The 58706-nt window shown below is 43.5% G+C and overlaps 5 protein-coding genes and 2 long non-coding RNA genes across 9 annotated transcripts; 4 read left to right on the top strand and 3 right to left on the bottom strand.

Annotated features, from left to right (window-relative positions):
- Positions 1–3251: 3251 nt before the first annotated feature.
- On the bottom strand, positions 3252–11129 carry parp2 (poly (ADP-ribose) polymerase 2). Its single transcript, XM_023977150.2, has 17 exons — positions 10876–11129; positions 10360–10569; positions 10115–10282; positions 8013–8083; positions 7294–7344; positions 7114–7210; positions 6955–7030; positions 6703–6805; positions 6216–6369; positions 5990–6128; positions 5835–5898; positions 5548–5682; positions 5268–5395; positions 5029–5128; positions 4819–4917; positions 4376–4500; positions 3252–4172 (listed from the first exon to the last, which is right to left on the bottom strand). The coding sequence occupies exons 1-17, from the start codon at positions 10955–10957 to the stop codon at positions 4013–4015; spliced, it is 1962 nt and encodes a 653-aa protein (XP_023832918.1). The 5' UTR covers positions 10958–11129; the 3' UTR covers positions 3252–4012.
- A 25-nt stretch (positions 11130–11154) lies between these two features.
- mettl17 (methyltransferase like 17) lies at positions 11155–14587 on the top strand. 2 transcript variants are annotated; one of them, XM_023977193.2, is made up of 14 exons: positions 11155–11337; positions 11539–11680; positions 11845–11994; positions 12182–12263; positions 12373–12454; positions 12567–12640; positions 12727–12821; positions 12911–12981; positions 13069–13176; positions 13280–13348; positions 13448–13498; positions 13592–13684; positions 13809–13999; positions 14087–14587. In XM_023977193.2, the coding sequence occupies exons 1-14, from the start codon at positions 11269–11271 to the stop codon at positions 14172–14174; spliced, it is 1365 nt and encodes a 454-aa protein (XP_023832961.1). In that variant the 5' UTR covers positions 11155–11268; the 3' UTR covers positions 14175–14587. The 2 variants fall into 2 exon arrangements, with proteins under 2 accessions (XP_023832961.1, XP_023832960.1); XM_023977192.2 differs by having other exon boundaries at positions 11174–11337; positions 12176–12263.
- Positions 14588–14727: 140 nt separating this feature from the next.
- On the bottom strand, positions 14728–18350 carry sdr39u1 (short chain dehydrogenase/reductase family 39U, member 1). The gene is made up of 6 exons (XM_023977214.3): positions 17980–18350; positions 17130–17236; positions 16733–16815; positions 15693–15814; positions 15418–15570; positions 14728–15269 (listed from the first exon to the last, which is right to left on the bottom strand). The coding sequence occupies exons 1-6, from the start codon at positions 17993–17995 to the stop codon at positions 14842–14844; spliced, it is 909 nt and encodes a 302-aa protein (XP_023832982.1). The 5' UTR covers positions 17996–18350; the 3' UTR covers positions 14728–14841.
- Positions 18351–19194: 844 nt separating this feature from the next.
- Positions 19195–20394, top strand: LOC111956696 (uncharacterized). The gene is made up of 3 exons (XR_002876301.2): positions 19195–19304; positions 19949–19988; positions 20173–20394. It is a non-coding gene; the product is annotated as an uncharacterized lncRNA (long non-coding RNA).
- A 6744-nt stretch (positions 20395–27138) lies between these two features.
- Positions 27139–32474, top strand: LOC139023482 (uncharacterized). Its single transcript, XR_011474605.1, has 4 exons — positions 27139–27324; positions 27554–27691; positions 27989–28048; positions 28341–32474. It is a non-coding gene; the product is annotated as an uncharacterized lncRNA (long non-coding RNA).
- A 251-nt stretch (positions 32475–32725) lies between these two features.
- Positions 32726–42381, bottom strand: ltb4r2b (leukotriene B4 receptor 2b). 2 transcript variants are annotated; one of them, XM_023977203.2, is made up of 5 exons: positions 42153–42381; positions 34087–34709; positions 33579–33779; positions 33415–33458; positions 32726–33286 (listed from the first exon to the last, which is right to left on the bottom strand). In XM_023977203.2, the coding sequence occupies exons 2-5, from the start codon at positions 34690–34692 to the stop codon at positions 33031–33033; spliced, it is 1107 nt and encodes a 368-aa protein (XP_023832971.1). In that variant the 5' UTR covers positions 34693–34709; positions 42153–42381; the 3' UTR covers positions 32726–33030. The 2 variants fall into 2 exon arrangements, with proteins under 2 accessions (XP_023832971.1, XP_023832972.1); XM_023977204.2 differs by having other exon boundaries at positions 34120–34709.
- A 4145-nt stretch (positions 42382–46526) lies between these two features.
- Positions 46527–54961, top strand: nfatc4 (nuclear factor of activated T cells 4). The gene is made up of 13 exons (XM_023977130.2): positions 46527–47205; positions 48711–48874; positions 49893–50402; positions 50494–50669; positions 50789–50951; positions 51063–51163; positions 51271–51372; positions 51555–51742; positions 52079–52219; positions 52405–52460; positions 52548–52674; positions 52848–53537; positions 53696–54961. Exons 1-13 carry the CDS (start codon positions 47025–47027, stop codon positions 53764–53766), a joined length of 2670 nt encoding a protein of 889 aa, XP_023832898.1. The 5' UTR covers positions 46527–47024; the 3' UTR covers positions 53767–54961.
- Positions 54962–58706: the final 3745 nt, after the last annotated feature.

Raw genomic sequence — 58706 nt, 5'->3', positions numbered from 1 at the left:
CTAATTAAAGCGATTCATCGGTTTACAATCTAATGTGGCGTACTCGGTGCATCTCGTCTCTGAGCCAGGTAGCAATAGCTCGCATTACGCATAAAATATTCTAGGCCTTGCTTTGTCCCACCCAGGCCAATTGCATATCCCTGGAAGCCCATCTCGTTGGCTACAAGACCGTCAAGGTGCGCAAACGTCATATTTTTGATGCGCAATTATCGTCACTCGGTGGACATTCGATGTTGCCATTTAGTCATACATCATCAGATAACATTGGCAATATGCTAGATTTGTTCCTACCAACCTAAGGATTCATTTGATACCACCCATGTATCTTTAGCGCAAACACAAAACAAAACAAACCTTGTAAGATGACAAGCATTTCGCTACACTCGCATTAACATCTGCTACCCATGTGTATGTGACCAATAAAATTTGATTTGATGTTTACTGTTTGGTGAAAAATTGTGTAAAATAAACATTTTGACTCTTGGGGCTGGTGGTCAATAACGGTAGGTCACAGGCAGACAAATAAGACATCCTCATGATCTGTGGAGTCCCGGCTTTCGGTGTGTATCAACATATTCCGTGTTTATTTCCTTTATGCTTCACAACGCTAACCGGAATCTATGTAGCAGTCATCTTGAATTGTCATCACCTCGGCCTGCCGTTATATATTCGTATGCCCATATATGGTAGTAAGTCACGCCAAAGATTTTAAGGCACAGATCAATAGCCAAGACACCCAGCTTTTGCAGATAGGGGCTACTGTTCTCATACCAGACTGAATTGAATTTTTAAAAAGCTAATAGAGTCCCCAAATATGGGGACTTTACATTTATGTGGTTAAACACTATTATTGCACACAGAGTGAGTCCGTGCAACTTATTATGTGACTTAAGCAAATTTTTACTCCTGAATGTATTTAGGCTTCCCATAACAAAGGGGCTAAATACTTATTGACTCAAGACATTTCAGCTTTCATTTATTTTTTTTATTTTTTAAAATTTTGAAAAACATTATTCCACTTCAACATTATGGTATTGTGTGTAGGCCAGTGACAAAAAAAGAAGTCAATTTAATACATTTTAAATTCAGGCTGTAACACAACAAAATGTGGAAAAAGTAAAGGGGTGTGAATAATTTCTGAAGGCACTATATGTGAGCTGTTGGCCAGATCGCACATGACAATACCAGAGTGGGCACATTCTCTATACATTTTTTGTGACAAAACCATCAGTAGAGTTGAAAATGCGATGGAAACCCATTTAACCAGTATTTTTCTATTCGGTACATGGGAATTTAAAAGCAAAATATATTTTTACGTGCACTACGTCATCACACACATCCTTTAATCCGCAACAAGTAAATTAGAATGTAACATCTCTGGTGGGACAATGTGCATATTGTTTTATGCGTATTTTAGTACACTGCTCAAAAAAATAAAGGGAACACTAAAATAACACATCCTAGATCTGAATGAATGAAATATTCTTATTAAATACTTTTTTCTTTACAGAGTTGAATGTGCTGACAACAAAATCACACAAAAATMATCAATGGAAATCAAATMTATCAACCCATGGAGGTCTGGATTTGGAGTCACACTCAAAATTAAAGTGGAAAACCACACTACAGGCTGATCCAACTTTGATGTAATGTCCTTAAAAACAATCAAAATTAGCTCATAGTGGTGTTGCCTCCACTGCCTGTATGACCTCCCTACAACGCCTGGGCATGCTCCTGATGAGGTGGCAATGGTCTCCTTGAGGATCTCCTCCCAGACCTGGACAAGCATCCGCCAACCCTGGACAGTCTGTGGGCAACGTGCGTTGGTGGATGAGAGAACATGATTCCCAATGTTGTCAATTGGATTCAGGTCGTCGAACGGGCAGCCAATCCATAGCATCAAATGCCTTCCTCTTGCAGGAACTGCTGACACACTCCAGCCACATGAGGTCTAGCATTGTCTTGCATTAGGAGGAACCCAGGGCCAACCGCACCAGAAATGCCACCCCACACCATGACTGACCCACTTGCCAAACGGTCATGCTGGAGATGTGCAAAACGTCCTCCACGCGTCTCCAGCACTCTGTCACGTCGTTCACATGTGCGTATGAACCTGCTTTCATCTGTGAAGAGCACAGGCGCCAGTGCGAATTTGCCAATCTTGTGTTCTCTTGCAAATGCCAAACGTCCTGCACGGTTTGGCTGTAAGCACAACCCCACACCTGTGGACGCCGGCCCTCATACCACCCTCATGGAGTCTGTTTCTGACTGTTTGAGCACACATGCACATTTGTGGCCTGCTGGAGGTCATTTTGCAGGCTCTAGCAGTGCTCCTCCTTGCCAAAAGGCGAGGTAGCGGTCCTGCTGCTGGGTTGTTGCCTCCTACGCCTCCTCCACGTCTCCTGATTGACTGGCCTGTCTCCTGGTAGCGCCTCCATGCTCTGGACACTACGCTGACAGACACAGCAAACCTTCTTGCCACAGCTCGCATTGATGTGCCATCCTGATAAGCTGCACTACCTGAGCCACTTGTGTGGGTTGTAGACTCCGTCTCATGTTACCACTAGAGTGAAAGTACCGCCAGCATTCAAAAGTGACCAAAACATCAGCCAGGAAGCATAGGAACTGAGAAGTGGTCTGTGGTCACCACCTGCAGAACCACTCCTTTATTGGGGGTGTCTTGCTAATTGCCTATAATTTCCACCTGTTGTCTATTCCATTTGCACAACAGCATGTGATATTTATTGTCAATCAGTGTTGCTTCCTAAGTGGACAGTTTGATTTCACAGAAGTGTGATTGACTTGGAGTTACATTGTGTTGTTTAAGTGTTCCCTTTATTTTTTTGAGCAGTGTATATTCACATGAAAATCTGTCACCAATTGGAAACCTAGCTATTGACTGACATAAGAGAAACACTGCCCCTCTGTATATAGCCTTGTTATTGTTATTTTATTGTGTTACTTTAGTTTATTTAGTAAGTATTTTCTTAACTCTATTTCTTGAACTGCATTGTTGGTTAAGGGCTTGAAAGTAAGCATTTCATATTTTGAAATTGCACCCTGTGTATCGTACTATTTTAACTCTCAACAGTAAGTTGAGACCACGACTGAGTTACCCCCCCATATAAAAACCAAAGCCTAAGGCCTATGACTTGTTAATCTGGCCCTGGATAAGTGATCAGTATGGTTGGTGCCGATCATTTTCAGTTTATCGTACCAGCTCTACTCCAAACACACATACAAAACCCCTGTTCACAATGAAAACAGTCTTTATTTAGTTTTACATGGAAACCCCTGGACATACATATTTGATGAGTGATATTTCTCTCGCTCTTACAGACTTTTCATGTTTTTGTTATCAATAAAATCAGTTTTGTGTTTAACATGTGGTGATACAGTTATAGCAATAGCTTATATATAAAACAACCTTCAATTCATGCATTTTTATTATTTTGTTTTACATTAGAAAGACACACTCAGGGTGACATTTGACAACATAAAACTAAATCTGTGCTTGTCATAACAAGCTGTATCACTTCAAAACACTCACCACATCATCCACTGTATTTCAAAAAATGCTTGGAATGCAACAGATGTATGAATTTAACCCATGTTAATTGTTGCTGCCCTCTTATGGACATCATACAATGCAAGGCTTTGAAATAAAGCTATTGGGAGTAATACAGCCTCAACACCACAGACATTAAAACCCCTTAGGGATCGTTTCATGAGTTGTGAATTTTTTTATCTGAATTTCTCTGGGTCTACTCTTCCTTTTTCATAACCACCGCTTAAGCTTAAGGGCAGCAGATAGCCTCGAGGTTGAAGCGCTGGGTCAGTAATCGAAAGAATAACAAAAAAATCTGTTGCTGTGCCCTTAAGGCATTTCCATTGCACACTTGTGTGTAACAGGACAAATATAAGCACCCCCCCAAATTATTATTATGCGACAGTTTAGTTAATGTGTTAATGTCTCTTTTTGCTACACACGTCTTTACAGTATATCCCTGTATCACCACAGCGAGGAATAGTTAAACTGAACTCTTAGTAAATACCTCATGTGGGTCTGGGCAGGGTTATAGACAATGAACTCGTTGTAGAGGAGGGAGTAGCCGCCACCTGCTCCCACCCCAGTCTTCATTCCAGGCCCCATTGGGACTGTCACTCCATCCCTGAGAGAACCACAGAACAGAGAAAGAGAGAGAGCGAGGAGACAATAGTGAACAATGGAAGAGTCATAAACAACATGTAAGACGGAAATCTTGATTCAGGTTCACGTAAAACTACTAGAAATGTCTGTTTTTTATAACTCATCTGTGTTAGAGTAAACCAACCAACCAACCATTTACAGTGAGTGAAGGGGAGAGAAACTCACAATGTGACAGCGTTCCTGGGGTCTGGGCTTGTCTGTCCAAGGCCCTTGGTGCTGTGTTTCCCTGCAGGTAGTTTGGCAGCCTCATAGTCAGCTGCTAACAGCTCGTTGCTGTCACCCAGGGCAACCTGTTACCAAGACCATGAATAAACAGACGACTTGTTACCAAGGGAGTACACACATCATATTGCATCACACAGGGATACATATATATATTTTTTTTTATTACATGTATGTAAATTCTAATGTTTTTTTCGTTATGTGTTGGATCCCAGTAAGAGTAGCTGTCGCCATCGGCTAATGGGATCCTAATAAATCAAATGAAAAATAGCAGGTGTATGGAAACAAACACTTCATATGGATTAGATCATTTCCAGAAGGGTTATTCTCAAATTGGAAACAATGCATTTGTGTAGAGGAAAAAAATAGAACTACAAATCTCACACCTCGCTCAGCAGTAGGAGTCCAGTTTTGTTGCGTTGATTGGCAAAGCAGTAGTTGGCACTTTTTGATGACATGTCAGCAAAGTAAATACCTTTCCCAAACTAGGAGAAAGAAACAATTGTCATCGCCCTGTAATGCAGCAGGTGAACATGTGTCATTTCATTTCAGTCATATTCTCTCTCACAGTCTCTCACACACACAATTTCACTCACCATGTATCCAGTGACAGGAGCCTCTGGAGGGGCCACTCTGAGGCCCTGGCTGAGGATTCCAACCCAGTTAGACAGACGAGAGCCATGCCACAGCAGCGTCCTGAGGGAGACACACACAATAACAATGCAGAACACACCCTGAAGGAGAACCATTCACCACGGGTACCATCTTTATTTTAAAAGCCCTTTTAAAGTGGCATCGGACAGCCTGTGTAAGCAGACAATAAAACATGAGGTACCTGTTGTGTAGTTGTGAGAGGAAGCCATTCTTCTCCCCCTCCCTGTCCACAGCGAAGATGTCCAGAACAGTCATGGTAAAGTCAGAGTGAGTGGGAGCATGGGTTGTCTGAAGATATCTCTCAATCACCTTCAGAGAGAGAACAACAATTGAGCAGTGGAAGGAGGAGACAGCCTACCTGATCAATTTATGCAGGCTTTTGTTCCAACCCAGCTGTAACAGACCTCTAAACTACACATGAAAATACTTTGAGTAAACTCAACTAAAGCACAGGTGCTCACCTGATACTCTTGGCTACAAGAGGACAGTGGCTGTAGCTGGCACTGGAGGGCGTTGTACTGTCTGTCCAAAGGATGCTCATCACCGTAGGCACTGGACTGGACCATCTTCACTGCTATCTGGATGTCACTCAGTGCCTGGAGATAGACAACACACTGTCAAACAGACTGCAGACGGCATGATTCCATACCAAACCAACATCCAGCAATTTCAATTTGAAAGAAAATGTTATTGAATGGTAGGATCTGCAGGTAACAGAAAATACAGTACTCAAATAAGTCAAGCTCACTTCTAATAAAGCAATTTTTTCCTTCAGCTCCTCTTCTGAGCGGATTATTGGGGGAGTTCGCAACCTGGGAAAAATATAATAAAATTGTTATTTACCATGAATGGACACATGCCAGTGGACAGAGCAGCTTGAAATACAGAACATTCATTACTGACCCAAAGTCATGGGGGATGCGTGTGTAGAACTGGTTGCATGCCTCCAGTAGCTCGCGGCTGCTTCCCTTTCTCTTCACACACTCCTCAATCTTCTTCAGGGCTGAGTAACCTGCACGGATCTGCTCTGTTGTAAGCTTGCCTACAGAGAAAAACAACCGCAATTAAAAGTTACAAAAACAATGTCACATTTACTTTGTCAGTTATTTTGACTGTTACACATACTCACCGAGAGGAGCTTTTCGGGTGTCAAACTTCATCTCCAGCACACATTCCTCCATGGCCTTGATGTCACAGATCAGTTCGAGAAGGGACTGGACCTTCACATCCAGCTTGGAGGGCTTTTTCTGGGACAGTGATGCAAGTGGGGGCTGGGGCTCTTCCTGGAAAAGGAGGAACACTGTTTAGGCACAGATTCACCTGCCTGTGGACCATTAAGGTCAGAGGGGTGGGAGAGAAGATATAGAATGGAGAATTAATGAATGCAGAACAGGGGGATATGTAGATGATTTCACACTTGTGTGTATAAGGTAGTTGTTGAGAAATTGTTAGATTACTTGTTAGATATTACTGCATGGCCGGAACTAGAAGCACAAGCATTTCGCTACACTCGCATTAACATCTGCTAACCATGTGTATGTGACCAATAAAATTTGATTTGATTGAGAGATAAAACACTGATGATATGAGGAAAGTCTGAGATGATTATTCCTTGCCTTTCCATTGGTACTGTAGTCCATAAACACCATGTCATATTTTCCTGCAACCTTCTCAAAGTTTGCCCGGTGTGCCCACTCGTTCTTGGTCTTATCCAGAAACCTACATCAAAACACAAATGAATACATTATCCTCTTAGCAATATTCACTTAGTTCAAAAGTGTAGCTTTTTCCCCAATCATTCAAACACCCAATATCACTCAACTCCCATCATATACACACACACACACAACCCCCCCCCACCCACTCACTTTTTCTTGAAGAGATCTTTGGCTTGAAGAAGATCTCCACCACAGGAAACTAGATTGTTCTGTCCAACCTTACCAACTAAAGAGAGATGGCACCATGTGTTAGAAATCACTACTTCCCAATATCACAAAACATTTGGGAAAAAAAAGACATGAACCCACCTCGTCCCCATCTAAACCACACGCTGTAGGCCTTGACACTGTCATCCTGAAGTAGCTGGATCAGGAAAAATTTGTTGTTGTTGAACTGAAGATTTGTCTGTGAAACAACAAACAAAACATCTCCCTTACAAATCATTTAGCAAATACACTTATGTAGTTACTATGTTGTTATGTTTTTACCTGGTTTAACATTACATCATATACGTCATTTCCTTCACTGTAGACATGGGCCTGTGAGGAAAAGAGAGGGTTTAGAATTGGTGAGAAGGGAATAGTCTGGAATACCCAACCCTAGGTAACAGTGACTAGGGACTGGTTTCAATTATGGACTGTTTTGGCATAGAGGAACTACGTCACTGCCTACATCACTACTTTATCGCTTGAATAAAATACAAAAGAGTAGCTAGCCCGATGGAGATCAATGGAGATTATTTTTAATAATGAGTGCATTTCGCAAGTGGCTAGTTTGCAACAACTACCTTCACTAAAACACTGCAATGGTTTTGCCTGCAAACTTTGCCTGCAAACAACGCCCTCCAGTTTTGAATCACGCCATTCTGACATGTCTGCCTCGTTATTTGTTGGGATAGTCGTCTGTCTGAGGAGGACACGCCCGGAACATATTTTTTTCCCTTATTGAAAGTTGCAAAAAGTGTCCCATCATTGAAACCAGACCTTAGTCAATTTTTCTAGATTTTGTGCATACTGCATACATGGTAGATTGTGTCAGAGGCATGTGACTAAAACACTTTCAAACAGAAACTCCACATTGAGAACTGTGACCAAAGCTGGTCTTAAAAAAGCTCACAGATGTCTAGGTGACAAAACCACGGCGAGGGTTGAGCATCATAAGAGAACGTTTCAGTTGCCAGTCAAAAAGAAAAAACAGTGTACTGTACCTTGCCGGCTTTGGCTTTGCATTCTGAATCAACTGGAGCCTTTCCTTTCATGACCACAGTCTTCACAATCTCTGCACAACATAAACAGCACCGTTAATTAGAGGTCGACCGATTAATCGGAATGGCCGATTAATTAGGGCTGATTTCAAGTTTTCATAACAATCGGAAATCGGTCAATTTGGACGCCGATTTAGCCATTTTTTTTTTTTTTTTTTTTTTACACCTTCATTTAACTAGGCAAGTCAGTTATTAAGAACAGATTCTTATTTTCAATGACGGCCTAGGAACGGTGGGTTAACTGCCTTGTTCAGGGGCAGAACGACAGATTTTTACCTTGTCAGCTCAGGGGTTCAATCTTGCAACCTTACGGTTAACTAGTCCAACGCTCTAACCACCTGCCTCACGAGGAGCCCGCCTGTTACGCGAATGCAGTAAGAAGCCAAGGTAAGTTGCTAGCTAGCATTAAACTTATCTTATAAAAAACAATCAATCTTAATCACTAGTTATAACTACACATGATTGATGATATTACTAGTTTATCTAGCGTGTCCTGCGTTGCATATAATCGATGCATTCGCYAAAAAGGACTGTCGTTGCTCCAACGTGTACCTAACCATAAACATCAATGCCTTTCTTAAAATCAATACACAGAAGTATATATTTTTAAACCTGCATATTTAGCTAAAAATAAATCCAGGTTAGCAGGCAATATTAACCAGGTGAAATTGTCTCACTTCTCTTGCGTTCATTGCACGCAGAGTRAGAGTATATGCAACAGTTTGGGCCGCCTGGCTCATTGCGAACTAATTTGCCAGAATTTTACGTAATTATGACATAACATTGAAGGTTGTGCAATGTAACAGGAATATTTAGACTTATGGATGCCACCCGTTAGATAAAATACGGAACGGTTCCGTATTTCACTGAAAGAAAAAACATTTTGTTTTCGAGATGATAGTTTCTGGATTCGACCATATTAATGACCTAAGGCTCGTATTTCTGTGTGTTATTATGTTATAATTAAGTCTATGATTTGATAGAGCAGTCTGACTGAGCGATGGTAGGCACTAGCAGGCTCGTAAGCATTCATTCAAACAGCACTTTCGTGCATTTTGCCAGCAGCTCTTCGCAATGCTTCAAGCATTGCGCTGTTTATGACTTCAAGCCTATCAACTCCCGAGATTAGGCTGGTGTAACCGATGTGAAATGGCTAGCTAGTTAGCGGGGTGCGCGCTAATAGCYTTTCAAACGTCACTCGCTCTGAGACTTGGAGTYGTTGTTCCCCTTGCTCWGCATGGGTAACGCTGCTTCGAGGGTGGCTGTTGTCGATGTGTTCCTGGTTCGAGCCCAGGTAGCGGCGAGGAGAGGGATGGAAGCTATACTGTTACACTGGCAATACTAAAGTGCCTATAAGACCATCCAATAGTCAAAGGTATATGAAATACAAGTCGTATAGAGAGAAATAGTCCTATAATTCCTATAATTCCAACCTAAAACTTCTTACCTGGGAATATTGAAGACTCATGTTAAAAGTAACCACCAGCTTTCATATGTTCTCATGTTCTGAGCAAGGAACTTAAACGTTACATGGCACATATTGCACTTTTACTTTCTTCTCCAACACTTTGTTTTTGCATTATTTAAACCAAATTGAACATGTTTCATTATTTATTTGAGGCAAATTGATTTTATTGATGTGTTATATTAAGTTAAAATAAGTGTTTATTCAATATTGTTGTAATTGTCATTATTACAAATAAATGTTTATTTTTTATTAAATAAATCGGCAGATTAATCGGCATCGGCTTTTTTTGGTCCTCCAATAATCGGTATCGGTGTTGAAAAATCATAATCGGTCGACCTCTACCGTTAATACACAACAAATCAAAAAGACGTGACATTAACCACAATTATTAAGAGAACATGAACACATTATAAAGAGCCATCAGTATACAGTAATTGACACAACCCCTTACATTACTGTATCACACATGAACAAAAATAGATTCCATGTCCATGTCCTAAAATCATGGGTATTTATAGCATTGAAAGCACTTTAGACAACACATTTAAATTATAAAAATGGAAGGAAATGCTGGAACCTTTGCTCTCCATTTCTTCCACGGGCATCACTTTACTTTTCTTCTGGCTCCTTCCCTCACCCCGCTTCTTCTTGGCGATTGGCTGCTCCTCCATTTCCTCCACTTTAATCTGGACTGGACTCGCATCTTGTTGGGTTAAATCCACTGCATCTCCTCCATTTAAACTCTCTACAGGGAGAGCATGTGTTGGTTTGTTGTAGCTAACACATATACATAGACATGTTATATCCACATTGCCAACTGACCTGGTTTCAGTGTGTGGGAGCGTATTTTCCTTTTGTACTTGGTTACTGTGTTGACCTGGACCATCTTCTTCAAGTCTACGTCATATGCTGCCCCAGAGCCAAACGTCAGTGAGACCGTGGCGTCTCCAGAGCTGAGGGCTGAGTCTAGCTGGGCACATGCTGATGGTGGGTATGGCTCCCACTGACCCTCATCCCCCTTCCACTGCCACACTGAGGAAAGAACAGTCACAGAGATGAATACAACAGATGCTGTAGACTAGACATACACGTTTTTGCATAGCTATGTTTCAGTCAAACAGAGAGCTATAAAGCTTTATAGCCAATCAATGTCACAACAGACTTTGAGTCAAGCAAACTTTTCAACAAGTTTTTATAAAATCAGAATAGTTATCAGCTCCTGTCAGTACTTTGTTAGTGGCTAATTAACGTTAAGTAAGCAAAATTACACGCAACCGAAGCGTAGCTAGCTAGCCAGCTAACAACAGAGCTAACGTTAGCCTGCTAGCAAGCACTAACCTGTCTTGGACGGAGACACTCCATTTTCTGATGCTAACGTTACACCTTGAGATGTGTTCCTGGAGCTTCTTGTGCGTCTCATGGTTTACAATGTTTATGTCACTTGCCAAATAAGAACGTTTTTTTGTATCGAAGAACACTTAAAGAATTTAGACAGATGCAGACTAGAAAGTGACCAACGCGGGAAATCACCCAACCAGTTAGCGCCTCTGTTGAGATACGCTGTGGATTAGCTCGGCAACAACGGTTCCGCCTTAGCGTTTTCCTAGGCGGAAGTATTTGGTAAACGTACACGTGATCGCTTCGCATGTTGTGTCAGCTAGGTAGCAAATAGCTAGCTATTTAGTATAGTTACTATTCCATGTAGACATTTGGGATTGTTAAAACGAAGATATGGCTTTTCGAGCTTATGGTGCGCGTGTCCTTTATCAAAGGGTGGATGCTGTGAGGATAATGTACAGAGTATGTCTTGTTTTTGCTCTTCTCGCCCTGTCATTGATCCATTCTCTCAAATGTGCCCTTTTCTACTATGTTCCATCCTTAATTTTTTGTTACTTTAAAGTCCAATTGAAGACTGACCATCCTTATTCATAGATGTTGGGAATAATAATATTGAGGATGTTAATGACAGTTATGTCTCGAATAACTTGTCTTTACCCACAGGCACTAAGTGCAGAAGTGCATCCCCAATCCCATGCAGACTTCCTAAAAGGTGCTCCCCACAGGAAACACCCAGGGGTGACAAATCTGAAGACACTGCGCCTGCCAGATGAACTCCAGAAAGCAGCACAAGCTATCATTCATGGTAGAGGAGATTTGACATCCATATCTCAATAATGTTACTTCTTGCCATGGTATTTATTTTGAGTAATACAATATCACGAGACAGTATTACCATTTAGTGACAGTGTTATTCTTCTACCATTTAGTGACAGTGTTATTCTAGTCTTTTATCCTCCCAACTTGCAGGCACAGAAGTGAGTGGGTTGGTTGACAAAGCACGCAGTCTCACCAACTTCCTGTGGAGCAGGAAAAGAGCACCTGAGGATGTAACACTGAGGGAAAGAGCCATGGCCCTGGAGAAGAATCTGTGGGAGAAGACAAAAGAGAAGGGTGGAGGTGACAGACTTAATACAAATGGATGTTAAAAGAAAGAGAGGGGCAGAGATTGGCGATATGGAATGTTGGGAGTGAGAGAAAGGTGAACTGGATGAACGACTTCCAGGAAAGTGTTTTGCTCAAGAGGACACAAGATGGAGAACATGTGGTAGTGTGAAATTAACGTCTGTTTTTATTTAAGATGTAGATCTTCAACTGCTGGAGACCCAAATCACAAAGAAAGTGCTGTCCGATCTCAGGAAGACAACATACCACTGGTCCCCTATGAGGTAACTATGTGTGTTTTCCTCAGCTATGAACATCTCTGCATGGTAAGCTTAAAGTAGCATGTAACTTAATCTTTCTGTCTCACTCTGCTCTTCTGTCTCTCTGTCCTAGGTATGATGAAGAGTTGGGTGTGGTGTACATGGTTGCTAAGCTGGCAGGTGGCTACGCTGCAGTGAAAAGAGTTCTAAATGAGGTAAAGTAATCAGTCGTACCACATATTAACATGCTTTATATACAGTCTGATCCCCTCTTGCCAACAGTGGGACCATTGCATGACCCTCTTTTTTTTTCATCACTCTTTCCAGATAAAGAAAAGAGATCCCTCCTTCTCCCCTCATTCTCTCCTGGACTTTGGTTCAGGATTAGGAACAGCTGTCTGGTGAGGATCAGAACAATTTCATAATTTCAGTTGTCTGTCTGTGTAGTGAGACTTCACATTTAAGATTCTCCTTCCTTTTTTCCCAGGGCATCACACTCATTTTGGGGTGATACGTTGAAGGAGATGGTGTGTGTCGACAATTCTGGGGCCATGAACACTATAGCAGATCGCCTTCTCAGAGGTACACTATGCACCTCCAGTCATTCATGTCAATGTACAGGGAGCGAGACAGATAATTACATAATCATTATACTGTTCTTTGTTGAGCAGGCAGCAGCGAAAAAGATGAGCCTGTCATCAAACAAGTATACTTCCGTCAGTTCCTTCCTGTCTCCCCTAAGGTTAGTCTAGTTACCTTCAATGTGTCTAGTTATGTGCAAGACTAACAATGTGATGGCATTAGTGATGATGCGGTGTTATACTTTCAGGTGCAATTTGATCTGGTGGTGGGGGCCTTTTCTCTGTCAGAATTGGCCAGTCAAAAGGAGAGGGAAGATGCCATACTCACTTTGTGGAGAAAGACCAGCTCTTATCTGGTTGGTGAAAATGTTCCCTCACACCCCGTCCATTAGACAATAATAAGTATTATTACCTTGAATCACCCCAACCTCTTTTCTTTGAACTCTGCTCTTGTTGTAGGTGCTGGTAGAAAATGGGACCAAAGAGGGCCACCAGATACTTATGGATGCCAGAGACATACTTCTTAAGGTCTCACTCTCTCAAACATATACTATAGTCACCTGCTTTTAATATCTAAATCCATGAGTCATTGAAAGTATAATGATGCCTTTATTACTCTAATCCCAGAAACAAGAAAGAGCAGCCCATGACCCTAGAAGACCATCTGTGTTTGCCCCAGTATGTTATTATACATGAACCACCTTATAATACATTATGTCTCATTCGCCAGTTTATTTCACCCATGTGTTTTTTTGTCTGCTTTGTTTTGAGTGTCCTCATGAATCACCTTGTCCCAAGCTGTTCCAACTGCCCTTAGTACCCTGCAACTTCTCTCAAGCCTACAGCCCACTCCCTTTACCTGGGGTAAGAGATCATTTTGAAGGATCTGACTGTATTTTCTGGTTGTTGGCTTACTTGACCATGTGTCAACAATGAATGCAAAATAATCTGGCCTGTCCTATTCTTAGTCCTGTTATTTCTTTCACAGGCTCCAGACCGACTGACCGAGAGGTTCAGCTACCTGGTTCTGTCAAGAACAGACTGGGCAGGTGGAGAGGGGCTGGACTGGGCCAGGCTCACAGCACCAGTGCTGCGCAGGCCGAGACATGTTCACTGTCAGGTCTGCTGCTCTAGTGGAGAGATTAAACGGGTTGTGGTGACAGCCCATCGACATGGCAGGTATGTTGAATCCTCCAACTAGCATCATTACACTTCCACTGTCCAAGTTAAACTGCATACATGACTGATTGTATCTTTTCCACGCAGAGATGTGTATCGCTGTGCCCGGAGTAGTGATTGGGGAGATCAACTGCCAATCATTCAGCCAGAGGATGATTCAAGTAATTTAGACTGACCAGTCAGTGCCATTATGAATGAACGAGATAGAAACACCCTCCAAGGTCATCCTTCCTGGTGCTGTGAAATCAACTGTTCCCTTCATAGACTGATCAAAAACAGGTTGACATCATCAGGCTGAGGATAACTGACATGAAACACCAACATTTGATTCAAGCACAACTCTCCTTCTAAAAGGGTCTGTGGTGGAGATTGTTAATGTGAACATTGTTCAATATATGACTGTCAAGGACACGGCAATAAAAGTGTATGATTTGTTAAATCCTGTGTTTACTAAGTGAATAAGTGCCAAACACATTCATCATACTTTTGTCAGAAACCCACCCTCCGCTCACCACGATCCATAAATTGCATGTTGTTTCCCGTAATGGGGAATAACATATTTACATTGTAAATAAAAATTAAGAAACAGTGAAGTTCAAGTGCTCAAATCATGTTACTCATTACATTCTGAGGTCACAGAAACCTCTAGGCTGAGAATGCACTATTGGCTAACGTGTAGAAGATTTTATATATGTACATATTCCTTTCTTGCAGTGAACACTGGACACTTTTTGAAAGACAGGGTCCATCATATTTATTCAGGAAAAAAGCTCACATCAGTGAAGTTCTCTCATGTTACAAAATCTAATCTCTTCAGTCTCTTGACATCTCCTGTTTCACATCTAGCTCTCAACAATCTCCTTCAGGGCAGAGCTCAGGTCTGGGTACTGGTACTGAAAGCCTGACTCCAGAGTCCTCTTGGGTTCTACTTTCTGACCCTGGGTTAGCACTATGGCTCTCTCTGAACCCATTAGGGCATCAATGACAAATCCAGGCACAGGGAAGACAGTGGGTCTCCTCAGAACCCGGCCCAGCTCTTTGGTGAACTCGTAATTGGTGTTCAGTGCTGGGGCAACACCGTTAAACACTTGAGGGACAGCAGAGGGGGTGTCGGGAGAGGGCTTCAGGGCATGAGCGATGATTCCAGCCAGGTCAGAGACATGGATCCAGGGGAATGGTTGTCTGCCAGACCCCAACGTGCCTCCAAGGCCTAGCCAGAAAGGAGTCATCATCTGCTTCATGGCACCACCATCACGACCCAGTACTACCCCTGTTGGAGGAAGGCAGTAGAGCAGGGGTATCAGTGGTGAAATCACAAAAGACTGCCATCTCATTCAAAGGACCGTATTCATATTAACATTGTCCAGTTGTATCTAACGCACATACACACACTCTGATAGTAAATGTATAGTACTCACCTGGTCTGATTACTACTTGTCTGGTATTCTGTGCAATGTTTTCAGGAAGACGCCCCGCCCACTCCCATTCCTTCACCAGTCTTGACAGGAGGTCAAATGGCGTCCACTCACTGTCTTCTGTGTACTGAGCTGTTAGACTGGGTTTATAACATGCTGTGGGGAAGAGACAAAAATAAACCAACAACTATGGTAAAAATATTGTAATATTGTTTGTGACTATCTAAGGATGCTTTAAGTGTCATTGAAACTTAATGCAAGGAACCTAGGATACTTACCTACACCTGTGACTAGGACCCAAGCATGAGGGGGACTGGGGGACCCAGCAATGGCTTGAGCCAGAATTGTGGTTGTGTCAACCCGACTGGAGAACAGATCCTTCCTATAGCCCTCATTCCACCTGTACCAACATGGAGGAGGGAGAACCAATGAGGGGGGTGGGGTTGAGAGGGACAAACATAAAAAGAAAAGAGAGAGAGAGAGAGAGGCAAAGAGTGGTATGGAAAGAGTCCAGTCCATGATGGATATTAACCTGTATTTAAAGCGTTTTCATCAAACTGTCCCCTTTTCTTTTTATATCAGATAGGGCCTCAGATCCTCAAATTCTACAGCTGCACCAGAGAGCATATTGACTCGCTACATCACCACTTTGTATAGCAAATGCACCGCCCTCGACCGCAAAGCGCTACAGAGGGTGGTGCAGACGGCCCAGTACATCACTGGGGCAGAGCTCCCTGAAATCCAGGACCTCTTTATCAGGTGGTGTCAGAGGAAAGCCCAAAAAATTGCCAAAGACTTCAGGCACCCAAAGACTGTTCACTCTGCTACTGTCCGGCAAATGATTCCGGAGCATCGGCTCTCGGACCAACAGGCTCCGAGACAGCTTCTACCCCCAAGCCACAAGACAGCTAAATAGTTAATTAAATGGTTACAAGGACTCTACGTTGACCCTATCTTGCATCATATGCAGCTGCTACTCTGTTCTTTATTCTTACTCTTATTATTATCTATCCTGATACCTAGTCACTTTACCCTGCCTTTATTTACATATCTACCTCAAATCCCTCTTACCCCTGCACATTGATCTGGTATTCGTACTCTCTGTATACATCTTCATGCTTGTGTATTCTATTCCTCATGTATTTTACTCTGTATAGTTGGGAATGGCTCGTAAGCAAGCATTTCACATCAGTTTACAACCGTTGCATTTGCCACATATGACAAATAAAATCTGATGGTCCAGCACCATCCTCAGACAATTGCTTTCATTTTTGGAAAAGGCTTAAAATGAGGGCTTAATGAGGGCTCCATTGCTCACCATCGCAGTGGGTTCATAAGATTCTCCCCAGACAGATTGACAGCAGCCTCACATGGTGGGAGGCCACCAGACTCCAATTCACCCTGCAAACAGGGCATGAGATAGCTTTTTAATTATTGTTAATTAGGTGACACCATGTGTTATGTTTGGGTGTCAACATTAAAGATTCCAATAGATAATAACTTCAATAATAAATGCCATTTAGCAGATGCTTTTATCCAAAGTGACTTATAGTCATTTGTGCATACAAAGATCCCTTATGGTTGCTAATATGAAGAATGGTTACTCTGTAGGAGTGAGGAATACTTGTATTATAATACTAAAGGAAAATGAATGACAATTATTTCAGTGCGTGCTCTGCTCATGACAGTGCTATAAAATTAGGTCATAATCATACCCATGTGATCTTTCCCAGACCTGGCTGTCGAGATATTATTGTGACTTCATGACCTTTGTTTTTGAGTAAACGAGTCAGCTCTCTTCCCACAAACCCAGATCCTCCTCCTGATGAAAATAAAAGGCAGAGAGAATATTACAAGCCAGGATAAGTACAAGGTCACATGATTGATTATATCAGTGGTTCTCAAACTTCTCCTTGGGGACCCCTAGATGTTTCCCAATTTTGTTGTAGCCCTGAAGTAGCTCACCTAATTCACCTAGTGAAGGGCTTGATAATTAGTTGACAAGTTCAATCAGGTATGCTAACTCTGGAATAGATCAAATACATGGAACAGGTTTGACAACCACAAGATTAGATTAGGGAAACTGCTGTTACTAATTGGTATTTTATTTTTCATAGTCCAAAACATAGACTATGTTAGAAATTTGGATGAGAATATGAATAAAACTCTGAACCTGTATAAACAACCAGCAATTACTCTAGGCATAAGAATCTTAGCTCACCAAACAATACAGATACGTGTTAAAAGAAACGTCATATTGACGCGCATGCGCACATTGCTCAGTTACAAAACAAGGTAGCTGGCTACATTTACAAGGGTTTTTAAATGTGAACGAAATGTCTTTAGTAAAACTGACGTGGTTCCTCTAAAGTTACCGCACACATGACATGAAACTGGAACCACAGAATGCATGTTTGATAACGATTTCTATAACTAGCTAATAGTATACTTCCAATGTAGCAAACACTCAGTTACAAGTAGCCAAGTAACGTTACGCTATTGAGGCAAGTCATTGTAACTGACTTGCCTAGTTAAATAAAATAAAAATYTCTGATTTATACATACCTATTAGCACTCTCATAACACACAATTTCCAGTTCCAAGGTTGGAATTCTGCTTTCCTGTGTTGATTGTGCACAGTACACTAACTCAAATTGGCACGGGGCGGCGGGTAGCCTAGCGTTGGACTAGTAACGTTAACCGAAAGATTGCAAGATCGAATTACCGAGCTGGCAAGGTTAAAATCTGTCGTTCTGCCCCTGAACAAGGCAGTTAACCCCTATGCCGTCATTGAAAGTATGAATTTGTTCTTAACTGACTTGCCTAGTTAAAGAAAGTTAAAATATAAAAAAATAAAAAAAGTATACACAGAAGAATTTGTCCAACGGTGTCCAGTAGATATGTCACATGCCAAACTGGACAGAGCCTTCCTCCATTTTTGTGAGGTAAGGAAAATAACTTGCTGTCCTTTCAATCCAATTATACAATCACTATCTTGTATTACGCTTACAAACGGAGATTTAAAAAAAACGCAATGTGTTTCCAGCAACACTTTATACTAAATGGCAATAGTTATCAATTGTTATCATAACAAACATTTGTTCCATTAATCTGATATTGATTTATAAAGGCCAATTGACTCACATACCAATAACTGGCTGATATCTGATCTGGTATTTTAAAATGTATGTTTAGAAAATATGGATATACCAGATCAGTTATCAGCCAGTTATTGGTTTGTGAGTCAATTGGCCTTTATAAATCAATATCAGATTAATGGAACAAATGTTTGTTATGATAACAACATTTTGTTTTTTATTATAACATAATAGTTTGATCCCAAATTATTGATTTGGACTGAACTAGGTACTCATTTTGGGTGCCGGTATTGTTTACATTAAGGTTCAGGAGCTCCATTATACTTTTGAGCTAATGCTCTTAAAGAGGCACATGAGCTCAAGCATCCGGTGAGTTCCTGCCCAAGTCAAGCACTGCACACGGGTCAATTATTTTCTCTGAGAAAGTGTGACTTGTTGTATTCTCAGATATCCAGATTGAAGGGGGAAATTATAGCGAACCATGACAATTTCTATATTACATCTAGTCAAACTCGGGATTGATCTTTCGCGGCTTAAAGTGTACAGCGTTGATTCGTTCCACGCGGAACTAAAACAAAGACGTGTCTTAGGGGGAGATACCACATCCGGAAGCAACATGCGCGTTTCCCACAACAACACGTGGTTTGGTAAAACAGATAAATACGCCCCCAGTCCCCTCAATCAGTCTTTCTCACCTACTGCGGTTGGAGGGATGTTATTTAAGACAAGGCAAGTGGAAATCAGCACATGTGGAAGATTTCGCCATAAGCTACCAATTGATACATTTTGAGAGTAAGTTAGTTCTTTTTTTATAACTATTTTTATTAGATAATATTTGATTCTAACTCAGTTTTGGGTTATTTTCTAGCAGTTGGCTGTTAAGTCGTCTTGGTGGCTAGCTTGCTAGGCTAGCTTTAGGCCAGCCTAAAATATCTTGATACATTTAGTTTAATTCAAGTTGGTTCAATAAACCGACCATTCAAAGGCCTTGCCTACGGTAAACATCTCATAAGTATTTTCCTAACTTTTTACGTGTGCGGATTGGGCCTAACTAAAAGTTATTTTTAACCACGAATTCGAGGGCCCTAGGCCCTCATAGTAAGGTGTTGGGTATGTACTGTACAGCCGCTAGCCAGATGTGTTTTGTCTGAGGCGCCGTCGTTATTCTTTGAGGGAACTTGGCTCCGAGGACTAGACATTTGGCTTGCTACCTGGGCCGAAGATATTACATCGCTAACCTTACTTACCTGTGACCACTTGCAAATGTTGTAACGTTATCGTCAAACCCAAAATGATGATTTGCATGTGAGTCCGTGTTTCAGCTGAACCTCGTGATTATAATATCACTGCACTGACTGGGTTGACTGAATGTCTACGTTTAACGCTTCTAACAATGTGACTATAGGTAACTGACTCGTGTTTGTTTGTCACTTTAGAGAATCTAGGCTCAAAATCCTTGCTGTGCTGGAAAATCGGGTAATTATCAGATTTTCTGCTCATGAAACTAGCATTTCAGTAACCTTACTATGATGAGTTTGTTGCATGATCCGTGTTTCACCTGAATCCTAGTGATTATACACATGCGCTGAGTAAATTAAGGGGTAGTTGAAGAATCTCTTTATTCTGTGTTGTACTAACTTTCCCATCTGTCCACCTCTAGGTAATGTGAACTGCCATTGTAGGTATGATCAGCGCTTCCATTCAACCCCTGGCTCTTCAGATCTGTAATCTAGTTTGAGGTCAAATGTATGTATATCTATTGACTATGTACTCTACAGGCGCTAATCAGATACGTTTTGTCTGAGGCACTGTCGAACTGGTTCAAAATTGTACAAAATGTGACTTTTGGTTGAAAGTGTTCAATAAATGCAGTGAATGATAACTCTTGTTGTTTATAATTTATGGAATGTCATTGGCAGTTGTAAGTGTTATTACATCCTTTACTTCAGCTGTCATCTGTAAAGGCATAAAGTCTAGGTATATGTTCTCTTTCTGGGGGGAAAGGGATACCTAGTCGGTTATGCAACGATGCGTTCAACTGAAATATGTCTTCTGCCTTTAACCCAATCCCTCTGAATCAGGTGTAATAATGCCTTTTTAAAAAGTCGCTCAYCTTTACGCCTACTTTCGTCTAGCAGACATGGACAAGTGGTGAAGACATTTTAATTTAACTAAGCAAGTCAGTTAAGAACATTAAAATTCGCAATGACGGTTTAACCCGGACGACGCTGGGCCAATTGGGACTCGATCACGGCTTGCGATAAAGTAGTGGTGGTGACCCCAGCGATGCATTGCGTTAGACTGCTGTGTCACTCAGGAGCAAATGTGACTGCATTAGAAGTATGCTTGCTTTAGATTCTCTAAAATCTTGTAATATATGCTATGTAATTGAATGATTTGACTTCAGGTGTGTTGGCCTTACGCTTCGAACACACCAACCGCACCATTGCATTTTGGTGCGCCAGAATATAATTTACAAAGAAACGCTGCGTTTGATTTGCAGTTCGTACGGTGTGGTGCATTCGTTCGATAATCCAATGTATGCGTTGAAGGCTTGACATAAATGGTAGCCGATGGTGAATTTGGAGTTTTCGCGTACTTCCAGTTGCTGCGTGGTACGTACCATTTGCGCGACCTAGCTGTGATCGATGTGTTAATGTTTGAACAATTTAAATTCACTCAAGGGTGAACAAAAAAAAAACGCGCCATGCCGTTAGTGACCAAAAATTACTGGATTGGCTGACTAGCTGTAAATGTCTAGCAACCCCACGAGGGCGTGGCTAGGCGAGTGCTGCTTCTATAGAATGTTCGAACGGCCCCAATCTCCACAAGATCAAGTAACCACGATAGTTCCGTCTTCGTGGGTGCTAGTGTAGAGGACGCCACGCTGCTTGTTTAGGGAGTACCACTTCCAATTCGGCGTGACCTCTGCATTGCTAGCACACGTGACCGACCTGAAGCGTCTATTACCAGTTGGCGCCACGCGAAAAATATTGGGTAGTGCAAGTGGGGACAGATCGGGCAGTACGTTTCTCACATCCCCATGTGCTACACTAGCTAGTAGGCTACTGATACCTAGCCTATCTAATAGGGTCTGGAAGCTATAACGCTTTCTGTTGGTCAATAGGGCTGCGAAGTCACTGGAATATTTGCATAGACTTAAGCGTCCCCAACATTGGTCCCGCCCTCTATTCTCGCGTTGCACAACAGTCTCCACTTCACTTCCCTCCTTTGAAAATGACTGCTCCGTCCGTTTCATCGCCCCCAATGTATTATGTGGAAATGACCTGGAGCTGTGATATATTAGTCATATACCACAAACCCCTGAGGTTACTTATTGCTTTTAAAAACCAGTTAGCAACATTTTTGCGTCGTACCCGTGTTATTTTGTAATTGCGGCACCCCGTCCAATGGTCGATGAATGATTTGATTCAATGCTATTTCAATCTGAGGACTGCACAAAAAAATTATTTATACCTTTTAATAAACCATTAACTTCCCATCTATGGTTCTTTTGCTCACTGCCACCCTATGTTTAAGTTGTTTGCAAATGCAACGGGAGCCATGTGGGCTAAATAAATGTAAGGGTGCTCATTTTGAATCCACTGGTGGCACTAGCCCGATTGGCCGCCAGATGGCACTATTCTTTTTAACGACGTAAAAGTTTAAAAGGAATAATAGTTCATATAGTAATCTACAGATTCAAAATTGTCCGACATGTTTACATTTGCATTATGACTTCTGAATTTCCCATAGTAATTCCAAGCACAAACGGGAGAATTAATATAAATGCGAAACACCGCAGAATATCTAAATGGCTGTTGGCACAATTATTTTGATCCTAAAATTAAGAAAAAAATTGCACAATTGTAGCCGTTGACCCTCAGCTGATGTTTACGGTATTATAGATTTACCTTTAATGTTTGACTCTTGACATTATCCTATGTTATAATGTCAAACMTATAGCCTATCTATATTATAATAAGCTAAATGTTCTGATATTCTACTTCTACCATTCTGTGCTGATTTTCTTCATTTTAGGCTCAAAAGAAGCACGTAAGTCCTCTTACATCTTGTAGGCCACTTTACATGCTATTCCGCTGTGTTTAGTATTGTTTATTTTTGTGTTCGGAATAGCAACGTTACTATAGGTTGCTATGTTGTCACTGAAAAAATGAGTTTTCTAAATTTTAAACTCATCAATAGCCTAATTACGGCATAATTTATCGCTGCTATGGCATCACCAGACCCCCCTATAGCCATATAAAAGGGACCCCGGCCCATCTAAAAGTCATTCATAGTCTTATCTATCAATCACAATGTCCAGAAGACGCAGAGCATCCACCAGCTGCCCTGTCCTCAGACACCGCCGCTGCTCTAGTGCTCTACCTGACCTAACCGCCCCCTCCCTGTTCTCCCCCGACCCCTGGTAGAGCAGAGATGTTAAAGTCTGCTTACCAAGACGACATTGAATGTTCCTGAGTGGCCTAGTTACAGTTTTGACTCAAGTCGGATTTAAAATCTATTGCAAGACTTGAAAATGGCTGTCCAGTGATCAACAACCAATTTGACAGATCTTGAAGAATTAAAAAAATTTGAATGTGCATATTGTGCAAATCTCTTAGACGTACCCAGAAAGACTCAACTAAGCCAACAAGTGCTTCTCCAGACCACTCCTCTCGGCAATGTGTTAATTCTACAGCCACTATGTATACTGTGCCTTCAGAAAGTATTCACACCCTTTTACTTTTTCCACATTTTGCTGTGTTACAAAGTACGATAAAAATGGATTTCATTGTATTTTTTTGTCAACGATCTATACACAAAATACTTTCATCTGAAAGTGGAAGGCATTTTTATAAAAAAWAAAWAWAWAWAWAAATAAACACTATTCAACCCCCCGAGTCAATCAATACATGTTAGAATCATCTTTGGCAGCAATTACAGCTGGTTGTCTTTCTGGTTAAGTCTCTTTCCACAACTGGATTGTGAAACATTTGCCCATTTGAAAAATTGTCAAAATTGTAACTCGACCACTCAGGAACATTCACTGTCTTGGTAAGCAATTCCAGCGTAGATTTGTCCTTGTGTTTTAGGTTATTGTACTGCTGAAAGTTGAATTCATCTCCCGATGTCTGGTGGAAAGTAGACTGAACCAGGTTTTCCTCAAGGATTCTGCCTGTGCCTCTCCGTTCTGCTTCTTTTTTATTCTGAAAAACTCCCCAGTCCTTAATGAATACAGTGCATTCAGGATAGTATTCAGACCCATTGACTTTTTCCACATTTTGTTATCTTATTCTAAAATTGATTAAATAAATGTTCCTCATCAATCTACATGCAATACCCCATAATGACACAGTGAAAACAGGTTTATTAAAAATAAAAACGGGGGGGGTATCGGGGTGGTCTCTGAGGTACCGTAACACATTGAGAAAAAAAGTGTCAAGCACAACGTAGCAGCCAAGTAGCCTACTATCTATGGAGGTGAAACAGACAGCACTCTGCAAGGTGCTAATTAATTCTAAGCATTTTAGACGTCACTGCAGTATGCCCACATACTTGAGTATAGCACGGGGCTTACACAAGTCAGAATTAACTCCCACAATGACTCTACCCATGTCAAGTCCATTTAACTCTTGAGTCAACTTCTTGCTCAAAAAAAATACTAGCTAGTAGAGGTGCCGGTGGTGATGCTGAACTGGCTGGATCATTTGTTTACCCTATTTATTTAACCTTTATTTAACTAGGCAAGTCAGTTGATTAAGAATAATAGGAGAAATATCGAGGAGACAACTTGATTGAATGCTGATTGCTTTTATTAGAATGTCTACAGTGCGAACAGTGAAATTATGAATAAATCATAAAATCCATAGATTAGGGCCTAATTTATTTAAATTGACTGATTTACAATTATGAACTGTAACTCAGTAAAATCTTAGAAATGTTTGTATGTTGAGTTTATATTTTTGTTCAGTGTAAATGCCTATAATGCCGATGAGTGAGATAGGAAGCGATGTGAATTATGAGTTTACTAGATTAATTACAAGTGATGATCCATTCAGACCAGCCTTACTGATTTAACTTTCATAACTACATTTCTTCTGGAAGATATGCAGTCTCTGACAGCTCTTCACAGATATACGACAATGCTGTGAATCTGTTTACAAAGGTTATGGTCCATCAAGTCATGGACAACTTCTCTCAGTTTTCTGATTCAGTAATGCAGACAGAGTACATTGGGCACTAAGGAACATCTGAAGATGGGGCCAGCATCCATGACAGAGAGGTGGACATCTCAACTGTTCTCCCCACTGAGTCTGAGGTTGAGAAACAGAGTAATACCTGTCTTCCTCAGGCTAAGGCTGTCTGGAAAGGCAAAGGGAAGTTCAGCTTCCTGTCAAATATCAACTTCAGGATCATCTCTCAGGTAGACAAAATATCAAAGTTAAAGCTGAAATATCGCTATTACATACAGTTGAAGTCGGAAGTTTACATACACTTAGGCTGGAGTCATTAAAACTCGTTTTTCAACCACTCCACAAATCTCTTGTTAACAAACTATAGTTTTGGCAAGTCGGTTAGGACATCTACTTTGTGCATGACACAAGTCATTTTTCCAACAATTGTTTACAAAAAGATTATTTCACTTATAATTCACTGTATCACAATTCCAGTGGGTCAGACGCTTACATACACTAAGTTGACTGTGCCTTTAAACAGCTTGGAAAATTCCAGAAAATGATGTCATGGCTTTAGAAGCTTCTGATAGGCTAATTGACATCATTTGAGTCAATTGGAGGTGTACCTGTGGATGTATTCCAACACCTACCTTCAAACTCTGTGCCTCTTTGCTTGACATCATGGGAAAATCAAAAGAAATCAGCCAAGACCTCAGAAAAAAATTGTGGGCCTCCACAAGTCTGGTTCATCCTTTAGAGCAATTTCCACACGCCTGACGGTACCACGTTCATCTGTACAAACAATAGTATGCAAGTATAAACACCATGGGACCACGCAGCCGTCATACCGCTCAGGAAAGAGACGCGTTCTGTCTCCTAGAGATGAACGTACTTTGGTGCGAAAAGTGCAAATCAATCCCAGAACAACAGCAAAGGACATTGTGAAGATGCTGGAGGAAACAGGTACAAAAGTATCTATATCCACAGTAAAACAAGTCCTATATTAACATAACCTGAAAGGATGCTCAGCAAGGAAGAACCACTGGCCCAAAACCGCCATAAAAAAGCCAAAGATTGTACTTTTTGGAGAAATGTCCTCTGGTCTGATGAAACAAAAATAGAACTGTTTGTCCATAATGACCATCATTATGTTTGGAGGAAAAAGGGGGAGGCTTGCAAGCCGAAGAACACCATCCCAACCGTGAAGAACGAGGATGGCAGCATCATGTTGTGGGGTTGCTTTGCTAGGGACTGGTGCACTTCACAAAATAGATGGCATCATGAGCAAGGAAAATTATGTGGACATATTGAATCAACATCTCAAGACATCAGTCAGGAAGTTAAAGCTTGGTCGCAAATGGGGTTTCCAAATGAACAATGACCCCAAGCATACTTCCAAAGTTGTGGCAAAATGGCTTAAGGACAACAAAGTCAAGTCCTGACCTCAATCCTATAGAAAATCTTGGGCAGAACTGAAAAAGTGTGTGCGAGCAAGGAGGCCTACAAACCTGACTCAGTTACACCAGCTTTGTCAGGAGGAATGGGCCAAAATTCACCGAACTTATTGTGGGAAGTGTGGCGTACAGCAGGTCAGCCACCAGAGGGAGACTCGTCGAGGCCTGGTGACAGACGGAGTCTACATCACAAGGCGATGGCTCCTTCTTCTGGACGTGCCAGTTCTCGACGGGCTCTCTGGGCCAGGACTAATTGGGGCTAATTGTGGTTTGTGAGTAATCAAGGGCTGATTGATCACCAGCTGGACAATTCCCATAAAGCTGCCGGAAGGGCAGCACATGGGAGAAGGGACTGGGGGAAGAAAGGTTGATCCCGCATAGTTGGTGAATAGTTCCAGAGATAAAAGGAGGGAGCTCAGTTTTGTTCCCCACAGGATACAGCAAGACCCGGAGCACAGAAGACAGTATCCCGGAGAGGGTCTCATGGGGGAGACCTATTATTTTCTTTTGGTTTATTATTCAAATAAACACCCTTGAAACCGAGCAAATCCTACTCTGTCCATGTCTGATCTGTGTAAACGTTTTGACCAAACCCCCTGGTCTGCCACAGAAGCATAAGGAAGGCTACCTGAAACGTTTGACCTAAGTTAAACAATTTAAAGACAATGCCTCCAAATACTAATTGAGTGTATGTAAACTTCTGATGAAAGAAATAAAACCCTAAATAAATAATTCTCTCTACTATTATTCTGACATTTCACATTCTTAAAATAAAGTGTTCATCCTAACTGACCTAAGACAGGAAATTTTTACTAGGATTAAATGTCAGGAATTGTGAAAAACTGAGTTTAAATGTATTTGGCTAAGGTGTATGTAAACTTCTGACTTCAACTGTATATAATTTAACTGTTTATCATGTACCTGTATATGCTGTTCTTCTGGCAGTTACCATACAATATCCTATTCAAATAATGACAATATAATATCTCAGTTTTCAGTGAGAAACCATGTGAAGTGTTATAGAAGTAGTTGAAGAAATGCACTAACAATGTCTGTTAACATGATCTTTTTTTGTGTGGTGCTCCAATTAGCACTCCAGGAAGAGCAACCACAACAGCAAGGCCTCAGAGTTAAAACAAGACCAGGCTAGGATTCCCCATGAGGATGACTATTGCATACGTAAGTCCATACATAACCTTCTGCTATGGGGTTATGTTCAACTATCTAAATAGAATGAAAAATGTTTAGAGTATATTAATCTTCCAATCAACAATGTTGTTGGGATTTAATCGTATTTCCAGTGCCACAACATTAGATAGTCATTACAGTAAATAGAATAGTTGGAGGGGAATATGTTTGATGAACACAAAATCATGTTCATGTCTTTTGTCCCTACCACCCCACAAAGTGCCACAAGCTTCCATGTCATTACCAGAGGAGGATCTTCCACTGGAGAAACAAAGCAAACACTCCATCTTAGTGAGGATGTGTTCAGCCACCAACAAAGGCTGTGTAACACCTTCAAACAGTTCTCCAACAGGACACGGTAAAGGACTAAAGACTCACTTTAGTCTATCATAAAATACAGTTGCATTTATTTCATTGTATTTTGGGTATTTTCTGAATCTATCTGATCTTACATTTTAAACAGTGTGAATGTAACTTGTGCTAGAGTTACCTCACCAGTAGATGGTAAGATTTCTTCAATACCGTAAAATGTCTCCAACAGCAAGATGCACTGTGGTACAGTATTGTTAGAGAAGGAGAAACCTTTTATAAATGATTGGGCACAATTGTTATTTTTGGTGTGTTTACGGGCATATTCAATCTCTCCCTATCCCAGTCTGCTGTCCCCACATGCTTCAAGATGACCACCATTGTTCCAGTACCCAAGAAGGCAAAGGTAACTGAACTTAATGACTATCGCCCCGTAGCACTCACCTCTGTCATCATGAAGTGCTTTGAGAGACTAGTTAAGGATCATATCACCTCTACCTTACCTGCCACCCTAGACACACTTCAATTTGCTTACCGCCCCAATAGATCCACAGACGATGCAATCACCATCACTCTGAACACTGCCCTATCCCATCTGGACAAGAGGAATACCTATGTAAGAATGCTGTTTATTGACTATAGCTCAGCATTCAACACCATAGTACCCTGCAAGCTCATCATTAAGCTCGAAACCCTAGGTCTGAACCCCACCCTGTGCAACTGGATCCTGGACTTCCTGACAGGCCTCATCTGGGTGGTGAAGGTAGGAAACATCACCTCCACTCCGCTGATCCTCAACACTGGGGCACCATAAGGGTGCATGCTCAGCCCACTCCTGTACTCCCTGTTCACCCATGACTGCGTGGCCAAGCATGCCTCCAACTCAATCATCAAGTTTGCAGATGACACAACACTAGTAGGCTTAATTACCAACGATGATGAGACAGCCTACAGGGAGGAAGTGAGGGCTCTGGGAGTGTGGTGTCTAGAAAACAACCTCTCACTCAACATCAATAAAACAATGGAGATGATCGTGGGTGCACCCCCTAGCTGCATCGATGGGACCGCAGTGGAGAAGGTAAAAAGCTTCAAGTTCCTTGGCGTACACATCACTGACAAACTGAAATGGACCACCCACACAGACAGTAAGGTGAAGAAGGCGCAACAGAGCCTCTTCAACCTCAGGAGGCTAAAGAAATTAGTCTTGACACCTAAAACCCTCACAAACTTTTACAGATGCACAATTGAAAGCATCCTGTCAGGCTGTATCACAGCCTGGTACGGCAACTGCACCGCCCGCAACTGCAAGGCTCTCCAGAGGGTGGTGCGGTCTGCCCAACGCATTACCGGGGGCACTCTACCCACCCTCCATGACACGTACTGTACAGCACCCGATGTCACAGGAAGGCCAAAAATATCATCAAGGACATAAACCACCCGAGCCACTGCCTGTTCACCCCGCTATCATCCAGAAGGTGAGGTCAGTACAGGTGCATCAAAGCTGGAACCGAGAGACTGAAAAACAGCTTCTATCTCATGGCCACTAGCACATTAGAGGCTGCTGCCTATAGGCATAGACTATAAATCTCTGGCCACTTTAAAGAATGGAACACTAGTTTAGTTTAGTTTATTAATTCGACCATTTAAAAAAAACAAGCACACATAAAACTTAAAAGCCATACATGCACATGAATAAAATCATCGAGGATAACACACAATAAAGTCTGGGACTTATTTCCATTGTGGTCCTCTTGAGACAAGATGGTTATACAAGATCGAACACAGTACGGCAGTGAAATAATAAAACAAAAACATAAAAGAAGAACATCTATCTCATCATTCCAGTTACATCATATGGGTTATTCATATGGGCACAGAGGACATCAAACATATTTTACTTTATTTTTAAAGCTGTCCAGAGAGGACATTGTTTTTATAGGCAGAGGCAACTCATTCCATTCTGAGGCTCCAGCATTCCCAGCATTACTCCTGAACCTGTATAAGCACACATTAGCAACACCTGATCTGGTGCTGTGATTGTGTGCATCCCTAACACGAGGAAAGTAATCACTTAAATATCTGGGTGCAGGACCATAAATACTCCTGTAAACCAAACCTAGTCTAATCTGGGACACCCTAGCCTCAACAGGCAGCCAGTTTAGTTCCTGAAAGCAGCTCCTGCCTATGTGAGTACGTGGACTCACCTTCAAAACTACCCTGATCAACTTATTCTGGGCTATCTGGAGCTTCCCCTTCATAAGTTTAGATAAGCCCCCAAACCAGGAAGTACTAGCATAGTCAAAATGGCATTGAATGAGGGCAGTAGCTAGCACTTTCATGGAGTCCTTATCAAGCAGCTTGGACTTTCTAGCCAAAAACTTAATCCTGGCATGAACCTTCCCTAGCACCTTATTGGRCATGCTCACACCTCCCAAGCTTCCATCAAGGATACATCCTAAGTAGCTAACAGAGYTTTTAGTAGTCAGCACCTCACCCACTAACTCCACTCTGATTTCAGACAACCTACACAATTTAGGCCTGGATCCAAAAATAATTGCTTCAGTTTTCCCTAAGTGCAGAGAACTTATTATCTCCAAGCCATTTGCTAATGTTAGTAAGCTCTGTGCTAAGTATGCTCTCCAACATAGTTTTACTCTTGTGAGACACCAGAAGTGTAGAGTCATCCGCATAAAGAAAAAGACGGCAAGAATAAGCATCTTTCATATCATTAATATACAATAAAAACAGCAGAGGCCCAAGCACGCTCCCCTGCGGAACGCCACAACTCATTGGTTTTGCCTGAGACAGTGAACCATTAACCTCTACTACTTGCTCCCTTCCTGATAAATAGGACTTTACCCAGCCTATAGGGATACTGCTTAACCCCAGTGCCTCCAGTTTGGATATTAGGAGACYGTGGTTAACTGTATCAAAGGCCTTCTGTAGGTCAAGCAGTACCATTCCACACAGATTTCCCTCATCAATCTCTTTCCTGATGAAGTCAGTCAAGTAAAGTAGACATGAATCAGTGGAGTATGTTTTTCTAAAACCCGACTGAAAATCATACATTAGACCCTGTTTGTTAACATATTCATACATTTGCTCATGTACAATTCTCTCCGGGATCTTTGATGTTACACAGAGGATAGATACAGGCCTATAATTCCCAGGGTCAGACTTTATCCCCTTCTTATACAGAGGTATAAGGTGCCTTGTTCAAGAGAGAGATGAACAATATGCGTAATACCAGGGCCAATTTGCTCAGCAGAATCTATTAGAAACCTTGCAGGAATATTATCCAGGCCTGTGGCTTTTGAGCATTTAAGCTCTGCCAGCATACTGACTATTTTGGCAGTTGCTACCTTTGCAAAAGAAAAAGAGTTTGGCTGAACCCCTAACTCTACATAATACTTCTTGACTCCGTTGCTTCCATACAAACCAGAACTGGTGGGTAGCTTGCTAACCAGCTTGCTGGCAACAGAAGTAAAACAAGATTTGAATTCATTGGCAACCTCTGCCTTTTCATATACCATCTCCCCTGTTCAGTCCAATACTGTTTAGTTTGTTTTTGGTAGTACTACTACAGCCTAGTTCCTTAAATGATTTCCAAAGCTTTTTAGGGTCATTGTTGTTTTCAATTATTTTCTCAGCAAAGTAACCCCTCTTAGCTTCATCCATCCTGCTCTGTGCTTCATTTCTGTGATGTTTATATAGGACAAAATCATGCTGCTCTTGAGAGTTCTTAGATTTCTTTAAGGCCTTATTCCTTGCTTGGATAGATTCTAGAATCTCATGATTAAACCAAGGGCTAGATCTCTGCTTTACCCTGACCCGTCTAATGGGAGCCATCACATTCACCACATAAAGGAATCTACATTTAAAGGCTTCCCAGGCACTGTCTACCCCTACACTATCTAGCACAGGTGACCAGTAAATTTTACCCACTTCCTCCCTAAACTTTTCTACACAGTATTATTTGAGTCCTCTGATTCTAACGGTTCTAGTCACTTTAATAATGTTTGCATATCTGGCATTACTCATCTGATACTGTTTTCTATACTTCTACGGTATCTTGATCACTTAATGAAGTTTACATATTAGTCACGGTATCTTAGTCACTTAATGTTTACATATCTTGCATTACTCATCTCATATGCACCTCTCCCTATACTGTATTCTATACTATTCTACTGTATCTTAGTCCTTTCCGCTCTGACATCGCTCGTCCATACATGTATATAGTTGATAAGGGAATTTATATGTTTAAGGTAATGACTAAAGAATTCCACCCTGAAACGTAATTATTGGATTATGTAACATGTATAAGAATAATTAGACTAACGTAATTATTAGACTATGTAAAGTAAAATGTATTAAGAATAATTAGACTAAAGTCCAATAAGGTTTGGTCGAGACAAGGGAGAGAAATGTGTGTGTGTGTCTAAGAAAACACAGAGGACAATTAAACCTGACCTGGTTAGAACTTTGAAAAACTTACGACAGGAAAGAGACACTGTCAAGGTCCCTCTAATCTCGGGAGGGAGGGAATGGTATGGAACTGCCAGCTTGGTAGTGATATACGAGGAATGTGGACGGTGGGGAGAGATACAGCCCACCTACTGTTTGTGTGTGTGTATGTGTGAAGAAGTAGGTGGAGGTGAGAGTTATAAAATGACATGTCTTTGTATTTTGGACTTCAGAACGTTCTCTGAATAAACCGTACGGACCTTTTGCAGAAGCTGAGTCTTTGCCTAATTATTATTAAACCCAGGGTCTTACAAACCTCGGGGATTGGTCAAAGCTTAAATAATTGTTAGTTATAATCATTGGGATCGAAAATTCTCGTGTCAATAGTCTTAATTCATTCCTACTTAGATTTGTGTGTATTGGGTATATGTTGTGTAATTTGTTAAATATTACTTGTTAGATATTACTGCACTGACGGAGCTAGAAGCACAAGCATTTCGCTACACCCGCAATAAAATCTGCTAATCACGTGTATGTGACCATTAAAATTTGATTTGTTTGGTTAGGTAATTATAACCTGAAGTTGAGTTTACATATTCAAAACTCAAATTATTAATTATTTTCCACAATTCTTTTAATCACAATATTCCCCAGTATTATAAGTGGTATTTACAACATGCGATTCAACAAACATTCAAGCAGTACAAGCAGTGTATTAAAAGTATTTTGTTTTTTGGGCGCACATTTACAAAAATTAGTGGCAGTGAATTTGGGTCTAGTGAGAAACTTGTCTAACATGAGGTCCACTGAATATTGTAGGGATTCTTTCAGATGGGCCCATATGGACAGGTAAAGGTTTCGAAGCAGTCTGTGTGCAGCAGTGCATCGTCATGATGAGTGGATAGCATGTGCAATGCAACTCTACACAAGTATCTGTTTTTCGTTCTTCACAGCATTGCCACCAGTGCTGCTGAAAGACAACGCATCTTTTAGTCCAATTCCCTTCTTTATTCCAGTGTCCAGAGATGTCCCCTCAAAGAGCCGAGCCATGAAGGCAATGCCGTCCTCTCTGATGTAGGATTTTCCAGCGAAGGTGTAGAGAATAGGGTTAGCACAGCTGCTGATGAAGGCCAGAGCGGAGGTCACAGCACGACTGTGCTGCCATACCATATCGAGTCTGCAGAGAGAGGGATAGAGTTCATGTTGCCGTTCCAGTCCTTTTCTTACTGTATGGGTGTTGGTGCTTATGTTACATTTTACTTTAGTTAAATGGAGGGGAAAGATGTTGGGTTGGTTGGCACATACCTCTTTTTCGTTGGTGAGCTGTCTTCAAACTGTTCAGCCACCACCTAGGAGAGAAAAAAAAACGTACAATCATTCCTTCACTGTAAAATAGTATAACTTTCTATGCTACACTCCACACTCTGAGTGAAATTGCAAGATAAACAATATCATATGATCACACACACCTGTATTATGTTAATGAGGTGATATGGCAACCAGAAGATGCCAAACATCACAACGATGGCCAGGATGAGTTTCTCACTGCGGACCTTACGACGGAACTTGGTCTGTCTGAGGCGTCTCAGGATGCAGACGTAGCTGCTCACTATAACCCCGTACGGAACCAGGAATCCCACTACTGTCTCAAAGGTGTACTGGTACACCACCTGAACATGAGAAATTATGTAATGATAAACTGCACACATGTAATGACATGGTGCAATACCAGGCTTATTTAAACATGAATGGGTCTGTCATACCAAGATCTCAAGCTAAAATGTAAGATTAGTTAGGATTTATGATGTCAGGAAGAAAGGGAGGCTCCTGTGATTTTAGTAGTCATATAATGACTGTACCTGTATCAACATGTAAACCTCTTCCTAATCCTGAATAACTATATACTTAAACCAGAAAAAATATATAATGTATCTAACTTCATTATTAACTTAATATTCACTTATCTCTTGAACTTACATATCGAGACCGGGAGTGATTTGAGGCACACACCTGGCGGGTGTTGTTCTGTTCATCATGATCATACCTCACCTGCCTGAACACCAGAGCAGGGATAGAAATTGAGAACACTAGGGCCCAGAGCACAGCTATTGCCCGCACCACCATCTTCTTGCTGGCCAGGGCCGCCACTCGATGGGGCCACACCACTGCAACTAGCCTGTGCAGGCTCATCAGCGTGATGAGGAAGATGGAGGCATACATGTTAGTGTTGCACAGGTAAAACAGCCCCTTGCACATGAGGTCGCCAAAGTCCCAGTTCTGCCTGGCCAGATAAATTATGAAGAAGATGGTGAGGCACATGAGAAAGCCGTCGGCGCACGCGAGGTTGAGGATGAGGAGGGTGGTAACGGAGCGTCGGCGGGCACGTGCCAGGATGCTCCAAATGATGAAAAGGTTTCCGGGGACGCCGAGGAGGAAGACCAGGCCCAATATGAGGGCTCCTATGGCTGTGGTGGCGTCGTTACTCACGATGCTGGAATCCTCAACAGTGTCTTTGGTGAAGAGGATAGAGGTGGAAGTGGACTTGTTGAGATAATGGAGGAGGGAACTGCCATTCTTAGCCATAGTGAGGGTTATCGGCTCTGAGGGAGAGAGGGAGAAAGACAGAGTTATCCATGGACTCTGATGGCTACTGTGTTTTATCAACCTTCAATTTGAAAAGTTGAAAAGTAGCACTGAGCTTGGGTCATTGACCAAGAGTATGACCTACATAAAACACAGATATCAGTAAACATTTTAATTATTGAAGCTAAGCTAAGAACTTATGATTGATGTAAATGTTGAGGGCTCAAGGTGCTGTCTATCATCTTCAATCTCTGTGTGATTAAAGAAGTTAAGGAAGGAGCTGGACGAGTCAGAAAAAAGGAGGAAATCAATGTCATTGGCCATGTGTACGGTTATTAGCTCTGAGGTAAAGGACAAAACAAGAGCACCGTTTATACCTGTTGCTAACATGTGCCCTTTGTCTTGATCTTTTCTACATTCTGATTGTGCCCAGGCTACATTTTTAGACAGGTGTAGACAATTAAAAGACACATTGTGATCTGATTCCGCTTCGCTCCACAGGTAGTATCACATTTCATTTTATTACAGTACAACGGTTTGATTTGTTTGATCGTAGCTAGCTACATAGCCGTCTTTGTATCAAAGATAATCGTGTAGTCTAGAGCGATTTTCTAGGTTAGCTAGCCAGCTATTTTCGCCCTTTTAACGTAACATAACGTAATCAACACTGCTAGCTAGCCAGCTAGCCACCGAATAGCAGAACTGTAGAAACTATTACACTCAACGGAACGACTTGATTAGTGTAGTGTTAGCTAGCTACATAGTTGTCCTTGCTGTCTTTGTATCTAAGAATAACTGTGGAGTCTAGAGTAATTTCGGTTAGTTAGCCAGCTTTCAAACAAAGTCAACAACGCAGCCACTGCTAGCTAGCCTATTTCAGCACCTGTATCATTTTAATCATCTTAGTCAATAAGATTTTTTTGCAACGTAGGCTTAACTTTCTGAACATTCGAGAAGTGTAGTCCACTTGTCATTCCAATATCCTTTGCATTAGCGTAGCCTCTTCTGTACCCTGTCAACAATGTGCTTGTCTATCCCTGTTCTCTCCTCTCTGCAAACAACCAACACGCTTCACACCGCGTGGCCGCGGCCACCCCAACCTGGTGTTCCAGCGCGCACGACCCACGTGGAGTTCCAGGTCGCCGGTAGCCTCTGGAACTGCCGATCTGCGGCCAACAAGGCAGAGTTCATTCTAAGCCTATGCTTCCCTCCAGTCCCTCGACTTCTTGGCACTGACGGAAACATGGATCACCACGATAACACTGCTACTCCTACTGCTCTCTCTTCGTCCGCCCACGTGTTCTCGCACACCCCGAGAGCTTCTGGTCAGCGGGGTGGTGGCACCGGGATCCTCATCTCTCCCAAGTGGTCATATCTCTCTTTCTCCTTACCCATCTGTCTATCGCCTCCTTTGAACTCCATGCTGTCACAGTTACCAGGCCTTTCAAGCTTAACATCCTTATCTATTATCGCCCCCAGGTTCCCTTGGGAGAGTCATCAATGAGCTTGATGCCTTGATAAGCTCCTTTCCTGAGGACGGCTCACCTCTCACAGTTCTGGGCGACTTTAACCTCCCCACGTCTACCTTTGACTCATTCCTCTCTGCCTCCTTCTTTCCACTCCTCTCTTCTTTTGACCTCACCCTCTCACCTTCCCCCTACTCACAAGGCAGGCAATACGCTTGACCATCTTTACTAGATGCTGTCTTCCACTAACTCATTGCAACTCCCCTCCAAGTCTCCGACCACTACCTTGTATCCTTTTCCCTCTCGCTCTCATCCAACACTTCCCACACTGCCCCTACTCGGATGGTATCGCGCCGTCCCAACCTTCGCTCTCTCTCCCCGCTACTCTCTCCTCTTCCATCCTATCATCTCTTCCCTCTGCTCAAACCTTCTCCAACCTATCTCCTGACTCTGCCTCCTCAACCCTCCTCTCCTCCCTTTCTGCATCCTTTGACTCTCTATGTCCACTATCCTCCAGGCCGGCTCGGTCCTCCCCTCCCGCTCCGTGCTCGACGGACTCATTGCGAGCTCACAGAACAGGGCTCCGGGCAGCCGAGCGGAAAATGGAGGAAACTCGCCTCCCTGCGGACCTGGCATCCTTTCACTCCCTCCTCTCTACATTTTCCTCCTCTGTCTCTGCTCTAAAGCCACTTTCTCTACACTCTAAATTCCAAGCATCTGCCTTAACCCTAGGAAGCTCTTTGCCACCTTCTCCTCCTCCTGAATCCCCTCCCCCCCCCCCCCCCCCCCCCCCCCCCCCCCCCCCTCCTCCTCTCTTGCAGATAACTTTCGTCAACATTTTGAAAAGAAGGTCGACGACATCCAGTCCTCGTTTTGCTAAATCAAACGACACCGCTGGTTCTGCTCACACTGCGCCTACCCTGTGCTCTGACTCTTCTCCCCTCTCTCTCCAGATGAAATCTCGCGTCTTGTGACGGCCGGCCGCCCAACAACCCCTGCCGCTCGACCCTGATCCCCTCCTCTCTTCTCCAGACCATTTCCGGAGACCTTCTCCCTTTACCTCACCTCGCTCATCAACTCATCCCTGACCGCTGGCTACGTCCCTTCCGTCTTCAAGAGAGCGAGAGTGGCACCCCTTCTGAAGAAACCTACACTCGATCCCTCTGATGTCAACAACTACAGACCAGTATCCCTTCTTTCTTTCTCCAAAACTCTTGAACGTGCCGTCCTTGGCCAGCTCTCCTGCTATCTCTCTCAGAATGACCTCTTGATCCAAATCAGTCAGGTTTCAAGACTAGTCATTCAACTGAGACTGCTCTTCTCTGTATCACGGAGGCGCTCCGCACTGCTAAAGCTAACTCTCTCTCCTCTGCTCTCATCTTCTAGACCTATCGGCTGCCTTCGATACTGTGAATCATCAGATCCTCCTCTCCACCCTCTCCGAGTTGGGCATCTCCGGCGCGGCCCACCTGTGGATTGCGTCCTACCTGACAGGTCGCTCCTACCAGGTGGCGTGGCGAGAATCTGTCTCCTCACCACGCGTTCTCACCACTGGTGTCCCCAGGCTCTGTTCTGGGCCCTCTCCGTTCGCTATACACCAAGTCACTTGGCTCTGTCATAACCTCACATGGTCTCTCCTATCATTGCTATGCAGACGACACACAATTAATCTTCTCCTTCCCCCTTCTGATGACCAGGTGGCGACTCGTCATCTCTGCATGTCTGGCAGACATATCAGTGTGGATGACGGATCACCACCTCAGCTGAACCTCGGCAAGACGGAGCTGCTCTTCCTCCCGGGAGGACTGCCCGTTCCATGATCTCGCCATCACGGTTGACAACTCCATTGTGTCCCCCCCTCCAGAGCGCTAAGAACCTTGGCGTATCCTGGACAACACCCTGTCGTCTCAACTAACATCAAGGCGGTGGCCCGTTCCTGTAGGTCATGCTCTACAACATCCGCAGAGTACGACCCTGCCTCACACAGGAAGCGGCGCAGGTCCTAATCCAGGCACTTGTCATCTCCCGTCTGGATTACTGCAACTCGCTGTTGGCTGGGCTCCCTGCCTGTGCCATTAAACCCCTACAACTCATCCAGAACGCCGCAGCCCGTCTGGTGTTCAACCTTCCCAAGTTCTCTCACGTCACCCCGCTCCTCCGCTCTCTCCACTGGCTTCCAGTTGAAGCTCGCATCCGCTACAAGACCATGGTGCTTGCCTACGGAGCTGTGAGGGGAACGGCACCTCAGTACCTTCAGGCTCTGATCAGGCCCTACACCCAAACAAGGGCACTGCGTTCATCCACCTCTGGCCTGCTCGCCTCCCTACCGCTGAGGAAGTACAAGTTCCCGCGCAGCCAGTCAAAACTGTTCGCGCTCTGGCCCCCCAATGGTGGAAAACTCCCTCACGACGCCAGGACAGCGGAGTCAATCACCACCTTCCGGAGACACCTGAAACCCCACCTCTTTAAGGAATACCTAGGATAGGATAAGTAATCCTTCTGACCCCCCCCCCGTCCCTTTAAAAGATTTAGATGCACTATTGTAAAGTGGCTGTTCCACTGGATGTCATAAGGTGAATGCACCAATTTTGTAAGTCGCTCTGGATAAGAGCGTCTGCTAAATGACTTAAATGTAAATGTAAATGTGATCAGGCACGCATTGTGTCTGGATATCAATCGAGTGTAAACAGACCTGGATGGTGAAACCATTTAAATCATCATTATAATCACCACTCTGAAATCATTGACACGGGTAGCACCAATGATTTATGGTATCATTGTCTTAAATAAACTCTGATTATTTTAAAAGAATATCTGTCAAATCATTTCCATACAGGGAGGCACCAACTTAGTGCTGACACAGTGGAAGGATAAGAGACACATTTTAATAGAACGTGTAGACGCGACAAACCTTGATCAGATAGGGATCGGATCATATTGATCAGATCTCACAAAACTCACGTTAGCGCAAGGTGTAAATGAGGGTAGAGAGAAAGAGACATATGTTTGGGAAGTACACTATATATACAAAACTATGTGGACACCCCTTCAAATTACTGAATTTCAGACACACCCATTGCTGACAGGTGTATAAAATTGAGCACACAGCCATAAAATCGTCATAGACAAACATTGGCAGTAGAATGGCCTTACTGAAGAGCTCAGTGACTTTCAATGTGACACCGTCATAGGATGCCACCTTTCCAACAAGTCAGTTTGTTAAATTTCTGCCCTGCTAGAGCTGCCCCGGTCAACTGTAAGTGCTGTTATTGTGAATTGCAAACATTTAGGAGCAACAATGGCTCAGCCACGAAGTGGTGGGCCACACAAGCTCACAGAACAGGACCACCGAGTGCTGAAGTGTGTAACGCGTAAAAATCGTCTTTCCTCGGTTGCAACACTTACTACCGAGTTCCAAACTGCCTCTGGAAGCAACGTCAGCACAAGAACTGTTCGTCGGGAGCTTCATGAAATGGATTTCCACGGCCGAGCAGCCGCACACAAGCCTAAGATCACCATGTGCAACAGGAAAGGGCCTCCCGAGTGGCACAGTGGTCTAAGGCACTGCATCGCAGTGCTGAGGTGCCACTACAGCCTTGGGTTCTATCCCAGGCTGTGTCACAGCCGGCCGTGACCGGGAGCCGCAAGGGCACAATTGGTCCACTGTTGTCCAGGTTACGGGAGGGGTTGGCCGGCGGGATTTCCTTGGCTCATTGTGCTCTAATGAGTCCTTGTGGCGGGCCGGGTGCCTGCAAGCTGACTCGGTTGTCAGTTGGACTGTGTTTTCTCTGACACATTGGTGCAGCTGGCAACCATTTAGGGAACAGTTGCCAGCTTTACTGTTTCAACATCAAATTTTATTTGTCACATACACATGGTTAGCAGATGTTAATGCGAGTGTAGCGAAATGCTTGTGCTTCTAGTTCCGACAATGCAGTAATAACCAACGAGTAATCTAACCTAACAATTTCACAACAACTACCTTATACACACAAGTGTAAAGGGATGAATGAGTGATGGTACAGAAAAGCATAGGCAAGATGCAGTAGATGGTATAGAGTACAGTATATACATATGAGATGAGTAATGTAGGGTATGTAAACATTATATTAAGTGGCATTGTTTAAAGTGGCTAGTGATACATTTTTTACAAACATTTTTCCATTATTGAAATGACAATGTCCCCATGCACAAAGCAAGGGGCATACAGAAATGGTTTGTCGAGATCGGTGTGGAATAACTTGACTGGCCAGCACAGATCCCTGACCTTAACCCTATCAAACACCTTTGGGATGAATTGGAACGCAGACTCCGAGCCAAGCCTAATCGCTCAACATCAGTGTCCGACCTCACTAATGCTCTTGTGGCTGAATTGAAGCATGTCCCCGCAGCAATGTTCCAACATCCAGAAGAGTGGAGGCTGTTATAGCAGCAAAGGGGGAACCAACTCCATATGAATGCACATGATTTTGCAATTAGTTGTTCGATGAGCAGGTGTCCACATACTTTTGGTCATGCATGTAGCGTATCACTGAACTGTCACCAACTCAAAATTAGGTGGATTGTTTTGCATATGGTTTACACTAGTTTCGCGAGTCCATCCTTCCAAATCTCACCTCATTGACCTGAGTGAAGCATGGGCATCCAAGGCCATGTTTACACTGATAGAAATAGCTTTGGGATATAATTATATTTGAGGTTGGGGCTACATGTCGCTCAACCCTCACTCACTGTTGTATCTTTGCGGTAGACAATGTGTTTGCAGCACACATAAAACATTTTGCCACTGACGCAGGCAGGCACATATTCACATTAGCCCTCCTGGCCAACAGTATACTGTCACAACACAGAGATGGCATGCTAAAACATGCCAAATATTAACGCTGCGCCTTTAAAAGACTCCACTTCGATAGTCATAGACTTCTCTTGATTTCCTCCCTCCTGCTCTCTCTCTGTATCTCTCTCTGTACTCCACATTGCCACAATAATTTCCTCTTATCATCACAGGCATTATGGTTGTCTTCCTCCGTACTGTAATTTTTATTTCTATCCGTCTGTAAAGCTATGAAGAGGAAGGACACCAAATAATGGTTCACAGAAGTGGAAATTTTGTCAATCAGGCTATGAACAGGGCAACAATTTTCCACTTGTGCAGTTATTTTGACAAATAAAAAAGCTGAACAGCAGTGGAAAGTGCATTGTATTATACACTGAGTGTAGAAAACATCTGGAACACCTAATATTTTGTCTTGCTCATTCACCCTCTAAATGGCAAACATACACAATCCTTGTCTCAATTGTCTCAAGAATTAAAAATCCTTCTTTGGACTGTCTCCTCCCCTTCATCTACACTGATTTAAGTGGATTTAACAAGTGACATCAATAAGGGATCATAGCTTTCATCTGGATTCACCTGGTCTGTCCATGTCATGGAAAGAGCAGGTGTACATAATGTCAATGTAATTGTATTTATACTGGTTGAATTCCTAGAAAGAATACATCCCTTATTTGGCAGTGTGAAAACATAAGATAAACCCTACTTTACAGACTGACATTACAGCAGGTTTTGTTTATTTCAACTGACCTTAGATCAGTTTATAGATGTGTCAACATAAGAATCAAGGCAGAGTTACGTCAACAGCAAGGAACACACAGAACCACCAGAGAAAGGATTCACTCATCAACACATGGAGACGAGAGGGGAACAAGATAGAGGGAAGAAAATGGAATTGGAAAATATATGAGGAAAATAGTTAAGAAATTCAGAGTTTTGGAAAGGAATGGAAAGAACATTGGAAATGAATTAAGAATGATTGAGATTAGGAATGATTATGAGATTAGGAAAGATTATGAGATTGGGAGGGAGAGAGAGAGAAAGGAAGAGAGAAAGAGAGAGCTAAAGAGAAAGAGAGAACGAAAGAGAAAGAGAGAGAGACAGAAAATGAGAATAGAGTATGTCCCAGGGAAAAGTTCAGGATATTTGCATCCACTCACCTTACTACACAATCAAGACTTCAGAGGATGACGAAGAGGGTGACGAAGAGCAATGGATCTGAGTAGGGTGTGTAACCATATGGTGGGAATAGTTTTGTGTTTATCTATACTCTCTGTTTCTCTTTTCTGACAGCTTGTATCCAACTCCCTCTCTCATTCAATTTTTTTCTTTACAACTGCTTGTTTCACCTGTCTTTCCCTGCTACTGTGTCTAATAAATGTGCTGCCCCACAAGCTGTAACATGCTCTGAGGGGCGAGAGAGGTGTGGCCTTCCTTTAGTCTCCAACCTCTCACTCTCTTTCACACACACACCCTCCACAGCGGTGTTTATACCTGGTGCTAACCTTCCCCCTTTTGTTCTGATCTTGCCAATATTCTGATTGTACCCACATTATTAGACAGGTGTAGAAGATTAAAAGACACATTGTGATCTGATTGTGATCTTCCTGACCACCTTTAGAGGTAGTCAGGCACGCATTGTGTCTGCCAACTGGGCACAGACATCAGTTCAATGTCTAGATTTGATTTACATTTGGTTGAGTTGTCAACTAACGTGAATTCAACGTGAAGACAACAAAAAATGTCACCATGTCATTGGGTTTAGGTTAAAAATACGAAATGCCCTTAAGTTGATTACTTTTGCAAATCCAATCAGTTCTCCACGTTGATTCAACATCCTCACTCATGACATACCCCCTTCGAAGGCACTTATATTTTTTGTCTTGCCCATTCACCCTCTAAATGGCACACAATGTCTCAATTGTCTCAAGGATTAAAAATCCTTTAGCCTGTCTCCTCCCTTTCATCTACACTGATTGAAGTGGATTTAAGAGACATCAGTATGGGATCATAGCTTTCACCAGGATTCAACTGGTCAGTCTGTGTAAGGAAAAGAGCATGTGTTCTTAATGTTTTGTATACTCAGTATACAAAATATATATATATATATATATATATATATAGTGGCGTACAGCAGGTCAGCCACCAGGGGGAGACTCGTCGAGGCCTGGTGACAGACGGAGTATACATCACGAGGCGATGGCTTCAGGCTTTTTTCGACAGGCTTTCCGGTCAGGACTTATTGGGGCTGATTGGGAGTTGGTGAGTAATCAAGGGATGACTGCTCACCAGCTGTACAAGTCCCATAAAGCTGCCAGAAGGGCAGCACACAGGGGGGAGAGTGGGGGAAGAAAGGACTCCCGTATAGTTGGGGATGGTTGCAGAGGTAACAGGAGTGAGTTCAGTTTTTGATCCCCACAGGATACAGCAAGACCCGGAGCCAAGAAGACGGTATCCCGGAGAGGGTCTCTTGGGGGAGACCTTTTCTTTTGAACGATTATTTTAATAAACGCCTTTGAAACTGAGCTAATCCTACTCTGTCCGTGTCTGATCTGTGTAAACGTTTTGACCCAACCCCCTGGTCTGCCACTATATATATATATATATATATATATATATATTACACTACGTTCAAACGTTTGGAGTGACTTAGAAATGTCCTTGTTGAAAGAAAAACTATTTTTTCCCCCTTAAAATAACATCAATTGATCAGAATACAGTGTAGATGTTGTAAATGACTATTGTAGTTGGAAACGGCAGATTTTTAATGGAATATTCTACATCGGCGTACAGAGGCCCATTATCAGCAACCATCACTCCTGTGTTCCAATGGCACGTTGTGTTAGCTCATCCAAGTTTATCATTATAAAAGGCTAATTGATCATTGAAACCCATTTTGCAATTATGTTAGCACAACTGAAAATGTTGTCTGATTAAAGAAGCAATAAAACTGGCCTTTAGACTAGTTGTGTATCTGGAGCATCAGCATTTGTTGTGTTTGATTACAGGCTCAAAAATGGCCAGAAACAAAGAACCTTCTTCTGAAACTCAGTCTATTCTTGTTCTGAGAAATTAAGGCTATTCCATGCGAGAAATTGCCAAGAACTGAAGATCTCGTACCACGCTATGTACTACTCCTTCACAGACACGAGCAAACTGGCTCTAACCAGAATAGAAAGAGGAGTGGAAGGCCTCGGTGCACAACTGAGTAAGAGGACAAGTACATTAGAGTGTCTAGTTTGAGAACACGATTCCTAACAAGTCTGCAACTGGCAGTTTCATTTAATAATACCCGCAAAACACCAGTCTCAACGTCAACGAAGAGGCGACTCTGGATGCTGGCATTCTAGGAGAGTGTGCAAAGAAAAGTCATATCTCAGACTGGCAATAAAAGAAAAGATTAAGATGGACAAAGAATACAGACACTGGACAGAGGAACTCTGCCTAGAAGGCCAGCATCCCGGAGTCGCCTCTTCACTGTTGCCATTGAGACTGGTGTTGGAGTGATGAGACTGGAGTGATGGTTGCTGATAATGGGCCTCTGTACCTATGTGGATATTCCATTCAAAATCTGCTGTTTCCAGCTACAATAGTCATTTACAACATTACAATGTCTACACTGTATTTCTGATCAATTTGATGTTATTTTAATTGACAAAAAATGTGCTTCTCATTCAAAAACAAGGAACTTTCTAAGTGACCCAAACTTTTGAACGGTGTATATGTTATATATTATATATATTCCGGCATTGTGTATAAAAAAACATTTTATAAAAAAAAGGGATTATGTGTGTATTGTTTTGCTAGATTTTCTGCAAATCTGTGTACAAGACCGATAAACTTTGATTTGCACACACTCGCTCACTGCACTCACGCGGAATGTTGATTATTTCCTGGGTTTGGGGCACGAGGTAAAACAGGACGCAGAGAGGGCAAGGTGAGAAGTGAGTGAAATTGATACTCCCTTGTCCAGGCGTATAAAAGCATTGTCCTTAGCATCACACACATGGGATATCTTTATTCAGTTCCCGTCTAACACATACACCCAGCACGAAACATCCATCCAGTTCTTATCTTCCTCCTGGTTTTAGTTCAGTCCTTTCATCTCTGTCGTTATCACCTGTATGCCTATTTCCTCTGTAAGTTGAAATATTAAAATATTATCATAAATGCTTCCCACTGGTGTTTGGAGATACTACATATGATGAGAGTTATTTTGTCTGAAATGTTCACTGCGTTCAAAATGTTCCTTCAGATAATGTAGTAATATGTTGGAACTGAGGCATTTACACCATCATCTCCTACACTGTGAAAGACTGTTCCACTTTCTACCACATGGTGGCAAGATATCCACATTGTTATATCTCCTTCTCTGTCAATGAATTTGACATTACCGTTGACATCCACAGCAACTGAAACCAGCTGAGGATTTGACCCACATTAGCATCCGTTTCATTTGTAACACTCATATGCCTCCAAATACCTACTGATATATAAACTCCCAAAACTATTTTTTATCTCTTGCCTTATGAAGGCGAGATAATTCTACAATCCTTTAGAAAAAATCCAATCCCCCACAATATAAACTATATTTTACCCTAATAATGAGACGGTCTTTAGTCAATCTTGATGGCGCATAAAGATTTACAAATATAATCATGAAAGTATGAAACATAGAAAGTGAGAGAAAAAAGCATCCAGCTCCAGTATAACATGATGATTGTGAGAACTGGAGGAGGGGGTGAGAGAGAGGGGGGGGGGGGCTAGGGAAAGAGAGGATTGAGGGAGGAGAGAGCATGTTTTTTAGGTTTTTCGTCTCCCGCTCTCAGACAGAGTACAGACTACAGAGGATAATGAGAAACAGATCTTGCAAGGGAGGGAGAGAGAGGGAGGGAGAGAGGGAGGGGGGGTGAGCCTGGGAGAGCAAGGAGAGGAACATGGAGGAGGGAAAAGAAAAATACTTAATGGGTAATGGGAGTAGGAAAGGAGGATGACAAGACAGAGGGGGGAAATCATGTAAACACCACAGGAAACAGCCTGGCCTCCTTATGCTCTCTGAATGACAGCGAAGCATCATGGTCCTTCTTATGACAGAGAGCACAAGGACATACAGTGAGGCCACAGCAAGGAGGATCAGCCCACCAGCCAAACATCTGGCTCAAGAGGGTCACTTCATTACTTTTATTACACCCGAGTTGATACCTTTAAAAAGTTTGGTGATTGAGGGAGGGAGCGAAAACAGAAAACTTCTAGAAATACAAGGATGTACTGTCAAACTGTCCGAGGAAATGTAGGCAATAATCTATAGGCTATAGCCTACTTAACATATTAGTTATGTTAAGAACTGGGTAAAAGTTGTTTTTAAACTTAAACTTAGCACAGTATGTGAAAAGAAACATCCCGGCTCATGGACATAGGCAGGGGGAAAATGGGAGAGGGGAGGGTGAGAGGGTCTCATTGACTGACAAACGAAATGTCCAATTGAGATCGAGTAACGGTCCAAACTGGGCTGGGCAACCCACCCAAAGGCAATTAAGGGTAAAGGACGACAAAATATTTGATACACTTTTTTTTCTGGTCAGATAGAAGAAAGGATGGCGACAGAGCATTAGAATTAAAGACTGATAGATAGCCTGTGATGGAATAGATAGATACCGGTCCTATGGCTAACYGACTTCAAAGAACTCAACGATATACTTATTTAAATCTGTCTTCTCCAAAACTTCGAATGAAATAGATTTATAGCGGTGGTAGTGGTCTTCTGATCCGTCCAAAGTAACTTATAAACGGAAGACATTGTACAAAGTTACAGAAGGAGCATAGCGACCACAATCCGGATGACAAGAACAATTTGGGCAAATGTGACTCCTACCCTTGCATATAACCTCCTACATACATTTGGGGAAATCGTCGATGTTTTCCCAAAAAGGACCAAGGAAATTATCATTATCAGATAACACAGCAGATCGCTATCTGTTCAACTGGGAGTTCTCTTCATCAGTTCCGCAGACTTTTGTTCGCTTGCTGTGGGGATGGGGGCTGCGCCGGGTTCTGGTTGGGAGGAGGGGGAGTTCGAGTTCAAGTTGGTTTTTGAGGAGGACCCGACGCGCCAACTCCGGGGCCCATCCCCGCTGTGCAACGCGGACCAGGAGCACACAATCGTGGGGGAGACTGCAGAGAGCGCCCTGTCGCTCCTAGAGTCGAGCAATACTGGTTAGAACCCTTTCTTGAATAGTGTGTGTGAATGTTTGTGAATGTGGGAGAGATTGACCGAGAGAGAGATTGACAGATAAGGAAAGGAAGATTGGAGGCCGTTCAATGGTTCCCAACGTAGACAACTCATCCTCAACGTAGAGACATTCCTCTGTGTCGTGTATGTAATGTGAATGATTTAGTTGACTTGTTCTAAGTACGTTTATCATTTATTTGTACAATTATTAGGCCTAATGTTCTCTCTCTCTCTACCGGGTATAGATGTGTCTGATCAGGGCTCTCCAACCCTGTTCTTTGAGAGCTACCCTCCTGTAGGTTTTCACTCCAACCCCAGTTGTAACTAACCTGATTTGGTTGCTCAACCAGCTAATTATTAGAATCAGGCACGCTAGATTGGGGTTGGATTGAAAAACTACAGGACAGTAGTTCTCCATGAACAGGGTTGGAGAGCCCAGGTCTGGATGTACTGTATGTGCACACGTGCTTATCTGTGTCTGGGGGATGTGTGTTCATGTGCATGGAGTTCGTGTGTTCTGTAGCCTATTATGTGTGCTGTGTATGTGCATGCTTGTTGTGTGTTGTGTGTGTGTGTGTGTGTGCTGTGTGTGTGTGTGTTTGATGTGTGTGTGTGTGTGCCGTGTAAGAGCAGAAACTCAATGTGCGTTTTAATCAGCTGTGCGTGTGAGTGGAGTTAACAGCTGCCATCTGGATGGAACCGCAATCTCTGTTTACTGAGCATGCACCACATACACACCTCCCTCCGTTCTCCCTCCATTCTCCCTCTCGTCTCCCTCCGTTCTCCCTCTCCTCTCCCTCCGTTCTCCCTCTCCTCTCCCTCCATTCTCCCTCTACTCTCCCTCCGTTCTCCCTCTCCTTTCCTTTCCCTCTACTCTCCATCTGCTCTCCATCTACTATCCCTCTACTCTCCCTCCATTCTCCCTCTCCTCTCCCTCCGTTCTCCCTCTCCTCTCCTTCCGTTCTCTCTCTCCTCTCCCCCTCTCTCCTTTCCCCTTTCAGCTTTTGATACACACCCCTCTCACCCACTAAAGCATTTATTTCCTGCCCACACTGGCATACAACACTTATACCACACCCCAACCTAGGGATGTTACCACGGTGTATACTGTACCTTATAACTGATGCACTAGGCTGACCAATGATCCATAGTGGACAGTGATGGACACAGTGCTCTACAGTGAATCTAACTGTCCCGTACTGTCTATTGCACCACAGCAGGGAAATGTTTGATGTAAAAACACAAATAAGGAACATTTACTTACCTATTTGATAATCAACCTTAAGTCCCTCTACATTATTTCTGAAGCAATAGAGTTAGGGTATGTTTTTTATAGTTGTAGTGGACATAACTGGTTACTCTGAAACTTTAATGTATTCTAGATCTGTACCATCTCTTTACAGTGAACTCAGTAGGCTAAAACTTACCATGTCAACCTGTAACTGGGAGACTACTAACAACCCTCTCCAACGTTTTTGTTTGGTCACAGACAGCCACCTGGATTCCACTCACGTAGGCCAGCCAATCGGCATCCCTACTCCAGGGTATTCTTCAGCCAGTCAAAGGGCTGGGATGCATTCCCCGCCCCCCAGACGTACCTTGGTGAGGGAGTTCAGTGGGACCTATGAGAGCCTTCCAGCGAGATCTGTACAGGTGAGCGGATCGGAGATGTCCAGTTACTCTCCTGGTCAGTGAGAGTGGGACAGTGACACATAAATGTATGTCATAAATGATGCTAAAAGCCATACAGTTCCCTACAGTATGGTTGCCTGACGACTCCAACAATTCTTCCGCTGCTCTATGTTCGCAACATACTTGAGTCTGAGACTGTCATCATTGAAGTCATTTGTGTTGAAAATGAAGGGTGTTGTACAAAAGAAAGTCATCAGCGATTGGATCATCAGTAACCAATCAGAGTATAAAAGCCAATTTTGAATGTTTATTTATTTTAATGATATTTTAATGATTTCGTGATATCCAATTACGATCTTGTCTTATCGCTGCATCTCCAAAACGGGCTCGGGAGAGACGAAGGTTGAGTCATGCGTCCTCTGAAACATGACCTGCCAATCTGCGCTTCTTAACACCTGCCCGCTCAACCCGGGAGCCAGCTCCACCAATGTGTCGGAGGAAACACCGTTCACCGGACGAATGAATTCAGCCTGCAGGCGCCCGGCCCGCCACAAGGAGTCGCTAGAGCGCGATGAGCCAAGTAAAGCCCCCCCGGCCAAATCCTCCCCTAACCTGGACGACGCTGGGCCAATTGTGCGCCGCCCTATGGGACTCCCGGTCACGGCCGTTGTGACACAGCCTGGGATCGAACTCGGGTCTGTGGTGACGCATCAAGCACTGCGATGCAGTGCCATTGACCGCTGCGCCCCTGACACATTTTCTAAATGCCGCTTTACCCATGTGTGTTCTGGCTCTGGCCCAACCCATCGGTTTATGGGACCAATCAGAACGGTTAGAATGTGTTTGCATACTAGAAATTCTTGGGGAGGTACTCAGATCCTGACTCATTGCGGAGAAGAAACTAACGGCCGTGGGGGTGGCGTAGCGTTTGACCGGAGCAAGGAGTTTGGGTAGCCAGGCAAACACTATGGTCCCTGCATTTCTCTATTGTTAATGTTCTAACTTATCTGTCTCTCTCTCTCTCCCATCTCTCTCCCAGGTGTCAGAGTCCCGTGTGTTGGAGTGCCCCAGCATCCAGATCACCACTATCTCCCCAGAGGATGACACTGCCCCAGCAGGAAGTAACTTCTGGGACACAGGGGGTGGATGGGACAGGGAGCGCCTCTACCTTCCCCTAATGGACCCATTCTGCTACCGCGAAGGCAGCACCGGCGCTGGGTCCCTGAGCCCAAGCCCTGCCTCCAGCCCCTCCTCTCGCGGCTGGCTCAGTCCTGCGTCCAGCTGTGATTCACTCCTGGTGGAGGAYGAGGAGCTCAATGAGGTCACCTCCCATTTCTGCCTGTCACCCTCCTRCCGGCCCACCTCACCGGGGGGTAAGAAGCGCAGGAACTCCCCTCTGGCCTCCCCCAGCACGTCCCGCAGGAGCAGCTACTCTGAGGACCACTCCTGTACCCTGGAGGGAGAAGACTCCACCTCTCAGTCACAGGCTCACAACAGCAGCTTTGAGCTGAGCATTCCACAGAAAACTAGGAAGACGTCACTGGAGCAGGTAAGGTGGCTGGCTGGTGGTTCTTAGAACTTAGGTTCCATAGAGGTTTGTCTTGATGCTCATCCAGAAATCCCTGGTTTGTGTCCTTAAGGTCTCCCCCAGGGATGTGGAGCAGGAGCAGGGTCCAGCCCATAGCTCCCACTGCCCACTGCCAGAGCCACTGCAGCAAAGGAGAGAGATTGCATCCATGGGCATGGACTACCTGTCTGTGCCCCCTGCTCTGGGCTGGGGGAGGACCAGAGCCAGCGCCCACAGCCCTCTGTTCAGGTTACACACTATGTTTATACAGTATCCCTCAATACTGTGTTGACTTGCCATTATTATTGTTTGGATGGCCAGGATAGCCTGCTCTGCCCACACATCTGACAGGTCCATTGTTCTTACAGATCCAATGCTCTGCCGCCACTTGATTGGCCACTGCCAACTCAGTTTGACCAATATGAGTTGCGTATCGAGGTGCAGCCCCGCCCACACCACCGAGCCCACTACGAGACAGAAGGAAGCAGAGGAGCCGTCAAGGCATCACCAGGGGGACATCCGGTTGTTACGGTATAATAAATTGATTAAATTGAAGAAAGTTTGATTTGTTTATGGCTTCAATCCCAGACTAACATATACAGTATATATCTAAACAATGGCTCTCTTTTCTGTCTCTCCCAGCTGACTGGGTACACAGAGAGACAGCCCCTCTCTTTGCAGGTGTTTGTGGGAACAGCTGATGACAGGTCCATCCGGCCTCATCCTTTCTATCAGATACACAGGTAGGTTACCATGCAACAATACACCAATCAATCTATGACAGTATGTGCTACATCAGTGTTTTGATGTGTTTTTGTTTTATTGTTAATATGCTTCTTTTGCTCCTCAGGGTAACAGGTAAGATGGTGGGTACTGCCAGTCAGGAGAGTGTACAGGCTGGCACCAAAATACTGGACATCCCCCTCAACCCAGAGACCAACATGACTGCCCTGTGAGTATCTAACAGAGAGATAAAGCTCATAGATATCAACGGCGTTGTATGGGGTAACCGAGTAGGCAGAAAGAATAGCTTTCCTGTATGTGTGTATGTACTATGATGCACTTTTACGTGGTATTTTGCACTGTGTGAGTGTCTGTCTGTGTGCTGAGTATAACAGCCTATCTCTGTTTCAGCATTGACTGCGCTGGCATTCTGAAGCTGAGGAACTCGGACATCGAGCTGAGGAAAGGAGAGACAGATGTAGGGAGGAAAAACACYCGTGTGCGCCTAGTGTTCCGTACCCACCTCCCCTTTGGCCCTCCCGTGGCCCCGCCTGGACGGATGCTGGCCCTGCAGGTTACCTCCGTGCCTATTGAGTGCTGTGAGTATGGCAGGTAGCCTAGCGGTTAGAGCGTTGGGCCAGTAACTGAAGGGTTGCTGGTTTGAATACCTGAGTCAACAAGGTGAAAAATCAGTCGATGTCCCTTTGAGCAAGGCACCTAATCCTAAATTGCTCTAGGGGTCCCGTACTACTATGGCTGACCCTGTAAAACAACACATTGTGACAATGCAAAACTTATTTTTTTCTCCCTGTCCAGTCTCTTACTTTGAGCTTGTATTTTGATAAGGTTTCTGAATATCCTAGTGAATCATCTGTATTCTGTCCTCTCACTCTGTGTCTCGCTGTGTTTGTCTGTGTCTCTCTGTGTCTCCTCAGCCCAGCGCTCTGCTCAGGAGCTGCCAGTGGTGGAGTCAGTCAGTGTCACATCGTGCTCTGTGGAAGGAGGGGAGGAGCTACTGTTGGGTGGATCTAACTTTCTGCCCATGTCCAGAGTGCTTTTTATGGAAAGAGGGACAGGTAAGGGGTTCGGGATAGGGGAAGTTATAAGTTAGGGAAAATAGGATTTTTAATAGAAATTAATCTTAGGTCCCCACAAAGATAGGATAACATAACATTTGTGTGTGCGTGCATGTTTATGTTCTTCTTTTCTTCATTGTGCACCATCCATGAAATTAGGTATAATTAACATCCGTATTTACCAGATGGAAAGCTACAGTGGGAAGAYGAGGCACATGTTGACCGTGACAACAGTAGTGAGGTAAATAGTATGTTTCTGGGTGTATTTGTGTTTGAGTGCACATGTATTAAAACTGTAATGTACATTGTTCATATTGTCATCCCACAGTGCTTGCTGTGTGTGCAAATTCCAGCCTATGGTGACCTGTCTGTGAACCGCCCAGTATCTGTGTGCCTTTATGTCTCCAACGGGAAGAGGAAAAGAAGCAGCACTCACTGTTTCAAGTACCTGCCGGGTGAGTCTCCCTTCACTTCATCCATCAGTCTCTCAGCTGAGACTGGAACTATCTTTGTTGTTTTTGGTTCATTTTGAACAATTTATCCTGATGGTATTTATCTACGAGGTTAGGGGCTTATTACCACTTATTTTCTCTCCCTCTCTCACTCTCACGCTCTCTCTCGCCCTCAGTCATGTTTAAAGAGGACGACCCTCTGCTGTCGCGTCCCTCTGTCTTGCCCCTGGAGGGGGTGACACTCTGCTCCATGGGGGGGCCCAGCAGGGTGGACAGGGGTCTGCACCTGAGGAATGATCCCACGCCCAAGGAGAGAGGGCTGGCTTTGCACCTGCCCCCCTACCCTTCAGCCTACTCTCCCCCCTACCAAGGTCATGGCTACCAGGAGGAGTACTGCCACAAGCCTGAAGCTGTGGGTGACAGCAGAGGTTCTCTGTCAGAAAGACGCCCCAGCTTTGAGAACTTGGAGCTGGGCTTCACTGAGCTACTGCCTCCCTTTTACCCCAGAGTCCCCCAGCCTCCCTCCCCCTCCCCTTGGCTGGACTCCCCATACCTGTCCTCCTCCCCCTCTCCCTCCCACTCCTCCTCTCTGAGTCCCTTCCCTGCAGGCAGCCCCATCTCCTCCTCCTCTCTTCCCCCCATGACTACCTCACCCTACTACCCCTACCCTCAGGAGGTCTGCCCCTCGCCTCCTTCCAACCCCAGCCCGTATCAGGACTTCAGGACACCGTACTCCCACAACGAGGTATGGGACCACCAGGGCAGGGGACCTCGGGAAAGGGAAGCTCAGGCTGGGTCTAAAATGCAGACGACCCCCCTGGAATTTGCCAGCTCATCATCTATTCACCACATTACATTAGAGGAAGGTGAGAAGTTTGCATGTACAGTACGAAGTTCTAATTGGTATTGATCTCCATTGTTACAAGAATAACAATACATATAATATAACATGTTTGATTGATTGATATACAGCATAAATTAATGTATAAACTTCTGACTGGCTGCTGTGTCTTTTTGACTACAGTGAATGAGTTCATAGGAGAAGACATCAGATCGTTCCAGTCGGGCTCACAGATGGACAGCCAACCAGGATGACAAGCTCAGTACTGTTCTGTCTTGTTCAGTTGTTATAGTATGAAGTGCATTATTGCTACCATATCACACCTTTTCCTATGCACTTGGTTTATGATGTATTGCTCAAATATGACAATACTGAATGAGGATTAAATGGCAAGGGCACAGTTGTAAGTATGATTACAGATGCATTTTACAGTTTATATAAGGGAGACTAATGTTTTTAACCAGTTTTCAATATAAATTATACAAGTAAATSTGTGTTATTGGTCTGTTTGTGGATATAGTTTTGTGTGTGCTTGAATAGCCGATCTCTCTCCTCCTGAGAGTAACATCTATTATCACTGAAGATAAATAAGTTTCATGAGGCCCATGTACGCATACAGCCTAAAGCTAGGCTAGAGTGGCTGAGTGAATGCAGTCTGGACTCTATGGAGGAGGGTCATTGTCTCAGAGATGCTGTAGAAGGACAGATCTCCTGCCCTGTGATCCAGGTACACTCTTATCCTAGAGGACTCGGGGATAGTTTAGTCTCTATGTTGTTATGTAGGAAACTACASGCTTATTTGATGCAGAGTAAATTCCAGGACTTCTCATTATGAGGCCAAACTGGGCTTCTGGACCAAAGCCCGTCCTCCTGATGTCCTTGTATAAGACTGGTATGTAGGGCCTCTTCAGCCTCTCTACACAGCACCTGGATACTGTGAAACCTCTCTGTGTGGTTGAGGCACYGTTTGGGCTCCTTCATTGTCACTTCCTGGTCTCTTTCAGTCAGGTGGAGATTGTAGAATGCTGTGTTTGGATCCAATGTGAGCTGACAGAAATCTATGGAGAGAGGAGAGGGAGGAAACAGAACAGAGGTACTTACGACGTGATTAGTGTAGAATAGACCTTACATTTTGTGTAATAACTGTCACGCCCTGACCTTAGAGAGKCTTTTTATTTCTCTATTTGGTTAGGTCAGGGCGTGATTTGGGTGGGCATTCTAGTTTGTCTTTCTTTGTTGGCCGGGTATAGTTCCCAATCAGAGGCAGCTGTCTATCGTTGTCTCTGATTGGGAATCATACTTAGGCAGCCTTTTTCCCACTTGTGTCTGTGGGTAATTATTTATGTTCTGTGAGTGTTTGTGTGCYCCACGGTTGCGTCACGTTRGGTTTCTGTTTACCTGTTTTTTTGTGAAGGTTTCACTCCGATTAAAGATGTGGAATTACATGCACGCTGCGCCTTGGCTCATTTATGACAGGGAWTTTGAAGACAGCGATCGTGACAATAACATACATTTATACTTTAATTTTAGCTGGTTTCTTTAGCAACAGTGTCTCCTGGTGACAGTGAAGAAAGACATGGATGCACAATTGAATGAAATAGATAATTGATTTTAGATACATTTGTGAAGTATTTCTCTGAGAGGACAGATACTCACATTGTAAGAATTCCTCTTGTCTGGGGCTCTGGGTTGTACACAATCTCCATTGTACTGACTGCAGATGGGGAAAGTTTTCAATTAATAACAACAAATGGTTCAATCTGATTGGGTGGACCTGGCAGGGCCTGGCTCCCCAGTGGGTGGGCCTTTGTCAACCCAGGCCCACCCATGCCCACACCCCTGATCAACAAAGGGCTATCAACAATTATGCACCAATCCATTTTAGAAAAACGATTGAAGAGCAATAACATTTTTCCCCCAGTTTTATGAAATATGTTATGTACCACTGCCAAGTTCTATTTATGTAGTGGTGTGGAATATCAGACATATCAGTGTCACACCTGCTCTTAAAATCTGAAGCCAATTCTCTTTCAGGATGTCTCTCTGTCTCTCTGTTAGTTCAGACCAAAAGGTCTGACCCACAGGGACAGTGGATTGGTCTGGTGTTTCAGGAGGGGCGTATAGAGATGGCCATATCTACAGAGGGAACAGTGAGAGAAGGATACAAAATTATACAAAATGATACAAATTAGAAATCCATCAACATGCAATCATTGTGTTTTTTTATACATGTAATACTTGATAATACCTGGAGGAATGTGATCCTCTGTGTGTGAAAGGTGCTCCAGCTCAGTGTTTCTTCATCAGCTCAGCTGCCTGCTCCAGTCTCTATGTGAGTCCTTCTGGGCTCTGATCAGCTCTCGCACCTCACAGCACCTTCTCTCTATGGAGTGGATCAGCTCATTAAAGATCCTCTCACTGTCCTCCATTGTTGCCTGTGCAGAGTGCTGGTGGGAGACGCAGAGAGTAACCTGCAGTAACCTGGAGTCTGTGTACTCGTGCGCAACCACGGCAGCCAAAGGCTCAAACCCAGAGAAAACTGTGGTAACCAGGATAAATGCGCAACCTGTGCGCTGTCTAATACCCACTCCTGGACCCAGCCATGAGAACCATGTGAGCCACACTGGGATCAGTTACATCCAAGCGATAAAACCTCAAAGTTATGTCGGGAAAGCCATCTTGCTGCAGCACAGATATCACCAATCATCATGCACCTGAACAATGCCCAAGCAGCCACCACATCCCTAGTGGAGTGAGCATGTACACCAACCCTTGTCCTTTGCTGTCATATGCCATTGAGATAGCCTCCGCAATCCAATGAGAAAGACACTGCTTAGAAAATCGTCCTACCCTGAGCTGGATTAGCGAAACAGACAAAAAGCTGGTCACAAACCGGGATATCCTTGGTCATATCCATATACAGTGCKTTTGGAAAGTATTCAGACCCCTTGACTTTTTTCACATTTGTTACATTACAGCCTTATTATAAAATTGATTAAATGAAACAAATTCCTCAGCAATCTACACAGAATACCCCATAATGACAAAGTGAAAACAGGTTTTTACATAAGTATTCAGACCCTTTGCTATGAGACTTGAAATTGAGCTCAGGTGCATCCTGTTTCCATTGATCATCCTTAAGATGTTTCTACAACTTGATTGGAGTCCACCTGTGGGAAATTCAATTGATTGGACATGATTTGGAAAGGCAAACACCTGTTACAGGGCGGAGAACAAGTAATTTGATACACTGCCGATTTTGCAGGTTTTCCTACTTACAAAGCATGTAGAGGTCTGTAATTTTTATCATAGGTACACTTCAACTGCGAGAGACGGAATCTAAAAATCCAGAAAATCACATTGTATGATTTTTAAGTAATTAATTAGCATTTTATTGCATAACATAAGTATTTGATACATCAGAAAAGCAGAACGTAATATTTGGTACAGAAACCTTTGTTTGCAATTACAGAGATGATACGTTTCCTGTAGTTCTTGACAAGTTTGCACACACTGCAGCAGGGATTTTGGCCCACTCCTCCATACAGACCTTCTCCAGATCCTTCAGGTTTCGGGGCTGTCGCTGGGCAATATGGACTTTCAGCTCCCTCCAAAGATTTTCTATTGGGTCAGGTCTGGAGACTGGCAGGCCACTCCAGGACCTTGAGATGCTTCTTACGGAGCCACTCCTTAGTTGCCCTGGCTGTGTGTTTCGGTCGTTGTCATGCTGGAAGACCCAGCCACGACCCATCTTCAATGCTCTTACTGAGGGAAGGAGGTTGTTGGCCAAGATCTCGCGATACATGGCCCCATCCATCCTCCCTCAATACGGGCAGTCGTCCTGTTCCCCTTTGCAGAAAAGCATCCCCAAAGAATGATGTCTCCACCTCCATGCTTCACGGTTGGATGGTGTTCTTGGGGTTGTACTCATCCTTCTTCTTCCTCCAAACACGGCGAGTGGAGTTTAGACCAAAAAGCTCTATTTTGTCTCATCAGATCACATGACCTTCTCCCATTCCTCCTCTGGATCATACAGATGGTCATTGGCAAACTTCAGACGGGCCTGGACATGCGCTGGCTGAGCAGGGGACCTTGCGTGCGCTGCAGGATTTTAATCCATGACGGCGTAGTCATTGACCAGTCCTGCCATGGTTCTGGGTTGATCCCTCACCTTCCTCATGATCATTGATGTCCACGAGTGAGATCTTGCATGGAGCCCCAGACCGAGGGGGCTCCATTTCGTTACTGCCCAACGCTCCTATCCGCCAGGCTACCTGCCGCGTGTACTGAAGCGCATGGAGATCCCCAACGCACTTGCCGACACCAAGGCCATGAGCAGGGCAGTCTTGTAGGAAAGGACCTTCAGGTCCACAGACTCCAATGGTACTCCCTGACGAAGCCATGCAGCCGAAAACACGTCGGTTTTAAAAACTTTGTTTCTATTGAACATGCCATACTAATAAAGGCATTTTAATTAATTATATGAAGAGTGCCTTGGTCCTCCTTTCTTTTTGAGGTTCAAATAGAGGCTTTGATCCCTCCATGGAAGGTGCCAAAAGCTTAGAAACTGGCATGAGCCGGCGCACGCCTTTCAGGAACCGCACCACCAGAGTACGAGACCCCGGGGTAGGGCTGTCAATCCTAAACTTGCGGACCTTGAGATGCTTGTTTAAAACACGCGCGTCCAGGATTTGACGCAACGTTCCATCGCTCTTGGGAACTAAGAAGTACCGGCTGCACCAACCGCTCTATACTTCTGACACTGGAACCACCTGAATAGCCTGCTTTTGAAGACGGGCCTGTAAGGACTCCATAGCTGAGCCAAACAACCTTGTTGACGAAACTGACTCATCCAAATACATCTGCCTGTCCCTCTCAGGAACTACAACCAGCTGATCTGCTGAGAACCGGCACTGTTTATTCAGAAGCACCGTACTAGGAATAGCCCCATTGTTAGACTCTGGAACTAAGTAACTCGCCAGCTTTCCATCCATCGGCTATGTGCAAACGATCCTCGCCTCCTCCATACCCTCTACATTCATGAACTCCCCATAACCTGGTAGCACCAGCCTGGCTGAATGAGGGGAATCTGAGGTTGCATTTAGCTCATGAGAGAAATCTTTAAACAGGGGTAAGCAATGCTTCACCACTGCATGGGCAGGAAGTAAATACCTTRCCCCAACCTGGGGGAGAA

The sequence above is a fragment of the Salvelinus sp. IW2-2015 genome, linkage group LG32 (genome assembly GCF_002910315.2).
Source record: "Salvelinus sp. IW2-2015 linkage group LG32, ASM291031v2, whole genome shotgun sequence".
Lineage (NCBI taxonomy): Eukaryota > Metazoa > Chordata > Actinopteri > Salmoniformes > Salmonidae > Salvelinus > Salvelinus sp. IW2-2015.
The sequence above is the reverse complement of the archived record's forward strand: the minus strand, read 5'-3'. Positions and strand labels throughout refer to the sequence as shown.

Excerpts from the sequence above, each read along its gene's own strand:
- ltb4r2b (XM_023977203.2), bottom strand. The coding sequence starts at position 34,692 with ATGGCTAAGAATGGCAGTTCCCTCCTCCATTATCTCAACAAGTCCACT. Across the intron at positions 33,780-34,086 it reads ATCACTCCCGGTCTCGATAT|GTGGTGTACCAGTACACCTT; the intron begins GTAAGTTCAAGA and ends TCTCATGTTCAG. Across the intron at positions 33,459-33,578 it reads ACCTCATTAACATAATACAG|GTGGTGGCTGAACAGTTTGA; the intron begins GTGTGTGTGATC and ends TTTCTCTCCTAG.
- mettl17 (XM_023977192.2), top strand. The coding sequence starts at position 11,269 with ATGGCTTTTCGAGCTTATGGTGCGCGTGTCCTTTATCAAAGGGTGGAT. Across the intron at positions 12,455-12,566 it reads TGAAAAGAGTTCTAAATGAG|ATAAAGAAAAGAGATCCCTC; the intron begins GTAAAGTAATCA and ends CACTCTTTCCAG. Across the intron at positions 12,822-12,910 it reads AGCAGATCGCCTTCTCAGAG|GCAGCAGCGAAAAAGATGAG; the intron begins GTACACTATGCA and ends TTTGTTGAGCAG.
- parp2 (XM_023977150.2), bottom strand. The coding sequence starts at position 10,957 with ATGAGACGCACAAGAAGCTCCAGGAACACATCTCAAGGTGTAACGTTA. Across the intron at positions 7,211-7,293 it reads ATGATGTAATGTTAAACCAG|ACAAATCTTCAGTTCAACAA; the intron begins GTAAAAACATAA and ends GTTGTTTCACAG. Across the intron at positions 6,370-6,702 it reads ACTACAGTACCAATGGAAAG|GAAGAGCCCCAGCCCCCACT; the intron begins GCAAGGAATAAT and ends CTCCTTTTCCAG.
- sdr39u1 (XM_023977214.3), bottom strand. Across the intron at positions 16,816-17,129 it reads GTCTGGGAAAGATCACATGG|GGTGAATTGGAGTCTGGTGG; the intron begins GTATGATTATGA and ends CCCTGTTTGCAG. Across the intron at positions 15,815-16,732 it reads CTTATGAACCCACTGCGATG|GTGGAATGAGGGCTATAGGA; the intron begins GTGAGCAATGGA and ends ATGTTGGTACAG.